General features: G+C 40.1%; 1 long non-coding RNA gene across 1 annotated transcript; it reads left to right on the plus strand.

Moving 5' to 3' along the window:
• Positions 1–30,995: 30,995 nt before the first annotated feature.
• Positions 30,996–43,085, plus strand: LOC122797249. Its single transcript, XR_006364039.1, has 3 exons — positions 30,996–31,218; positions 42,337–42,450; positions 42,945–43,085. It is a non-coding gene; the product is annotated as an uncharacterized LOC122797249 (long non-coding RNA).
• The last annotated feature ends 29,004 nt before the right edge of the window (positions 43,086–72,089 follow it).

Here is a 72,089-nt window from a genome sequence, read left to right on the forward strand (position 1 = left end):
TTTGATTTCTTCTTTTTGTTTTGTTTTTTTTCTTTTGCCATCTTTCTTCAGTTAAACATTGCTAGACTGGTGTGTTCTTATGTCTTTCCTGCCAGACTTTTTAAATAAATACATTCTTAGAAGATGCTAAATGACAAATGATCTCTTCATTTAATGTGTAATCTATTGTGGTGTTGCACATAATTCAGTGAATTATGAACTTCATGAAAGCTTCAAGCTGCTTCCAAGAATAGAAGGCATAAAGCCCGTAATCCCTAGTAAATGAGAGAAAAACTAAGGCTCTAACCCTGCAAATCAAGGTGAAGGCTGAAATGGAAGAGGATGTGAAAGTCACACAAAAAGATCAAAAGCCTCACTTCTAGCAACATAAATCTTTGTGAAAAAAGAAAAAAGAAACAAAAGCTCCAAAGAGCAAGAACAAAAGCAGAAATATTCCAGTGAAAAAATGAAGTAAAATTTGTTACTCAGAAGCCATTGAAACAGAGAAAAGTCATTACTAACAGTAATATCTGCAACCTTTGAAGTTGATGGAGTTATGTTGTTTTCTATTTTGAAAAAAAAAGAATCCAGTATCAAACATCAGGAAAAGATGAAGGTCTCAGAGAAGAAGAGACTACCAATGAAAGTACCTTCCCTCGTGCTGGTGGTCATACGTATTACTGGCAATAAAAAGCTTTCTGTGGAGTATGCCAGGTTAATGACTACCTCAGAATCACAAGCACACATCAGCCTTTCCTAATACTGTGATCGTGTGATCATGAAACCATCCATCTCAGCCTATATAGAATCAAATAGAATTAAATATTCTGTTCTTAAAAGACAAAAGGAAGATAGTGTAGCATTTTGAGAAAGGCTGAGGAGATTACTGCAATGTAGCCACAAAATCGATTACATACTTTGCATAGCGAGGCTGCTTCCTCGTTATTATCAAGTTTGACTCCAGAGTGGATCATTTTAATGAAACTGTGAACCTGTCGAAATGCCTGAACATGTAAGAACAAGTACTTTGAATCCATCAGAGGCAATCGGCTATAACACTTAATACATTTTTCTTCCATAGTTGGAAGACATCAATAAAATAATTATATAATACCCCGATATACATTTTCACATGCCCAGCTACACAAATAAATTATATAGGGGCCTCTGTATTTTCTCCTCCCTTGCAGTACATATGCAAAAGGTCATAAAGAAGTTTCCCATAAGAGATATCAATATAACATCTACAAATAAAATAAAATACCAGATAATGTTGAGACATTAGGGAAATGCAGTTATGATGCCAATGAGATATCCTGTTTATCTGTTGCTTTTGGCATGCTCTAAAGACACCATATCTGGCTACCCCCACCCCCCACACATACACATACTTACACACACAGACTGTCACACACACAGACTCACACACACACACACACACACACACACACACACACACACACACACACACACACACACACACACACACACACACTCACTGACACGTTCACACGCACACACTCACACGCGCACACACAGCAGCAATACTAGATATCAGTCTGGATCCCGATACATTATTAGAGAACAAACTGCAGGAAATTTTAAAAAAGCTGGAAAAATAAAAAAAAATGGGTATAACAAATCTCCTTCGTTTTTATGTTTCTAGGATTCCCACAAGGCAGCCAGATACACTTCTTCATTGTTATGAGACACTGTCCCATTACGCACATCCCAGTCACTCTCCAGTGGATGGACATTCAATGAGAGTGGTGAAGAGATGTCACTCTTACAGAACGTAGCTTAATCCACTATGCAGCTCTGCCCCCTCCCCCCTTAAACACATAACTCATATCAGGCTGTGAGTATTCACTAGGAATGTAACTGGTAATACATGAGCCCTGAGACATGAGCCTTCCTCCATGAGAATTGAGTAAGTAACTTTTTCAGATACCCACTAAATCTTTCTCTATGAGCATCTGTGTTTTCAAATGTCCCTTTACTAAAAGTATGCAAGAAGGGAAAGTCGAAGATGAAGCAATACATAGTTGCTCAAGAGAAACTTTTACCAGATAAATACAATCAATCAGATCACACTCCAGGTTCATCACCAACCTTTCAGATCCCATGTGCTTTAAACATCCTCCCCATATATCAGACATTTTTACTTGTCTTTAACTGGAAAACTGTGATTGCAGGCACATGTGTTCTACATATAGTTACATTGGGGTAAACCAACAGTTTATATGACTCTATAAACTCTGCAATGCAATCTAGATATTTGTGATCAGCACTTGTTCAGAACTTGTAAGCACTAAATAAGCTACTAATTACTACCACACTCAACCTTCCTCATTACCTAGAGGAAAACAGTTTTGGTGCTTACTTTCCTCACTTGCTTAGAGAAAATCAGCTCTTGTACTCACTTTCCTCACTTATCTAGAGGAAAATATTTTTTATTCAGGCATGTCCAAGGGTCAGCTCTCAGTGTTCTCTCCTGTCTATCTGATGAATCTGGGAATCTTGGGGCAATGTAGAAATTACCTCACACAGACAACCCTCTCCTCCTACCACCCAGCACTACAACCTGTGAGAGATGCACTTATCTAGCCAAACTGGAGGTAAAGCTCTTTCCAGTCAAGACTGAACTTGACAGTCAAGAGGACAAGGTAAACACTTGCACCACACCACACTCATCACATAGTCTCATTAAATCTACACCACCAAAATCCACACATAGAAACACAAAAACATTCACTGAGGCTCTCAATAATAATCTGCTCAAGCAACAGAGACCTCCAAAGCAGAAATGCAAGCAACCTGCACCCCCCAACACAACCCAAATGACACACAGCCCACAGACTCAGTGTGCCACTCAACCACAGCCAATAAGGCAAAACAACGTACCCAACACACTAGTCATGGGTGACTCTATAGTCAGGCACACTGATGTCCCACTCACCAGGCTAAACAAGATGAAGGTTACTGTCAGTTGCCTGTCGGGTGCCAGGATCCACCACAAAACCCACACACTCAGGTCACTCCACAACAAGTACAAATATGACTCTGTGATTGTCTATGTTGGTGTGAACGACCTGAGACGTACCTCCCTGGACTACATGAAAAGAGATATGGAAAAGCTATCTGATCTTGTAGCCCAGTCAGGTATGACCCTACCCCTGAGTAGCATTCTGCCATTACCCAGAATGATGCCACAGTACAAGGACAAAATGATTGATTTCAACAATTGGCTAAGCTTCTGGTGCCATTCTAAAGGGATCCAGTATCTGTCTGTCTGGGATGACATGGTTGACAGACCACGATGCTTTGCCAGAGATTGCCTGCACCTGTCAACCCTGGGATTCCGGATACTGGCTAAGGTTCTTGCCGCCCCTATAGTGCCTTTTTTAGGCAAGGTTCAAATGACAAATTCACCACCATAACAGGAACAGGCAAGCAAAAACTGAGGGTGATGTTATTCAAGGCTAGAAGTCTAAATCTCAAAATGCACTCACTCAAGGCACTCCTTAAAATGGAGAACATCAATATCTGTGCAGTGACTGAGACCTGGTTCAAGGCTCCAGAGAGCACCCCTGCACTACCAGGCTGTAACTCATACCACACTTTTCGGCCATGTAACCTGGACCGGAACACCAAAGGCGGAGGTGTGTCTCTATTCATTAAGGATATCCACACCTCCAGGCTAGTTGCTCAGCATAATGCAGCCGAGGTTATCCAAGTGCAACTAACTCTGGGCAAAACTGCAATCCAAATTGTAGCTTGCTACAGATCACCCACCATGCCCCAGGATTCCCTCTCCTCTTTTCTTAATGTACTGGAAAATATTAGGGTTCAACCAAACACCCTAATAATGGGCGATTTCAACTACCCAACCATTAACTGGGAAAACTACTCATGTACCAACTCCTTTGCTCAACGCTTTCTGGAATTCATAAACTCTAATGCCCTGGATCAACTTATCCACATCCCTACCAGGGACAACAATATCCTAGATCTAGTCATTACCAACATGAGTGACCGGTGTTCCACACCTGAAGTCAACGCCTCATTAGTCCGATCCAACCATAAGCTAATTACCCTAGATATCCACATCCTGCCCCCACCCCCCATTAAGGAAACCATGGTAAAAAATTTCTCCAAAGCCAACTTCATGCTTCTTAAGGCAGAAGTGGTGAACTTCATGACACCCATGCAGATGGATAATACAGTTACGACTACTGAATCCTACATAATTGCACTTTATAAGCACTTACATGAGTGCATGGATCGTGCTATCCCAAACAAAACCAAGACGCTATCCTCCAAAAAAAGGAAGCCAATCTGGTGGTCCCCTGCCATAAACAAACTGTACAACAGAAGGAAGAAACTGTTGCAAAAGAGAGTAAAATCCCATGAGTGGAGGAGCTCCCTGGTCATCCTCAGTAAGAAGCTGCGATCCCTGATAAAATCCTCCAAAGCTAGTTACAAAAACAAAATCGCCACTGATTCTAAAGACAACCACAAACCATTCTATAGCTATGTCAAGATTCTCAATGGCAACACTCAGATCTGCTCTGAGTTACAGCACAATGGCATTAAATATACAGACCCAACTGATATTGCCAACATCCTGGCAGATAGGTTCAGTGCTAACTTTACCCCCCTCTCACCCCCTAAAGAGCCCATCTCTATACTAGAAGAATGCAAAGTTCCTCTAATCATGGCTGCACAGGTAAAAAACACACTCTCCAAAGCCAAGAACACAGCATCCATGGGACCAGACAACATCCCAGGCTGCGTTCTACATGAACTACAGAACAAACTGGTACCCAACCTAAGTACCATGTTCAGTCATAGCCTCACCTCAGGCTTTGTGCCTGCTGAATGGTGCACAGCGACGGTTATCCCACTCCACAAGGGGGGAGCCACCACAGACCCCGGGAACTACCACCCCATTAGCCTGATGAGCCTGGTCTGCAAGGCCATGGAATGTATCATCATGGAACTTATAAACAAAGACATTGGTAATCTCCAAACTCTGGACCCCACACAGTTCGGGTTTGTAAAAGGCAGATCATGTCTCCTAAACCGGATAGACTTCTTTGAAGCAGTCACCAAAGCTGTAGACAAGGGTAAGGTGGTTCACACAGCCTATCTAGATCTTGCCAAGGCTTTTGACACTATCCCCCACTCTGGAATTATAGATGAACTCACTAAACTAGGTATAAATCCCTATGTCACAAGATGGGTTGCCAACTGGCTCACTGATAGAACCCACACTGTGAAAGTAGCAGACTTCAAATCCGACTTCAGACCAGTGACAAGTGGAGTACCACAGGTTTCAGTCCTGGGTCCTCTCCTGTTTGGTATTGACTTCTCTGAAGTACAGGCTAACACAGAAGATCTTTGGCTAATGAAGTTCGCAGATGACTGCAAACTAGGAGCCATAATTGAAACTCCTAATGATGTGAACATCCTACAAAAGGGCCTCACTGAGATAGATGCCTGGTGCCAAAGCCATGGCCTCAAGCTTAATGCCAAAATGTGCATTGTGATCCCCTTTGGTAAAAACTCTGTACTCATGAACTACAACATAGGCGGCAGTATACTTAACACCGGAAGTGTGATAAGAGACCTTGGGACACAGGTGGACAGTAGTCTCTCCTTTGATAATCACATTGCCACAGTAGTCAGGAAATCCTTCTACATGGCACACCTCATCACAAAAGGTTTCTCATCCAGAAAAAAAGAGGTCATTGTTCCCCTCTACTCATCACTCATTAGACCCATTATAGAGTACAATGCCCCTTTTGGTATGTATCTCACAAGACATCTACAACAACCGGAAAGGCCACAGAAATAACTCACAAAGAGGATTACTGGCCTCAAACAGATGCCCTACGCAGACCGTCTCAAAAAACTCCAGCTTTACTCCGTCACATATCACCTACTCAGAGATAATCTCTGCCTAATATACAAAGCTATGTCAAAACCAAAGCTGTTGGACATGCTCCACTTAAAGAAATCTCAATCTCTCCGAGCTACATGCTCTAGGGACCTAAACCTTGTCACCAAAATAAACAGAACATGCCAGAGGGATAGATTCCTGTCCCAGAGACTTCCCACACTCTGGAATAAACTACCTATCTATATCAAACAAAGATCCTCATTAGCACTCTTCAAGAAAAATCTTGATGATTGGATGGGAAATAGGAAATTCATCCCGGGGATCACCTCTGTGGCTCTGTTCAACAGTGGCACAGGAAAATAATTTTCTTAGGTGGCAAAAGCCAGGGTACCTTTTTGGCTGGGCTTGTATAGGCCCCAGGGCCAATAGCCTAGTACCTACCTATGAACCTATGAAGATCCTGCAAATCTGCCTTTCTCTTCTATGGGACTTGGTTAAGCAATTAGTGCAAAAAAAAAAAAAAAACAGCTAGTGTCTCTTTCATAACAAGGAACTGATTGTGTATTCAAGATGATTTGATTTGTTATTCACAAAAACAATGGCTATGTCAGGACATTTCTGAATCTAACTCTCCTAAATACATTTGGGAATGTATGAAAATTCAAAATAATTTCAGATTCTCCCTTACGGACACTGACGACACAAGAAGCATGAATGAGCATACAGGACATGGAAAATGTCTGTTTGCGTATTCTGATTCACCATCAATTGAAATGTATCCATTAGCAGGACAAATATTATACAGAAAACAATAACAGCATTTGAATTTAGCACTGCCTTTAATTATGATGCAACTATTGCACCTTTAATTATGATGCAACTACTGCAGTACATAAGTTCCCCTTCTCTGATTTACTTTCATTATATATTAAGAGCGCATATACGTCAGTGGTATTTTCAAAGGGGTTTAATTTGTAATAGCACAGACAAGCTTTTAAGTGTCTTAAATATGTTTAAGGATGTGTTTAATTTTATAACTAACAAGACTGCATCTATGAAATGAACCATTGTTAGCTTACATGTAATATTATATTGCTACATTTGTCAATGATAGATTGTTGTTTAAATTGTTTTGTACAAGTCTGTGATGGGATATTAAAGGACAAGTGCAACTCATACAAGGTGTGAGGTTTGTTGTTTAATAACTAACGTTTGGTACTGAACTGTGGGATTTCTCTGAGAAGTAAATTAATGATTTGTACTTCTACTTGGGAAGAATATAAAATTATTAAAGGCTATTGCAGTTTTTATATATAGAGCCAAAATAAGGGTGGATTTGTAAAAGTATCTGGAATTTTACAGCAAACCTGATAATGCAGAGGATCAGTGATTAAATGAGTTTGAAAATTAAATTCTATTTCATAGGGAAGTGGAATTTATATTTAAAGAAGACTTAAGGTAAATGTTAATTTAATAAAATTATGTACTTAGAGATGCACTCCTTGGTAACTGATTCATAGTATAAGATTGAGCATGGGTGTTTATAATATTTCTTGTAAACAACTGTGTTTTTATAAATAAAGTTGCAAATGTTAAGTATAAGGCAGATGTAATGGAACAAATAAAGCACAACACTGATTTTCACAAAAATGAGTTTGGATTGAATTCAGTTGGTTGATTTTATCACATGTGATATATTGGAAGAAATTTGTCACCAGAATGTCAGGGCTCGTGATTACTTAGCACAATTAGACTATGCCAAAGACATTAAGTTAAAACTTCTAGAACTGCTCCCAATGTACGTCCCCCACAGGTGCTAGTAGTGAGGACTGAGGCTCCTTGATTACTGGGCCAGTGTTGGGGTGTCACAACTATTTTCATAGAGCCCTGCATCTCCTGCAGGGAAGCACACAGGCAGGTATGTGGACAGTGTTTTACAAGACTGCAGCAGACTGATAGGCTTTCCAAAACATCTGCTATATTCACAATACCTGAGCAGTGCTGCTGAATTACTATGGGCAGGCCCACCTCTAAGGCTAACAAATATAGCCTGGACAGCATAGTGGAGAAATCCAGATATGAGGTATCTGTTAAGCATCGAGTCAGGGGAACTGTAAATGTAAAACCTGCACTACCTAACTAGCTGTAGAATAATGGGATTTACTGTAGTTACCTCACACACTGATGTGTTAGCCATAATATCTGTGTGTGTGTGTGTGTGTGTGTGTGTGTGTGTGTGTGTGTGTGTGTGTGTGTGTGTGTGTGTGTGTGTGTGTGTGTGTGTGTGTGTGTGTGTGTGTGTGTGTGTGCGTGCGTGCGTGTGTGTGTGTGTGTGTGTGTGTGTGTGTGTGTGCGTGTGTGTGTGTGTATGTTTGCACATGCGTGTCTGTCCTTGGGAATGTCTGTAATGTGCCTGTGTGTGTCTGTATCATGTGTGTCTGTATGTGTTTGTGTGTGCATACCATGACATAGCTTCTGCACTGTGCTATAATGTAGGCCACAGTCCTGCATTTAAATGGAGCTGCAATCTACCATGACTTCTGAATCATATGCATTGAAGTCAGAGCTCTTGGTTGGTACCAGACAGTTCTGGTACAAGTGTATCAGCAAACTGAGAACACTCATATGAGCAAACACAGACAAAGAGATCATTTTACATTGAACGGTAAAATACTGAACATCAAAAAAATAGACTATATTTTTGCAGGGGGGCAAGCCCCCTGCACCCTCTGCTAATTTTATATACCAACTCAGAGATTACACAACAACAGGGTAAGGGCAAATTTCCTTAACCTGCTGCAGTGTGATCTAATGCAGTAGGCTGCCGGCAGAAACTCCATTTAAAAGAATGTTTGCTGACATGAGCCTTCACTTTGTTTTTTACAGTAGTAAAAAGCATTCACTCATGTGAGCATTTGTTAGTGTCAACTACATCCTCTGGTATACATTACATATGTGCATTTGTGAATGCTGCCTTTCACTACATAGAGAATAAATGTGGAATCAGAATTTAAACTGTACTGTACTCTTTATTTCTGTAGGCTTAAGAAAACAAGTCACTAAAATTCAAATACACTAATTTCCTTCACTTAGTTTTGCAACTTATATGAGTTGTGGTAGAGGAATTTGAAATGTAAAACATTCTCGATATTAATTAAAATCAAATTAAAAGAAGTAGTGCGGCTTGCATATCAGGTCATCAAGTGCACAAAAAATGGTTTCTGTTCTATTAACCGCATTTTTTTTCCTTACAACATATTTAATTTTAGCCAGAGGTACATGAGATAGAAACAGTATTCCTCATCTTACTAACAAATTATACCACAACTGTCATTTAAGGAAATTTCAACAACCATGAAAAAGGAAACAACGGGGAACAGAAGCAGTTGTACAGATGGCTGATATGAACCACACAAACATAAGAAGGGAAGTGCAGTCTATTCTACTTAATATCTCTGCTGCTGTGAGTCTGTGATGGTTACTACCAACCCTGGATTCCCTGCTATCTGGTTATCATGCACACTGTCACTGTGGGATGGTTTTGTGTAGTATGCTAAAAGTGTGTTAGAAATTGTATACCTGTAGCTGTTTCCTTGTCTGTACTTCATTTTACAGCTATATTTTGTCATTTGCTATATTACATGACCCATTCTTTGTTTATAATTCATTCTGAGAAACTAGTTTATGAAATATATAAGCAGACCATAAGGTAGATTTTCATTAAAATCTTGGTTAATGTAAGAGAAATGTAGAAGATTTGAAGTCACAAAAAAGTAGCTGTTAATGTGCAAAAATAAGAGCAGAGTTTTGATGATGTACTTTTTAGGAATCTTCTCTAAGATTTTTTGCCCAGTGAACTTTCAGATTCAGTTTATAGTGTTAATGACTTTCACATCTGCTTTCATAATGACATTCTGAATGCTGATTATGGCTGTTGAAATAGTGCTTTGACAGAAAATGTCTGAACCTCTGTACTCTTGGCAGTCACCCTTGACAGCATACATCTGAACTCTACAAATTTTCACAGAATGGCCAGATTTTTGCCTTCTATTTTTGGTCTGTTTTTCATAAAATTGTGGCCTTCTGGCAAATTAGTTGCAAATAATTAAAGACTGAAGTTAGAAAATAATGACAGATGTTTGAGTTTTATACTTCATACCCTTCAGAAAATTCATGCTACTGCGGTGGTGGTGCTGCGGTAGCGTTGTCACCTCACAGTAAGACGTTGTCCTGTTCGATTCTCAGCTACAGCGTCTTCTGTGTGGAGTTATGCATGAATGGGCGTACCTTCATTGAAGGTTGTGCATCAGGGCTGGCAACTCCGCACGTAAAAATCTACTGCCAATCATTACTGGACTGGAGTTCTGCTGTGGCGACCCCTAAAAGCCGAAAGACACAACAACAACCCTTCAGAAAATTCATGCTAATGCAAAATCTGTTATTCTACCAACTTTCTATGTTTGTAAGAGCAATATTTAAAATTGTCCCTATTTGTACCACTTTTTTATGGCTTTGTCCAGATTTCTTACTCTAAGAAGGTTGAGAGGTATGCTTGACAGAGTGGACTAAGAAGAAAGGTCAGGCAAAGAATAATCTCAAAAGTAATTGCCATGATAGTACACTCAGTAAGTATGAGACCATCACTCAGAAAATAGATAGTAGGGCCTATCGGCGCCAGGCCTGGAGGTGTAGGTATACTGGGAATGTGGAAATGCCTATCAGATGTATACTGGGAACATGGCAATGCTTAGCAGATGCTTCTGTAATGCCAGTGTAGTAGGAATGTGGGAATGCCTACCAGATGTATACCAGGGATGTGGGAATGCTAGCAGAAGTAAACTGGGAACTTGGGAATACTCTGTAGATGCTTCTGAAAAAAAGAGTATACTAGGAGTGTGGGAATGCCTAGCAGTCGTATACTGGGAATGCAGGAATGCCTAGCAGATGTATAGTGGGAATGTGAGAATGCCTAGCAGATGTTTTTTTTTAATTAGAGTATAGAAGGAATGTGAGAATGCCTAGCTGTTATATTCTGGGAAGTTTGGAATGCCTAGCAGATGCTTCTGCACTGACAGTATACTAGGAATGTGGGAATGCCTAGCAGATGTATACTGGACATGTGGGAATGCCTATCGGTTATATTCTAGGAAGGTGGAAATGCCTAGCAGATGCTTCTGCACTGAGAGTATACTAGGAATGTGGGAATGCCTAGCAGTTGTATACTAGGAATGTGGGAATGCCTTGCAGTTGTATACTAGGAATGTGGTAATTCCAAACAGTTGTATACTGGGAATGTATGAATGCTTAGCAGTTGTATAATGGGCATGTGAGAATTCCAAGCAGTTGTTTCTGGGTAGGTGCACTCCCTCCCACTACTTATAAGTCTCCTGAGTATATAGGTGATCACAGGTATCTGGGACTCATATGAAGTTTAGTAGTTGAAGGAATGACAAGAAGTTGTGGCTGAAAAGTGCTTGGTAATGGTAATGGAGGTAATCCTAGGAGATGCTTATGGATACCAGCTCTGATAAAAACTGCCATATTAAAGAAAGATATATTGGATGCATTCCTAATACAGAGGATTTCCAGAATGACTCAAAGATACTTTGAGACTATGAAGACAGCAGCTGCAGTAGGCAACAAAGTGAAAGGCTGCGTGTGGGAAGAGTTTGGTGTGGCTGTGGAGAAGGATTTTGTGATAGCCTCAAAGAACTGCTGGCAATCCTATTAGTGCCTCAGGAGGAAGACAAGACTATGTTCAAGCTGTTCTCAGCAAGGTTAAAGAAATGCAACCAGGAGCAGGGGGTGACAAGGTTAAAGAAATGCAACCAGGAGCAGGGGGTGACAAGGTTAAAGAAATGCAACCAGGAGCAGGGGGTGACAAGGTTAAAGAAATGCAACCAGGAGCAGGGGGTGACAAGGTTAAAGAAATGCAACCAGGAGCAGGGGGTGAGATTTGATCCATATCCCCATAGAATCACTGATAACAGTTCAACATTTATACAAAGGCAAGCCTATGGGAGTGAAGAGATCCATCCAAGAATGCTAATGGCACTGAATATTATTGGGGTGTGGTTATTAATCTTACGTTTCATTGACAGTATGGACATTAACTCTACACTGGCAAATGGGGTTGGTGATCCCCATTTTTAAAAAGGATGACAGAAAGAAATTGTTCTGATTATAGAGGGATCGCGCTCCTCAACTGCCCTGGGAGAGTCTCTATCAAGGAGGTGCAAAGGAGACATCATCCCATAGTTGAGCCTCTGATGTAAGAGATGCAATGAGGCTTCCATCCTGCCTGTAGAACTATGAAGCAACTGTTTGCCCTTGCATGATGCTGGAGGGGGTTGAAGGAGTTTGCCATTATAGTCTACATCTGTGTTGGGGTATGAAGAAGACGCATAACTGTGCACCCCAAAAAGTATGATGGCAGATGCTATAACAGCCTGAGGTCCAATGGCCACTGCTGTATGTCATGCCATCCCTGTATTCTCAGAGTGAGACCCATACCTTACCTGTAAGGAGACTTCATCCTATAGCTGAGCCACTGATGTAAGTGATGCACTGTGGCTCCATCCTGCCTGTAGAACTATGGAGCAACTGTTTGCCCTTGCATGATATTGGAGGAGGTTGCACGAGTTTACCATTATGGTCTACATCTGTGTTGTGGTCCTACAGAAGGCACATAACTGTGCATCCCAAGATCTTTGATGGCAGATGGTACAACAGCATGAGGTCAATGGCCACTGGTGTATGTCAGTCCATCTCTGTATTTTCAGAGAGAGAGAGAGATGCATCTGTAGTATCAGTATCAAATCAAACCGATTAAAGATTTGCATAGGACTCCACCAAGGGCACATTTTGTCTCTCCTCTTGTTTGTGATTTTCAGGATCATGACATAAAGGTGCAGCCAAGGTTTGGAGAACATCCAAATTGTATCTTTGCTGCCTACAGATGATGTTATCTTTTTAGGGTGTAGTGAGTGTGATCCCCAGAATTCACTAGAGTGATTCACTGCTGAGTACGAATCAGGTGAGCTGAAAATCAGCACCTCCAAATCAAAGGTTCTGGTTTCTGTCTGGAAAAGAGTGAACTGATCTTGCAAGTGAGAAAACATCAGTTGCTCAAAGTAGATCGGTTTAAGTAGTTTTGGGTCTTGTTCACGTTTGAAGGTAGAGAGTACAGGAAGACTGGCCATTTGGTGGGTGCAGCACCAGCAGTCCTACAGGGATTTTACCTGAATGCGGTAGTAAAGTGAGAGTTGAGTCAAATGATGAAGCTCATAATTTACAGAGCAGGCTGTAGTCCCACCCTCACCTGTAGTCCCACGCTTTGGATATTTGTCTAAATGATGAGAATACGATACAGGATGCAGAAGAAAGATTCCTTCTCAGGGCTGCTGAGCTCAGTCCCCACAATACAGGGAAAAGACTGGCCACCTAGGAGGATTTTACAGGACAGCTGCTGCTCCTATGCATTTAAAAGTGTTAGTTGAGGTGATTTGAGCATCTAGTGAGGATGTCTCATGTGTGCTTCTAGCAGAAACTGTACCAGGCATGACCCACCGAGACAGGAAAGGGATCTGTCTTTGAGCACCTTGAACTTCAAGTAATGATCCAGTACTAATGAAAGACTGTGGTTAAACCCTTAAATTGTATTCCGAAATATGTGAGCTTGAAACTATTGATGAAGATAGGGAGGTCTAGATGCTCGCTTAGCTTGTTGTATCCATGGTCCTCACCAAGACAAGCATAGTTAAAAGAGATGGCTGGATAGATGATTATGTAAAAATAAGAAGGTAGGGGTGGGGTGTACGATGGAATCCAAGGGACAACTACAAAATGATCTTTTTGCTATATTTTCTAGCTGAGTTAAACAATGTAGTAAGTGAAAAAGAAAGGCATAAATAAATAAAAAATCAACAAAAACAGATGACCTGAACTCAAAATGAATGAGCCATCATCTTTCAAGATAGGATATGAAATATATATCACAACTCAAGCAACACTTTAAAAACAATGTTTTAGTGTTTTTAATCAAGTAAGCCTAGCAGGTAGAAGTTTGAATCTTTGATGACGTATTGTCTAGGTTTATAGGAATATAAGGTCATTTACAAGGATGCAAGTATTGACTTTTACTATGTGATAAAAATAAGGCAAATTTCTGACCACTAAAATTAATAAATCTACAAAAATGATACAGTATAAGAAGCCTAAATGTTTCAGTCTCCCACTACCTTATATCTATTTCCAACTTCCCATATGGGAGCCAGTACCAAGTAGCTTTATATTTGTTTTATACACTATTCACCACAGGAAAAACATTTCTCTCACTCTGTATTTAAAAAAAGCAATAACACCTAAGCAACCAGCAGAATACACACCACAATTTTAACTGCTCACTTACTTTTTTTAAATTTGGAAACTCCACTGTTCAGATGACACAGAAAATAATTCAGGACTCAAAGGTCATCCTTCATCCCTGTACAAAGACACTTTGGAAATATAGACTACACAACTGGCCTCAAGGATAACCAAGGTAACACTGGAATTATTTGTCAAAAAATACTACAGTTCCAAGACTCTGTTTTATCTGAAGTAACAGAGTTCCAGTGGAAATATCATTTCAAAGAATGAGCTCAACCTCGCAGGGTGCACTAGTCTCAAGAGCTGGAGGAGAAGAATGTTCATGTCCAGTCCATTTCACTCCTGTCTTGGTGAACTGCAGCCATGTTGTGCACGAGGAAGAGAAGCACTTTCTGTATCTGTCCAGACAGGTACCACAACATTCTTGTATGCTGGCTGCAGATACATCAGACCAGGTAAAACAAAAGTCCTCATAACTAGCAATATATCTTGGTTTAATGACTATACAAATAGTGAGCATTTATTGATTGGGACTTCAGCCTCAAATGACAAACAAACACCTACAGTGAAACACTCCTCATGACTGCCTTACCTCTGGCCTCACCATACTGAGTGAAGACCCTACCAGAATGAGTATAAAACATGGCATACACAGTATCCTGAAATGGATGCTGACTGATTACACTATATAGCCAAAGGTACACTGGCAAATCATCAACCAAGCTACACCTCCATCAAACATTTTGTTATTATTAAATATAAAAAAACAATACAGGTAAGACTCTTAAAAATATTCCATTGGAAGAGTGTTGATTCAAACTAAGCATGGTGAAATAGAACCTTATGATTCCATTACCCAGAATTTATGAAGTATTAAACTGCTTCAGTAATATTTTTACAGGCTGTTCCACCAATACACTACATGCCAGAATCATTAGAATAAAAGGCGAGCAGTTATCCAGATCATTTTGAAGGCAAAAGAATGAATGGCCACAAGGGAGAGAACCTGAAGAACCTATAAAACAAAGGGAGATATACAAGTCCTCAACAATTACATGACTGTAGACAAAAAATGCCACTGTCTTATAGGGCAAACAATAAATGACTACTTTACATAGGTTCATAGGTTCATAAGCAAGTACTAGGCTAATTGCCCTTGTAGGCCACTTTAAGCCTAGCTAATTTCATTCAAAGATGAGAATCAATCCCTGTACCTTGCAACTGTGACGTAACCACTATGCCAACCCCCAAATATAAAAACAAGCCAGATTACATCTGGAAATGTATTCATTACCAAACAGGAAAAAAAAAACATCAGCTCTAAGGATGACCCCCTTGAGCTGAACTCATCTGCTGATACAGTTGGTACCTTTGCCAATTACTTTGCCTTCATAGCCACACAATTCACAAAACATTGTCACCGGTATGTACCTTTAACTAAGGTTGCACTAGTCTGCACCACTTTCAGTCACAGATGTACAGAATTAACCAAGAGAATATTAATGAAGACAAAATATCCTAACTTTCTTTGGGTTACAGCTTATCAGCAGTCTGTACTAAAAATTTGATTCACACGTTGCCAAACTGATGATATTGTTAATTAACAGATATCTGCAGGAGAGCCATGTGGCTGATGCCTGGAAATGTGAAATGAATCTTATAAAGTCGAGAATTACAAACTGATCAATTTATGTAGTTCTCTGTCTAAGGGTCTAGAGAAAGTATTACAACTCCAGCTATCCTGTTTCTCCTGTGCAAACAACCTGACAACCAGGCAACATGGATTCGGGCATCCGGTATTCAGGTATTGACCACAAATTTCTAAATGGCATGTCATACTTAGTCAAGTGTCTTGCAGAACTCCCTTCAGCAAACTACAAAATAACCCCTGGGGTATGTCAGAGAGCCATCTTTGATCCAGTTGTGTTTTTTTTAATATTTACAAACAATATGCACCTTGTTAGTAATGGAATTTACCTACCAAAGTATGCAGATGACTCACATTAACTGCATAGTACTGATAACATTAAAACACTGACTACTCTTTAGCAAGGAAAAATTAACTATTGTTCCACCATAATCCAAAGGTGCTACAAATACCAATGAACTTGTCAAGACTGTAGATGATATACTGTACCTACTAAAGCAGTTCAAGAATGGAAATACCTTGGCACAATAAACAACAAACTCCATTTCTGGGTAGATATAACAATCAAGGTTATGAACATAAAACTTGGAGATCTCTACAGAGAACATTTTATTTCATTCTGCTAGGCATTCTGAAACAGAAGCAATACTATTCCAAACTGCTCTGTTAGGCAATGTCAGTGGACAGCTTTAGCAAATTAATCCAAAACCCATACCCAACTATTACAGAAATGGTAAATTCACTCCCATATTTCCCTCCTTGTCACATCATTGCTTACCATTCAAAGTGCTATAATAGATAACTTTACAAACTAATAACTAGGTATTCCAACTACCCTATTACCCTCTATCCAAAGACTGACCCATGACAACCTCTGCACTATCCATCCTCATCAACACTGCTATTTTATTCTAATCGATTTGCATACAGTGTATCAAAATCTAACTCTGAACTTGGTAACAGAGCTCTAGAGGGGTTTCTGCCATCACTGTGGGTCACCCTCAAACTTGTCTCATACTGTACTCAAAATGTTTTACAGATCTCACCTCTTAGACCACTCCCCGTGCCCTGGATGAATACTAACTCACTTTACCTAATGCCTTACCTGACTTTCTGTAATCTCTGTTTACCTGTTATTGCGTAGTATCACACACACCCGCTCTTCACCTTTTTCATATAGGATTAGTACCTTTTCAAGTTCTCAGTGGGGGGACATATTTTATAGAAACATGATTTTGCAGGACAAAGTATACCAGAGCAAAGAACTAAACTTCATCTGTTGCCAAAATAAAAGCTCACTTGTCTAGAATTTGAGGGTTTTTTTTCTTATAACATTAGGGTGTTTCAGATACCAAATACAAAGCTGTGTTACGCAACCCGAACTGGAACTTTCAGAAATACTTTTGTCCTAAAATCTTAAGACATTTGCTACTGTGTTTTTTTCTTCCACACAGGAGGCAACTGCCCAAATGAGGACTGTCCTGCGTACAGAGGAGCAAGGGGTAACTCTATATTCCAGTATCTCCGAGACCATCGTGCCATTGTGCATTCATATGATAATGTGATATAAAGGATTGTTCACTCGTGCTAGTAATTCTAATAACTTGAGATTTTGTAGTATAGCTTTTACAATTATGTACCTGTTACATTATTTTACATGATATTGTGTGAACCAGCGTGCAGCTATTATTCTGGAACGTGAATACGGTTTGCATTTATGGATTACTGTAATTCTTATTATATATTGGGAACTTTGCTTTCTGTTTCCACTCTAAAAATGACCTCTTATTCCGGAAAACCCCAACTCGGTCAATAAAGTGGAAAAAATTAAGAACAAACTTAGGAATCGGATACATAGATTGCTGGGTTAGACAGTCGTCCATATTTGCATAGTTGAAGCATTTTGAAGACGCTTACTTATTATTTGTTTATTTTAAGCACGTCTGCAGGATTTTTTAAACATTTTTATAGGGAATTACAAGAGCTGATAATAGGTGTTTTCCTGACGCACAACACAAGCTGCATGCAAATACAAGACGTGCAGTATTAACCACCAACTAAGTGGCAACAAATGTTATTTTATTGTATAGTGAAATTAAAGCGTGATGCAAATAACTATTTGACCCACACCCACAATGACCGACTCTGGGCATCACGGTCTTGAATTAATGCTTTAGTATTTGGGAGGGGAACGTGGTTAAGTTGATAAATTGGTATCTGAAATGCCGGATTTGACATCAAGGATATGTAACACTATACAAAGATGTTAATAATTAAACTTCAGGTCCTGATGCGTTTTAATAATTGCTAGTGTTGGTGGTTTAACACATTCACCTCTCAACTGTCCAGATTTTCGCAGAATGCCTAGATTTTTGTCTCATACTCTTGGTCTATTCCTCTTAAAATGTGTGGTTTTCTAGCAAATCATTGCGGATAGAAGACAATAAACAATGACAGACATTTGAGTTTCACACTTCATATCCTTTAGAATTATGCATTCTAACACAAAACCTGTTATTTCATCAACGTTCTAAGACTATAAGAGCAATATTTAAAATATGTTCCTATTTGGGGGGCTTTGTTCCCCATTATCTTTGGCTTTGTCCAGATTTATTGAGCTAAGCGGTTCAGAGGTATTCTTTTGGGTTTCAGACTTCATATCTTTCAGATAAAATGTGTGTTAATATAAAACCTTTATTATATGAACTTTCTAAGTTTATAAAAGCAATATTTAAAAGAGTGTCCCCTATTTTAGGCCTTTGTCTCCCCATTATTTTTTGTTTTTTGTCCAGATTTCTTGCCCTAGGAGGTTGGGAAGTATGAGGCGTGCATTAAACAACTGCGACTTGGAAGCGTGGTGTGTGCTAAGATAAACATTACAGTGCAAATATATGGGGCTCCGTCTTACAAATGACTGTTTAACTAACCACAACATTTTACTATATTCTCTAATTGACTGCATTTTTGCGGGGCATGCCCTTCTTGACTCTTGGGAGCTACGGAGTGATGAAATAATGGGTTTTCGTTCCTATTTTTGTAAGACATAGGCAAATCCCGGAGGTTCCTTAAATGGCTAAACATTACAAATATAAAGCAGCAGCTGTCAAAGGCAGACAGATCATCCAGAAGAGTTATCTCCTTCATTTCACACTCATTTTTTTAATCGAGAGTATCAACAATCAGAAGCCAGAGTAAGTGCAATACGGGCGTTTTTGTTTCTACACTGTTGTTAACTTGCGGTGATGCTAGTAGGTCTGTGTCTCACACCATGCTATTTTACTTTTTTAGTGTTGATTATCTGCGCCCTGGCCTCAAGTCCTTCAGCAATGCTGATAGCCATTCTGGCTTGGATAGCACCCCTTCCAGTTAGAGGGTTTCCTTTGGAGACGTCGGGGGAAGGCTCTCCCCATGACCCTACAAAGCCACCGACACCTGGGCTCAATCTGCTATTTCCAAATTGTCTTTCCTTGGCAGAGCACATCTGGGACGAAAGTGACCACCTCAAAACTCAGGTAATAAAAACGCAGCTGGGATTTGCTCTTCCAGAAATGGAATGGAATGTTTCTACAACTCGTTGTTTCTTATTTGTAATATCATTTGTATGGCAAGCCTCGGTTGTGTCCACTTTATAGCTACTTGTTTTATTGTATTGCATTGTATTTTATATCTGTTTCTTGTGCTGTATTCCCACGCTGTGTCTGAAATGGGTCATTTGTGGATTAGTTTACTACCCGGGTTAACAAACATAAATAAACAAATGCATACATACCCAGACATTTATTTATCTTTTTACTGGGAAAGTTTGACTGGGATAAAATCCATTTTCAGTGGAGATCCTGAGAGAAGAGTTCCAAATTTAACAACAGTTTGATATATAAAATATATAAAATACAGTTACATTACATCAGAAGGAATACAAACATAGGTAAGTGTACGTACATGAGGGGAAAAGCTTTACAATACCTCAAATAAACATCATTTAGAGATCGAGCATGCACATAGCTTGCATAAGTACATACAATGTTGAACATTCATTAGAAATAGACAGACTTGACTATAGCAAAGAGAGAGATACAGTATTGTAAAAGCTGCTGTAATATTACTTGCTATTTATTGCAATTAAAATGAAAAGAAGAGACAGTTAAACAATGGAAATATTAGAAAATGGGAAGATGGCTTATAATGAAATATGATATGTTAATAGTACAGCAATTATAAAAGTATCCTTATATTTAAGACTGAGAAGTAAAGTAGGAAGTGAGAAAGGTTTGGACTACTGTTTAGGATAGATGAGGGGGGGGGGGGTGTGAGATACTGGTTTATCTAATTACAAGAAAAGATTGAGTCTTATCAGTTAGAGCTTGTAACTGATATAATTTATGTAAACAAAAATACTCCTTGTGGACCTTCTAGGTCTCTGACATACCAAACAGCATTTTTAGATTGTGGAATCAGCACCTTCAGAGATGGTGGTGGAATAAAAAGTGAGCTTATGGTGGAGGACTAGGGTACAAGAATGAATCTACTTCACTTGACCTAAAACTCATTTGACTGACTCTCATTTCACCGACTTTTAAGATATAGACTTGTTTTGGGTTTCCCTTCGCCTGTGACTTGCTTGTGATATAGAGAATTACTGCAGCTTACAGTGCTGACGGTCAGAATACCAATAGTCATTTAGAAAGTAGTGGTGTAGTGATGTTATGTGATCCGATCTCGCCTACATTCTGAATGATGGGTTCGGAGCCGATCCCTCGGCTCCGACTCGGCACGCTTATGCTATAGAGCGAGGCCTCTTATTGGCTGAGCTTTCTTTATCCCAGGATGCACCACCACTAATCCCCCAGATCTCGTTTGCCGCTTACAGAGCTTGGACGTGGTCTCAACATTGGCTGGGCTAAGTACTATATTAATAGTATCTTTTCCTGTCAGAAATTTTCTTTTTTTCAACCCAAAAGCTGTTTTAACGGCTATTATTTGTGTATGAGTGTGTTTCTTGGTGATTTATTGATTTTTACTTAAAATTTCCTGTCAGAGAAGATTCCTTTCAGTCAGAGGGGCCTTCCCTGTTCTAACTGCTTTATTGGTTGTGTGTGGGTCAAGTACCCATTTGAGTTAGAGGGTCTTGACCCTCCTTGCTTTCTTTCTTTTTTCTTTCTTTTTTCTTACTGTAAAAAAAAAAAAAAAAAAAAAGGGAAAAGTTTCTCTTTCAGTATTTATATATTTTTTGGCATATTTGTTGTACCTGTATCCTAAGCTGTTTAAAGTTTACTGTTGTTCCTGTTTTTACAACTATGTCTAAGGAACATAAACCATCCGGTTTTAAGAAGTGCACGAGGTGTGGGTTTAAAATGTCCATTACGGACGACCACTCCTCGTGCGTCTATTGTCTTGGCGCCAAACATCTCCAAGAATCCTGCAGTGTGTGCCATGCGTTTTCCTCTCGAGTCCTCCAGGAGAGGAAAAACAAATTAATCCTTAGAGGATTAATCAAGCCTTCTTTTGAGGAGGCTTTATCTTCCTCTCCTTCTTCTAAGAAGAGGAAAGCGTCGGCTCCGACCAGTCAGTCGGAGCCGACGGCTAAGAAAGGCAAGCAGACTTCTCCATCGGCTCCACGGACTTCGGAGCCGAGGTCGGAACGGTCTGCCTCGATGCCTCCTACCTCGACCCCTCTGGTTTCGGAGCCGAGGTCTGGAGCATCGAGAGGTGGGTCATCCTCATCGGCTCCACTGATATTGGAGCCGATAAGGGTCATCGGCTCAGACACTTCCCCTCGGGCGAAGTCTTTATCGGAGCCGAGAGAAATTTCGGTGAAGGCTTCCTCGGAGCCGATAATAGTGGAATCCTTTCGGAGCCGGTTCCCAGGTCCTTCGGAGCCGATGGAGAAATCGGTTCGGGCCCGATTGGTATCCTCGAGATCTTCCAGGATGTCTGATTCGGACATCGACAGGGTACTCCTTCGACTCTTCCAGTCTCCGGTGTTCCAAAAGATGGTTTCGGCTCCAGCCCATTTGGCTTCGGAGCCGATGGTCCACTCCCTTACAGTTCTTCCTCCTCCAACAGCTTCGGCACCATTGGAGCGGGTGTTGGTGGAACCAGTGGAGGTGTTAGGGTCAGACCCGACCCTTGCTCCGACTCTGGCTCCTGGGTCGGAGTTCAGTGCACGGACTTCTTCCTTCGGCCCTGGGGGGGAGGCTTCGGGATTGATGCCTTCGGTCCCAAGTCTTCCTCTTGGTGTGTCGGCGGCGGGAGTACCGTCTACTGTCGTGGTCATGGAGGGGGGACCTTCCCAGGATTCTGGTGGTCCCGCCTTCAGGGCAATGAGGAGTGCTCTAGCCAAATCTTCTTTGGCCATCTCCACGGTTTCCCCGGCTCCTTCCCTACTCTTGGAGACTGGGTCGTTAGCAGTTCCCCTGTCAGCAGGCAGCGGAGCCCCTGGGCCTCAGGTTACCCCCACTGGGGTTTCTCCTCCTCCTGGAGGTCCTTCTGAAGCCTCTTCGGATGAACCTCCCAGGAAAAAAACGTGCAAGAGGAAGCACGTTGACTCCCCTGATGAGTCTTTGACATCTGACACCGATCTCGATGATGCAGAGGGGTCCCCCAAGTCGTCCTCAGATGATGTCTCCTTTGCAGACATCCTTGAAGCCCTAAAACAACGAGGCGGCTGGCAGTCGAAACCTCCCTCTGCTGATGAGTCGGTGTTCCTGAAGGCCTTCGGGGCTCAGCCCTCCGCCTCCTGGGTGTCTCCGCCCTTCGACGAGCTCTTGGATTTGATCTGTCGAAGGGCGTGGGAACACCCGGACTCTGTGGAACCGGTGCCCGCTCGTCCAAACAAATTTCTTTCAGCACCCCCAGATAGAGAGTTCCTCACTAAAGGTGTGGCTGTGGATGCTATGGTGGTGGCATCTGCTCCACAGCAGGATGTAGCAGAGGCTTCTACGTCCGTCCATCCTCCTAATAAGGAGTCTAGGAGCATGGATCGGTACGGCAAGTGCACCCTTAGTTCAGCGGCCTTTACTTTGAGGTCTCTGAACTACCTAACGCACTTTACGAGATTCCAGAGGGATCTGATTAAGGAGCTATCCGATACCCTCTTAGGTAACCTGCCTGAGGAGCTGGCCCAGACGGTTGGATCTCAGCTGGCTACGATGTCGTCCATCTCGAACTCGTCCATGAGGCTCATCTCGTATGCGGCCGAGGGGGCAAGTAGAGCGGCGGGTACAGGCATTGCACAACGGAGACAAGCCTGGCTTCACCTGTGTCATTTTGCGGAGGCCTTCAAGTCTTCATTCGCCGACGCCCCATTTGATGGGTCCTCCCTGTTTGGACCCAAGGTGAAAGACACACTTACCTGCTGTGAACAGGAGGGTAAGACTCTGACTGCCGTAGGGGCATGATTTTCCACTCCCTTTCGGCCTTATTCCAAGGCTAAAAGAGGAGGGAAGATGTGGTTCCGGAGATCGCAGAAGTCTTACCCCTCTCAGCAGGAAGATTCCCCCTCCAGAGGCAGAGGAAGGGGAAATTCATCAGGAAGACGCCGTCCCAGAGGCGGCAGAGGCCCCCGCAACACTGGAGACCGCGAGTCCTTTCGTGGCTCCTCAACTTTTCATAGTCCCTGAGGGATTGCCCAGCTGTGCTGCTCCGGAGCCAGTCAGGGGTCGTTTTTCGAAGCACCTAAATGCCTGGAAAAGGATCACTCAGGACCGATGGGTGCTTCAAATTATCACCGGAGGTTACACCATCCCATTCTGTTGTCCCCCCCCCCTCAATCCAAAAGAATCCCGGACCCGCCACCCAGTCAACGGGATACCGCAGCCATAGAAATTTCAAAACTGCTGCAAAAAGGAGCCATCCAACCGGTCCCCGCAGACCAGATCGGATTAGGGACTTACTCAAGATTCTTTTTAGTGCCAAAAAAGACCGGGGACTTGAGGCCCATTTTGGACCTAAGCAACCTAAACCGTTCAGTCAAGAAGTCCAAGTTCCGAATGGTCACTTTACAAACCATTCTCCCGCTGTTGGAGAAAGGTGTTTGGATGTGCTCCATAGACCTCAAGGACGCGTATTACCATATCAAAATACATTAAACGTCCAGGAGACACTTGCGCTTCAGCCTAGGAAGCAGTCATTTTCAGTTTAAAGCGCTGCCCTTTGGTCTCACCACAGCCCCAGGGTGTTCACCAAATGCTTGGCAGTAGTGACTGCTCACTTGAGGAGTCTAGGATTCCAGGTGTTTCCGTACCTAGACGACTGGCTTCTAACTGCCACCTCAAAGCATCTACTTCTACAGAGCCTGCAGGCCACAACATCACTGGGCAATTCCCTAGGAATCACCTTCAATTGGCCAAAGTCTGTGTTACGGCCATCTCAAAGGATAAAATTCATAGGGGCAGAGATAGATTCAAACCAGATGCAGGTCTATCTACCTGCAGACAGAATTCAGATCATACAAAGTCAGGTTCGAGCCCTACTCCCCAAGTCCAAAGCCCCAGCCAGAATGGTCTTGCAACTATTGGGATCGATGTCTGCCACAGTTCTGCTAGTTCCCTTGGCAAGGTTACACATGAGAATCCTCCAGTGGCTTCTCTCAACTCAATGGTCCTTTCAGGAACTCCCTCTCAATCATCTAATATGGATCACAGAATCTTGCAGACGAGACCTTCGCTGGTGGCTAGTGTCTTCCAATTTGGATCAGGGATGACCCTTTACGCCTCCCAGATGGGGTGGGGGGGGCATTCCCTGGGCAGGTCAGTCCAGGGCAAATGGCATCCGGAAGAGACCTCTCTCCACATCAACATCCTAGAGATGAGAGCAGTACTTCTGTCCCTTCAAGCCCTTCACTGTTACCTCCCTCAGGGCGTAATTGCTGTTCACACGGACAATATGTCAGTTGTCTAGTACCTGAACAAGCAGGGAGGGACCAGATCCTATCCTCTTTGCAGAGAAGCGATGAGGGTCTGGGAATGGGCAATCTCAACCAATCGCTTCCTAGTGGCAACTCACATACCGGGCAAATCCAATGTCGTAGCCGACAGGTTGAGCAGGACCATTCTCTCTCCTCACGAGTGGTCTCTGAACATAACTATTACAAGACAGATTTTCAGCGAATGGGGAGTTCCTTGTTGCGACCTCTTCGCGACTCCTCTGAATGCGAAATGCAAGGATTTTTTCTCCCTATCCCCGGCTCCGGGGAAGAGCCCTATGGACGCGTTAGTCCATCCTTGGCCCACCGGCCTGCTTTATGCCTTCCCTCCAGTTCCTCTCTTACCCAAGGTAATTCAGAAGGCTTCTCTCTTAGGGAGCAAAATGATCTTAATTGCTCCTTACTGGCCTCGTCAAGTCTGGTTTCCCTTTCTTCGGAAACATGCTCTGGAAGGTCCATGGTTCCTGGACCAGATCCCAGACCTACTGACTCATCAGTCGGGACTACTACACCAGTCCCTACACACATTAAGATTGATGGCCTGGCTCCTCCTCTTCCAACCATAGTCAGGAGACATACACTAGACCCAGAGGTAGTGCGCATATTGTCTTCAGCCCACAAGTCGACTACGAAGAAACTTTATTCTAGCAAATGGAAAAGATTTGCTATTTGGGCTCGACTCCGGGGCCTGGACCCCATTTCAGCTCCCGTAGCAGAAGTACTTAAGTTCCTAACCTCGCTTTTCAACCAAGGCTCTTCTGTTTCTACCATCAAAGTACAATTGGCAGCAATTTCTAACTTTCATGAATCCATAGACCCACCTTTAATGAGCAACAGGTTGTGTAAGACCTTCTTGAAAGGTGCTGCTCTATTAAGACCTCCAGTTTCTCATCCTGCACCTCCATGGGATCTGGATATAGTATTACGTGCCTTGACTTCTTCCCCCTTTGAACCGGCAGCTACCTGTGATTTAAAGTTTCTATCATGGAAGACAGCTTTCCTAGTGGCAATTACTTCAGCCAGAAGGGTTTCAGAACTTCAAGCTTTGTCAGTAAAACCTCCGTACTTTGTTTTTCATCCAGACAGAGTTTCCCTCAGACTGAATCCTTCTTTTGTTCCTAAAGTCTGCTCTACTTTATGCTTGCAACAGTCATTAGACCTCCCAGTGTTTTTCCCAAAATACTCCAATGAAGCGGAATTTATTTTCCACACACTAGATGTCCATAGGCAGTTACGTTTTTATTTGGATAGGACCAAACAGTCAAGGAATACAGATCAATTGTTTGTGTCCTTTGCAGAAAACAAATTGGGCAACGCAGTCACAAAGGTCACTATTGCCAAATGGATCAGGGATTGTATTACTCAAGCTTATATTTTTTCTAACGAGGAGCTTTCCACCACTGTTAAGGCTCATTCTACAAGGGCTATGGCTACTTCAGTAGCATTTCATTCTAAGCTTGCTATTGATGACATTTGTGCTGCGGCTACATGGTCTTCCCCGCATACTTTCATTTCTCACTACAAATTAGATGTGGCATCTAGAGGACGAGCTTCATTTGGTTCCACAGTGCTCAGGAGTGTTTTCCAATGAGCCACCCAGGATTTAGGTGCTAGGGACGCTGTCCCATCATTCAGAATGTAGGCGAGATCGGATCACATAACATCTTTTAGTTATGTACTCACCATAACTTCAGATGTTTGGGATCCATCTCGCCCATTCTAATAACCCACCCTCCTTCCCCCTTCCTTGGAGATCAGAGGATATCAGAAGGTCCGAATCCTGTTGTTTCATCTTGAAACATCTAACAATGTTATATAAACAAGCTGTGCATGTGTGCATGAATGCAGACAAACAAGATCTGGGGGATTAGTGGTGGTGCATCCTGGGATAAAGAAAGCTCAGCCAATAAGAGGCCTCGCTCTATAGCATAAGCGTGCCGAGTCGGAGCCGAGGGATCGGCTCCGAACCCATCATTCAGAATGTAGGCGAGATGGATCCCAAACATCTGAAGTTATGGTGAGTACATAACTAAAAGTTTCTAAATGTGGGTTTGTGTCTTTGCATTTATATGGGAAGCATCTAAAGTAATTTGACTAATGTTTTGTGCGTTCCCAGCAGCAGTGGCAGCGTGTAAAGTACTGTAAGGCAAGTTAAAGGTATATGACCTTTTCCCCACTGTAGGGGATCCTGGAGTTAGTATATATAATTGGAGGTAGGGCATAGCCCCCCCCCCCCCCACCTAGTTTGGTTGTACATTATCCAGTTTATGTTAAGAGAGTAAGTAAGTTGTTTTAAGTTCTACAAAGAGTTAGTTATTGATGTTCTAAGTGTGCATGTCTATGGTTTAAGATTTGGTATGTTGAAATTCAGCATTGTAAGCTGTCGGTGAAATGAGAGTCCATCAAGTGAGTTGTCAGTAATTTGAAGTTTAGGTCATTTGGGTGTCGGTCAAATGGGTGTCAGTCAAATGACTTTTAGGTCAAGTGAAGTAGACCCATATGTATATATATATATATATATATATATATATATATATATATATATATACACACACACACACACACACACACACCTGAGAGAGAGAGTATAACCATCCAGTCATTATTCAGCCTGTTTATGAGAAGTGTAAAAGTAAAGCTCTACCCACAAGATCCTAGCAATACTGTATTGTGCATAGGATATTGCAACTATTTCATGTCAGTCGGCATAAGAAGCATTAACTGAAAGTGTGCCGCCCATTCATTCAAGTAACCACCATTCGTGGAAGTGATGCCAGTCTACTGAATGACCTACAGGCGCGCTCACATGCACATAGACACTAGCTCTCAACGGTCCAGAATTTGGCAGAATGTCTAGATTTGTGTATTTTTAGTCTGTCCCTGATAAAATTTACGGTGTTCCTGCAAATCATTGAGGATTGTAGTCACTAAATAATGATGATGGTCTTTCGAGTTCCAGACTTCACATCTTTCACAAAACACATGCTGAAAGAAAGCTTGTTATTGTTGCAACTTGTAAGAGCAATATTTAAAACCGGTCTCAGGTTTTGGGCCTTTGCCCCCCCCCCCCCCCTTTGGCATAGTCCAGAATTCTTACAGCAAGAGGTTAAGATGCACGCACCTGAACAGAACTGGGGAAACAAGCTCTGTGAGGCAACAACAGTAAAGGCTTCACCACTTGTCCTATGGTCACTAAATGAGTAAGAAACAGGGACTGTGATTTTTTTTTTTTTTTGGGGGGGGGGGGGGTACCGGTAAATCCCAAATATATATTGCCTAATTTTTTGGAAAATATGGGATTTGCATGGAATTTTGCGTTTTAGGTTAGAGTACTCATTTACCGCAATGTGTATATGTATTTGTTGTAATTGTTCTAATTATGTCAGTTTACTTAATTGTGCACAGAATCTGCTTTAATTTCACGTAACTGTACTACAAAATCATAATGAAATCATGATAAAGCTCAGAAATTACACCTAAAAATGCTGGTATTATTTTCGGATCTCATCCCATTTTCTAATCCTTTAGTCAGTGTCCTTGGTAAAAAATCACATCTCTCAACTGCACCTCGCTGTACAGGATTTCCCCCATTTTGAGTATTAACAAGTCTATATTCCACGTTTTGAATCTAAAAGCCCGTGTTGTACGCTGTTCCACATTAAAAGGGTTCGTCACACATTCAGATTTAATATCAAATGTCTATGGTAAAATAACGTTTTGTATTCAGAAGGAAAGCAGTGAGTTTGTGGTTACTCCTTGTTTCGTCTTTCGCATGACATTTCCGATTATGAACAATTGTGCCCCTCAGGGAAAAACATGAAAAATATCAAATGTCCTATTATTTAAAACATTTTCACTGTTTAACCTCAAAATACGTAAAATATTGCAAAACAGCAAGATAACATATCCGAAACACCTACATATCATATCAAATAGTATGCACAACCAACGTTCTACATGACTAGGTGAATCTTTTAGTGATGAAATGAAAGTTAAAAATGTTTTTTTCACTGGTTGACAAGTTTGGTTTGCCCTGAAAAAGTTCATGCTTCAGTAAGGAATATTATGCCCACTGTAAGCCTTCAAAGGTGGGCTTCCTAGGTTACCTTGATAGAAAGTCTTGCACGTTTTAAGTGTTTGTTCCACGGCGGTGTTGCACGTTTTGGGGGAGGGGGGCTTGCATACATCTCAGTTGTCATGATGAGGAGCGTTCCTCCTTCTGAGTCTCAAAATGCTCATGTTCCTCGTTGTTCCACATCGTATGGCTATGTAACACATTCATTAAGACTTTTTTGACGAATTGCACAGCTCTCAACCTCTTAGCACAAAAAAATCTGGACAAATCCCCCAAAAGAGGGACACATTTTAAATATTGCTCTTATAAACTTAGAACATTGCTAGAATAAAATGTATTGGGTTACTATGCATTTTCTGAAAGATGTAAAGTCTGAAACTCAAATATTTGTCATTATTTAGGGAATTCAGTTCTCACTGATTTGCCACCAAATTCTAGAGAACTACAAATTTTATGAGGAACAGACGAAAAATATGAGGCAAAAATCTGGACATTCTGCGAAAATCTGGACAGTTGAGAGGTATGATATCAAATATAAATAGTACTAAATCATGTCAATTCATCAACGGATCATTTTATAAGTATCACATTTAACTATCATGTGAGTTTTCTAGTTGAAGTTGTTAGCAAGCTAACACTAAGTGTTCCACATTGTTTCACATTATGAAAGATAATGTTCCACATTTGGACGTTGGAAGGGTGAGAGCTAAGGAAGGCTTGTCCCTACAAAAATATAACTGAAAACAAGGGGAGTGCTGTAGCAGAGTATGTAGAGAGGATCTCTGTCCCATTGTCCCTGTGATTTAAGAGGCATAATCACAACTTAGTGTGCCTACAATCATAATTACTTAAAAAGAGAGAGTGAGAGATGGCCAGACGGAGGATTTTTTTCTCCATTTATATGTGGTACAGTGGAAATTCGGTGCTGTGTCTTTTAGTCACCCGTCTAGTGAGCACAATATTTTTAATGGTCGCATAGCAGTAGTAATACTGTTGTAAATGGACAAATAGGAATACTGCAGAATGCAGTCTTGTTAATAAGTAATTTCTGCTGTGCTGAGTACAGAAAGACAGCTGTAGTGTTGCATTTTAAGACAAGAGCAGCGTAATATTGCGTTGCATACATGATAGATACTGCTCAGTGGACAGTAAGACAGGGAATACTGAACTGCAAATACCCCCTAAAGCTGTAGTGCAAGACAGAAAATACCGGCCTGGGGACAATTAGTAAGCAGCACTGCATAGCTTTGTTGGTTAGTTGGCTCAGAGTGCTGCTGCTCCAAAATGCATCCCCTTCGGACACGACCAGGAGCATACAAGGCAAAAAATAAATAAAATGAGTGCATGGACATCACGATCCATAACACCACAGCGGAATATAATATAAAGTAGAAAAAAATAATCTAATCCTTAATCATCGCAAACTCATGGCGGGTTACAACAAAAATGAAAGCTTGTGTATTTGTGTGTAAAAAGTGTTAAATGAGATCATATTTTCCAGTTCTTTTTTATGCATTTGATTGTATATGTTTTAATTTTAAGAAATGTGACACGAATAATTTATATATCTTCTTATTTCTTTATCTTCAGAAGCCTCCTAGTTTTTTCCTTGTGCCACCTTTTTTAAATGTCTCTAGAAAAAAATGGTTTTAACATCCTTGCATATTCTGTGCATAGTTTTATTTGTTAATTTCCTTTTAAATATGCTGCTCCAAACCTTTCAGTTTTATTCTATGTAAGCAGCAATAACATTTGTTTATAAACAGATGATAAGAATTTTACGATGACATCTGAAAGATAATGGCTAGTATAACTTATTTTATATTTGAGTGAACTTCATTGCGACATAGGTAGTTCGAGTCAGCAGAAACTGTACAATATTATTGTCACAGAAAGTTTTTACTGAAACATTATTTTGTAACTGGCATATTGGTGGAAAGGTGGGAGGGGATAACATGGGAAAGAGATTCGGGAGAAGCAAACATATCCAGGTTAAGGCAAACATCTCAAACACCGTCATATATTCTGTTTTATTACAGTAAGGCATAAACTAAATGCAGCTGAGCTACAACTTAAAATATCTGTGGTGTGACTTTAAAAGCATCGCTTGTATTATTATTATTATTATTATTATTATTATTTTCAGTTCTATTAATGCAATTTTTAGGGTCATACCACGAAGTAAAGTGCATATTGTTAGCAGTGTTACAAGAGGCAAATGGTGAACATGTTACATCAAGTTCTTTGAGGGTGAAGCTATTAAATTCCAGTGGCTTCCCTACACAGAAAGTCGGCGTTTCAAAGTGGAACCGATTACAGTACGTGCGTGTGTGTGTGTGTGTGTGCGCGCGTTTGTGTTTCTTTTGTTTTGTTTTGTTTCCTGGAGATGTAGCAATATGATTGGCTTAATAGGATGATTTAAATACAAATGATTTATGATCACAATTTCATTATACTGAGTTATATAAGCAAATCATGGCAACATGGTGTGTGTGTATATATATGTGTGTGTGTGTATATATATATATATATATATATATATATATATATATATATATATATATATGGGATCTACTTCAGTAGTTCAGTATATATATATATATATATATATATATATATATATATATATATATATATATATATATATATACACACATATACACACACACATATTTTTTGAGGGAGGATTACTAACATTACAAGACACATATACTGTTTAAAACAATGATATATGCTCTTTTGGGTTAGGATGTGATCGCTGGTTAAAATTATTCTGCTGTTCTTAAAGTCATTCATTGGCAGTTCTGGAGAATCAAAGAATGGCTGCCCAAGATACAATATTCTGGTTTAGATAACTAATGCATGAACACCTGAATTTTGTAGGCAAGCATTGCCTATTCTGGGTAATGAAAAATGGTGGAAAGTGTTGCCAAAAAAACTTCAGTTGGAAGAACTGATAGCTTTATGGATGTAAGTAATAGCCACCTTTTGTTAGGCTCTGATAGATGAATGCATATCCTTCAGGAGGTAATTGCTTTTTATACTAAGCAATAGGACATCCTCTCAGGTTCATAGGTTTATACTGGGCTAGTGACCATCAGGGTCTTCACCTAGCTGTCCAACCCAACTCAGTTTTGTCCTTGAGTTCCTTGGATGCTTATATGGTGGGGTATGCTAGTTAACAGGTAACTAAGGGTTATGTGTGTTTAAGGGGGGGGGTGTGTGTGTTAATTGGGTATTAATTTACTCTGTCCATCATGGACATTTGTGCCAGACAGGGGGTATATTTGTGATTTCCCATCCAATGATCAAGGTTTCTTTTGAATATGGTCAGGGATGAACTCTGCTTCACATAGTTGGGGATCTCATTCAATAGCACAGGATCCTTTGAGACACATATCGGCCTCTCCAGCATGTCCGTTTATGTTGCAGGTAAAGTTCAGGTCCCTGGATCTTGACTAAGCAATCATCTCTAGCATATGTCACTGGCTGTGTACGTTTAGGTATCTTTAGTGGAGAAAGGGTTTGGCTTAGTTGCACATTAGTAAAGCTCTATGCATGTAAGTAAATAAATACATAAATAAACAAAGGTGGTGTGGACCACTACATTTTGTGTGATTGATTAAATTATGTTTGTAAACAAGGCCATTATTTTGCAATACTTCTAAGCTTGTGTGGGGGGAACAAAACTGTGTAGCGCATATGATGAACATTTAAATAAATTATTCACTGCTTCAAATGGTTTCTTGAAGACTGTTCAAGTGTTGATTTGTAGTACTGTTGTAGATGGAAAACAGTATGTGAAGAAGTTAAGGACAAGTATGATTTGGAGATGACTACTTAAATAGATAAGCGTGGTTCTAGAAGCCTAACAATCCACTGTGGTTTTAGGGAGTGGAATAATGTAGATCCGTCTAGAACAATATTAGTCTGTTGAGTGCAAATCACATTCATAATCCCTGAATGTTTTGAACGTTCTTTAGACAGCTATTAAAATTTTCCAACAGAAACCTTCATTTATGGTCAAAACTCATTAAACTTCAATTTTTGTAGGGGCACTGCATTCCTCCATCCATACTTTCTAACAAATAAAACTTCAAGGACATTGCATATCAGAGAAATGAGAGCAGCAATGGTTACAGTAAATTTTAAGGGGAAGGGTTGCTTCATCTCTGATTTTGGCAAATCAGTCCTTTCATCAGTGACTTAACTGCTTTTCGTAAAACTTCTCAGAGATGACTTCTCTGAATTGTTTGACTCCCATCAGTAGTAGCATACTGAACTGAGCTATTAAAAAGGATTCCTATAGGGCTATCAGTTAATAAACTGCACTTCTACAGTTAGTTGAGGTAAAATTCCCCAAGCTTTAGTTGACCGCAGGAAAAAACATTGAGAGGAGAATGATGAACTGCCTTCAGCCTTAGGGCTGATGAGTGTTCATGGCATTGAATTTGATCTTTTACTATTACATAGCAACTTTTTAACTGAGGAAGTGAATTATTTGGGATGTTCTATGGGTGGGACAGAACAACTCATTCAAGTAAAAATAATACCTGTGGTAAAAGTTGCCACGTAGAAGGACTGTATTCTTAAAAAAATGTATTAAGTACTTCTGTTAATTATTTTTCTGTACAAATTAATACTGATTAATAATTTCATCTGGTTAAGTGTATCTGCTACTAATCTGGAACATTCTACCTCTAATAATTGCATAGTCTAATAAAATATCAGAGTATTAAAATATGGTTACAATGTTATTGAGTTAAGAGAAAGATTTTTCTTAGTTGTTTAAGTGAAGTAAAAGGTCACTTGCAAATAAAACAATCTGTCTAATATTCAAAGGATTTTGATACTAAATACAGTTTTATTGGGAGAACATATAGAGAATACCTTTCAATGTGTTCCTATGCAGGAATAAGTTTTTGGAGTTTTTCCTGAAAACATTACTAGGGCTCAGTGATTATAAAATATGAAAAACCCTGTAACCAACAAACACCAGAAACAACTTGAAATAAAGAATATTGTTTTTAAGAAAAGAGAGCAATAAAAATGTATATTAAACAGTTACATTATACTCATGTTAACTCAGATTACTCATTAACAGTGCATGAGTACAGTATAGTTTCTAGTTTTTTAAATACTTTTTTCACTTAAATCTGTCTTATTGTGGGTAGTACAGAGCCTGTAGACAATCTTGATCAGGTGGTTTTCCTTTTAGTGTCTTTTTGAGAATTTCACTTCTTTTTTAGGTATAGGTGTGGTTAGCTTCATGTGACCTACTAAGAGCAAAGAGAAGTTAAGCATAACAACATTTCATTTCATTATCTGATTTGTAAGGTGAATTTTAAAATATCACATGGTAAAGTTGATATCTTGCATAGTCTCAGACGTCCTGGGTGAGTGAAGAACTGAACCATATATTTTAATTTAAAGGTAAATACTTTGCAGGTTTCGGTTCCTAATGGGCTTCTACTTCAGGCAGCCATAGCAGAGTGCAGAAGCTTTCCCTTTTTAGATTGTCACTCGTCATTTGTTAACCTCAGTAATTAAGGGTTCAGCATGTATTGCTGTATCATTGTGTTATGTTAATAAGGAGCTAAGCCACCTCCATTCATTTTCAGTGCATTAGTTTTCTCATTCTTCTGTCCTGTGCTCTACTGACTGTGAAGACCTCTAAGCAGAAGCATAAGGGTTTAACAGTGTGGAAAGGTTTGGTACCTGCAAATGAATTGTCATATAGAAATTAAAAGTGTTGTCTAGACTTTAGTCTTACCGTTCCACAATTTTGGCAATTCTTGCTGTACTAGGAGATGGAGACAGAATGAGAGGACAGAGACTCGATAAGCATATTAATAAAGTAGTGATGCCTGGTAACACACATGCGTGTGCCTGTTTACTATTTTGTCAGCCCTGTTACAGACTTTGTGGAAGGGACAAACCTCTTAAAATATCCCTGTTTTGGAGGAATGTCCCTATTTTCATGCCTGGTTTACCCCTGCACATGATGCACCTTTTGTGGAGGTATGTCCCCATTTTGAGGCTAGATTTACACCTTCACCCATTTTTTCTGAATCACCTCTCAATTTATGTGATTTTTGAAGCTGTGTAGTGCAAAGAAAACCACAATATATGACCAATATATTAGTGGCATGAATAACTTAAAGAATAAGGGCACACATTTTATATCTCTCCTTTTCGGAAGCAAAAATAAATGACCTTGTGTGGTAGAGTTTTGCAATACAGTTCATTACAGTCTGCACATTTTACACTGTCTCATTAACAATGTCTTATATTTCTCCACTATTTTGGTCACTTTGTTTTTAAGTGCATTTCTGAGTAGTATCCCACAATCCTACTGGCAGATGGAAGAGTTATTTGCTATCTGGTATTCAAATTTTATGAAAATGAGAAGTCTCGATTTTTGTCTGGATGTTCCTACTTTTCAAGGCACTTTGCTCCTGTGTCAGTGTCTGCCAGTTTTGAGGTGTGGGAAGGGGAATAATTCATAAATGCTGGCTTAAATTTTGGAGCTGTCTGAACCTCATCAATTATTTTTGTGCATACACAAGAATAATAAAGTAACATGCTTTGGAGATAAAAATCTATTATTGGATGAGTTGAGTGGTGATAAAATATATTTCAATATAGTACTATTATAAGCATATATTATATAAAAGCATTTATGTCAGCCTATGTTATGGTTACATCTGGGGAGTAAGTTTACAACAATAGTTTACTTAAAGTCTGAATATGAATCTGCTGAATTACTAATGATCCAGTCTCTACTCTCTTACCTGCTAGTACTGGAAGAATACTGACTCAATAGCTACTCTTGCAGGAAAGGTATGAGCCAGACTAGATTTTTAGGGAAACCTTGTTTTATACAGTCTATAATTCCTACAGAGCTGTATGTGGTTTCCTTAAGTAAACTCCATCTGGTCTAGCTTGTTTTACATATTTATAAACACTGCAACCTCATATAGTGCTGTCTATGCTATTAACATTCTAACAATAAACATTCTTAGTTGTGATAAAAAAAAACCACACAGTTATCAGGCTTACATAAAGAAGGTATATTCAGTGCCTCAGCACTGCCAGTGTCATTACTAAGTATAAGCTAGCTCTCCATGTATACCTTGTTATGACTAAACAGATTGAATAAAGCTATTTAAGAAGGGAAACAGCTCAGAGGGTGCAACTACAATTCAGTTAATTGCTTCCAAGGATGAATATTTATACCCCTTGTCAGGAAATTGGACTGGAACTCCCATGTTAAACCCGATAGGAAGAAGACCAACAAAAATGTGGTCTGAAGTGGCTGTTAAGCTTCCCAATGGAAAGTGATTCAATTCTGCAAGTGATTGCCAAAATACTTTTTTTTTTTGGACAGATATGGCTAATCACCATTTGCTTTAATTTGGCTCTTCTTGAGAAGTATAGCACACAACATGGCAAACAGCATCTGCAAAATATTTTTTAAACTTATTAATCAATAATCTGTTATACTGGTGTCACTAACATTACTTTTCAAAGTCAAATAGCTACAATTTGGTCTATCTGCCAACAGTAAATAATAAAATTGAAATACTATTTAAAAGTCAGATAGCTACAATTTTGCCTATCTGCCAGTTGTGAGGCATAAAACTTTAACAGAGAGATGAGCTTTAAAGCATCATTGTTGACTCTGCAGTCACTGCAACATGCTGTCTAACTTCTTGTAATGGTACACAGTCATCAAAGTTGTGTACAACTGCAACCACCTATGTGCAGAGGGATGGCTCAATGAATATGATGCAGGAGACCCAGGTTTGATTAGAGGATGCAGTCCCTGAGGATATGGCCAAGAGATGGGGAATAAGCAGTATTTTGTTAGCTTGTTTATCTCATGGGAAGGGAAAGGGACTTTTTGAAGTGCTATGACCCACTGAAGAGACAGAAGGGTTTAGCCCTAATACAAACAGTGGAAAGTGCACCAGCGCTTTGTCTGCAGACTTAGATCCACGTTGATGTCATTACATGTTGAGCATGAGGTGTTACAAAGGTTATGTCATAAAATAAAAAAAAACACGCCTACCTGCCACAGGATGGCCATTCACCTCGGCCCAACTCTAGACCCAGATGGCAGTTAAAGTGGGCCAGCCAATGAGGGAATAAACTGTTCAAATGATGAAGAGGGTCTTAATGATCAAGGATAGGGAGAGCCAAAAAAAGTTTAGTTATGAAACATTGCCTATTTTCCACTCTGGGAGACATATGAAGAAAAGCAAAATCACTGACAAAATCTGAGACATTCAAAGAAAAGCAAAATTATTGACAAAATTATAAACAAGTCCAGTCAAAAATCAATAATCTGAAAACCAATTTTCCTAAACATTTATGCAATGAAAATACACAAAATATAATAAAATGTATTTCTTCTGGAAGGCAATGCCCCATCTCCAGTCCCTCCAATCAGAGCACTACATGACACATATCCCATAACCATAACCCTAAATATAACTCTAACTTTGCTGCTAAAGCTAACCTTAGCTGTAACAGCACACAGACCCAAAATGTCAGTCCTAATATAAACTTAACTCCAAAATATACCCCGAAAGTCATATAGTTTTATAGTAACTAAATGTGACATTGTATTTAATTGTATAACATTCACATTAATTGGATTCTCATTCACTGAAACTTTTGCATAAATTCATTGTCAAAAGGGCCTGGTCAAACTACTCTCAGGTATACTGGCTGTAAAAGGGTACCTTTTATTTCCATGAGCTCTACATAGTTATTTAACATACAGAAGCTAGCAGAAATCATCTCTTTAACCTAAAACAATGCAGGAAACCCAGGTTTAATTAAAGGGTGCAGTCTGTGAGGACATGGTCATAAGACTGGGGTTAAGCAGTGTTTTGTTAGTTTGGAGCGAAGAGGGCTTTTTGAAGAGGTTTGACCCACAGAAGATACAGCAGGCTTTAGCCTAATGTAACTAGCCTTGAAAGCACAACACTATATTGTAGCGTCCATTTCATTCCTTTCTTTTAAATGAAGGTGGTAAAATGTGGACTAACTTAAACCATTGCAGGAAGAACACAAGCAGAAACAATGTGGCCTATCTGGCAGAGTATTTTTTTCACTAGCTGGTTGTTGAGAGCTTCTGAAGGGGCTTGCCCATTACTACTAGAAAGAGCAAACTGACAGCAAAAGTTCAGATGTTTCTTAATTCCACAGTGGTCAAGCCGCCAGAATGAGATGGGATACGACAGGAAGTGGAGAAATGTGCACATCCTCCCAAAAGTGAATGAATTATTACTTACCAGCTTGTCCTTCATAGTAATCAATACAATGCTTAAGAATAATTGGTTTTGTGGTTAGTATTGAAATTCTAGTACAGGAGATGCTTCACTGAGCAAACAAGTACCTGTAACTACAAACCTGAGCGATGATGAACAGTGGTGGTGCCACAACTGGGAACTAGTTTAAGGTACATCTACTTCACAAAAAGCACAATACCAGTTTGTCAGTAGCAAATGGTACAAATCTAGGAAAGGCTTCTGAACAAATGAAGATCTAAAAAATCTGAAACATTGACTCACATTCATGTAAGATCTATTAAGCTCAGGATGCATAATTGCCGCTCTTTACGTAGGTAAACAGAAAACAAATAAAACATATATTTTGACCTATGTATAGTTTCAGTGCTGAAACTGTTACATCACAGCTTGTGCTAATAAAATATTTCTTCTGAATCAAAAGCTAAATAAGATTGTTGGTATTACACCCTGATATAAAATGATCTCATTTTAGCTATCTGAAGAGATATCAAATGCCATTCTTTCTGTAGTCAGCTTTGTCAAATATTTTATTGTGACAATTACTATATAATGTACTAGTAAACAGTCAAAGAAAAGTAAAAAGTTAATTTTGTAAAATTCTGAAGTCAAGATTTCTGAGAGGAAATTACAATAGAATAGTTAGAAGAAATTGTACATAGAAACAGCTTAAACAAGTTTGCATATTGTTAACATTACACTTTTTTTACCATGTTGCAACTTAAATGGTAGACAGACAACTTAAATTTTTAGCTACAAGGTGGCTCAAAAGATATATACTGTTTTAACTTAAACTAGATGCTGAAATTTAAATTACTATTCCCAATATCTCATAACTATTCATCTGAAGATGTGCAGGTTCCTGGGAGTCTGTACTGTTTTGCAAGTCCAAGCTTGATGAGATGAATTAAAAGGAAGTTGCCTTTTTCCAGTGTTAAATAATGGCCGTGTCCATGTCTGTATCAGACCCACTAGTTATCATTGTTAGAGTACAGTATGAAGGTAATCCACCATTCACATCCGTGTTTTTCATTCGTTAACCAGGAAAGTTTGCTCTAAGTGACAAGGAAGTACCAGAATGGTTATATAACATGTTCACAGCTGTATATTATGCATATGAAGGCTAAATGACTCAAACCCGAGTTCAGAATGAATGTCATTGACATTTCATAGATATAAAAAGTCTCAGTTATACTGACACACCTCATCTTTCAGTCAAGAAGTATATTTCTGGCAGTCCACAATTGATATTGTTTTTGCATACTTATAAAGGAGGATTCTCTGCTCCTGAAAAATACATCAATTACCTATCATTATTCTGTTTTCTCCCAAAGACACTATTAAAGGAATTATGTGTGTGGTTGAAAAGAGAATAAGGAGGCAGGGGAATTAAGACCTTAAACTCAAGAATAAACATGATAAAACAGTGTCTTATAGGACATGTTTTGACATCTGAACATGTGTATGTATTCATGAACTGGTTAAAATTTTATATAAGGGGGTGAAGTGATGATCGGTGAGGACATGTATGGCTGATATAATCAGAATATAGAAAGGGATTTGGCAGAGAGTCCTCTGAGTTCATTGCTACATGGGTGTTACATGATTATTATATCTAGATGATGCATGTGTGAGGGTGAAGGGTGTGTAAGGTACAAAATAGGCTATTGTGTTGTATTTGGAGTATGATAGAGGAAAAGTGAAGATTACCAGGGCTAAGGCAGAAGCAATGCATCATGAAGTAGTATTTGTTATCCATATTTACTAATATTCATTAATGCAATGTGCACAGTGTCAAAATGGAGGTCTGATTGTAGTGAAGCTTTTTCTTCTTCTTTACATGGATAAGGAAATAAAAAAAAAAAACAAGCAGGATTTTTTTTTATCTCAGAAGTCATTTATATCCTGGTTCATTAAAACTGGTAAAAAAAGAGAGAAAATGAAGAGGATTGGTGTAGGTGAGGAAGGGTTTGAAAAACAGAAAATATGGAAGACAAAATGGGATTTAGTAAAGAAAAAGTGACAAAGGTATGATTTGTTTTTGATAGAGCCTTAAGAAGAACTGTCAGGAATAAAAAAGAAAATTGTATTCTGTATTCCTGATTCATTTGAATGCAAGCACATATATTTGGGTTTGTTATTCTTTTGTATTGTGTTTAATTAATAAAATACCAACATTGGTAGTAAATGCCACAAGACCATTAACATCCACCAAGACCACCATCATTGTGACAGACAGGATACTAACAAAATGTTAATCCAAAGGATGGTGCTTCTGGAGTTCATTACCCACTCATGCTGCATTACACTGTCAATAATGGAACATAGATTCATACTAGGCTAACTGTCCATGTGAGCCATTTTAAGCCTAGCTAATTATCCCCAGTGAGATTCAAACCCTGTACCTTGTGTTTGTAAGGCAAACACCTTAACCATTAGGCCACCCTCCCAACATGAATCCAGGCAGCCAGTATGAGGATGAAACCCCCACCATCTGCTCTTTCCAATATCAAAGGGAAGTAGAAAATCAGCTGAGCCACTGTCAGTTTTGGTATTCTGTTTCATAAGCAATATAATGCTGGATTATATGATTATTTCTGTTTAAATGAAACATCACATAAGAAGAGGTTGCCACTGTTCTATAGTCAAAGTATATAGTGGTACAAAATGCTCAGCTGAAAATGAACACAATAAAAGCTTTAGTGGCAACATCTGATAGAGAGGACCTACTGGTTAAAATTGCGTACATACTTCAAGACTCCAATAACTAAAATAACCAAAATACTTTTCGTGTATCTGTTTATCTGTCAGACTGTCCTTTTGTCTGTTATAGTAAAGCCTCAAACATTTCTTAAGAAATCATTATTGAATTGCCCGCGAAGTTTTTAAAACATCTTTTAACAGATATGAACATTTCTTTGGGGCTTTTTGGTCCCCCATTGGACCTCATTTATACTGCCCCAGTCCATAGTACCCTGTATCTACACCAGATCTTTTAGCATCCCTTTACCTCCCAGACTTGCGCTGACATTGTTGGGACAGTGTGGATCTTAAGGGCATCTTGAGGCATAGCTGTTTGTGTTTCTGTCCTGCTTTTTTTTTTTTTTTTTTGTTTTGTTTTTTTAATTTATTCCATGTTTCATAACATGTTCTATAGCAGACAAAAAGGTTATGATGGGGGGAAAAGTTGCTCCTAGGATTTGAAATGCTTTGCCACAAAATGTACAAAAGAGTGATCGTCTTCCAGAATTTTGCAAACTGCAAAAATCTCAACTTGTTGACAGATGCAAATACAGCTGCCTTAGGAATCCCAGTTAAGCCACTTCTGAAAATACTCCACTCCTTATGTAAATAACCTTACAGGACTGGTTGTGGCTTTGCCATTTGTTTCAACTCAGGAACTCATTTCGTGATGGCGGATACAATTTTCAAAATCTGTAAATATCTGTTTTACAACAGGATATATAGGGGGATAACTTCATCACCATATCTTCAATCATCATTATTTGTCTTTTTGCTATATTTCTCATTGACTGTTTCTTATTGCTCAAATTCATTAGGCAATTTATATTTGTTCACAGTAAAAGAAATGTTGAGCTAATAACTATGTATGTAATCTATCTAGTTCACTACTTTGCATTTATATTTTTTGTTCTTGTTTAAGTAGACACTGTTTTACACTTGCTGTTTGCCAGTTGGCATGGGTCATAACTGAAACTGGTCCAGTGTTTAGGACCAGTTGATTTACCCAGGTAACAAAGGAAAGAAACAAATAGAGAGCAAGAAAGAAAGAGAACAGGAAACGTTTAATCTCTATTATTCTACCAATGGGAAGTAAGCAAAAGCTGGCGGGGAGGAGGAGGTAAAAGGACTAGAATATGTATAACAGATAAGAGTAGGTGTTGCTGTTATCAGCTCAGAATGTGAACAATCAAATAACGTTATGAAGAACAGTCTGAAAATGGTTAGAACTAGTACAGAAACTATTGAATTTAGCTGCTAAATGGAACATATTTGAGTAATACAAGGTACTGCTGACAGTCATCTGGCTATTAATTCCTATGTGCGTTTTCAATGAACACTAAACACCATCGCCCTTTTCTGTTTCTCTTCTAGCTTTGTGAAAAGCAAGCTGTCTGTGATAACAGCATGGAAATCCTACAAAGGAACAGTTTGAACCTTCCACGGATTTCAAGGGGAGATAGATGTTTTCATTCTCGCTTCAACAAGGTAAGAATTTTATGCTGTTTACTGTCAGTCGTGATAAAGAGTTTCAGTGATTCAGAAATGTAAAGTCTCAGGATTGTTACTCTAAACCAGTATTTAACAAAAAGTGAGGCCAGCCTCCATGAGGATGCCTCAGCAATTCTGAATGTTTAATCCTTAAACCATCAAGTGACAGCTAAAGCTGATGTGACGTCAGAGTAAATGCACTATAACAGACAACAAATGCATTTATCTGCTTGCAAATCAGTAATAGAAGAAGAAGAATGTATTAAGCAAAACTTTGGTTGTTTCAAGCATGGTCATTAGTGGATAGGGGTTACATCTGCCACTTTAGAGTGGAGCATATGCATTTTTTTATATGTGGCAGCCGAAATTACTTTCTGACATTTAAGAGAAGTTCAGGAACATTCCTGTGGTTTCAAACAGACTCACTGTGATGGAATCTGAGAGCCAGTGTTCTGAAGCCTGTAACCTTGTTGCTTTGCATTTATCCTCAGGTAAAATGTATTCAGAAGCTTTCCAGTGGGCTTTACAAGTATCAGCCATATCTTCAGTTTGTGCAGCAAATCTTCCCCAAAGAGGAGACCAAAGTCAAGCATTTAATCTACAAAACCAATCATCTTGCTCATATTGTGGCCACAATGGTATGCAATTTTTATTCTGTATATATGGAGTTGAGCTTTGAGCATATTATAAAGAGTACTTGATAAATAAAATGACCATCCATGTAATACAAAATGTGGCAAACACCACATCATAGGTTCATAGGTATATACTAGGCTAATTGCCACCAGGGCCTTTATAAGCATAGCTTTGCAATCCAACCCAATTATGTCCCTAGGTTTCCTGGGTGTTTATTAGGAAAAGGTGTGTTAGTTTGGGCATTACTGTCTGCCTCTATCAGAAACATGGGGGCTACACTCAGGGTGAATTTCTTATTTCAAATCCATTGATCAAGAATACTGTTAAACAGGTTTAGGGATGGGTTATGCTTTACATGTATGTGGAGCCTTTTCCAGAGCATGGGGAGGCTGTGAGAAACATATTTGTCTCACCAACATGTCTTAGTAATGTCACAAACAAAATTTAAATTTTTGGATCTGGTGGTTCTGATGCTATTCATTATGTGGATGTGCAAAATGTCCATCACGGCTGAATATGAGGATGCCTTGTATGCCAGGCATAGATCACCTCTCAGCAACCTGTAGGAGACAGAATGTAGAGATTAGGCTTTAAGGCAAGCCATACAAGATAATGAGTTTATACCTTGGATTCTCCTGGTAAGGAACCTTTGTAGATGTTACAACTGTTGCATATGTCTGGACAGGTAAATGTTAAAGGGGGTATTACACATAATGATTTCCTTGAACCTGGATGCCATGCCCTTATTTATAAGCTTAGCGACATAGAATGATTTTCTTACTACCTTGGCCACATGTTGGTCAAAGGCCAGATTACTGTCTATATTTGTAAGATGCTTGTGTCATGGAGGCAGTCTATGACAGTTGATAATTTAGAGTCCTCTGTGAACTTGGTCAGCTAAAGGCCCCTGACATTAGCCTTTACCTGCAAGGTGTAGATACCAAATAGGAGCAGTCCCAGCATAACATCCTAAGGTACCCCCCTGGTTACCGGCCTCTTAGTGGAGGTGGTATCACCAATCCTGATTTCCTGGGTCCTTTTTATGAGCCAGTTGGCAATCAGACAAGTTAAGTAGGGGTTTATGCCCAGTTCAGTCAGTTTGTCAACTATATCTGAGTGGGGTATTGTACTGAACACCATAGCCAGGCCCATGTAGGTGGTATGCACCATTTTCCCCTCATCCATTGCCTTGGTGACCTTCTCAACAAAGTGCACCAGGTTTAGTAGGCATGACCTTGCCTTGACAAAGCCAAATTGGGTTGGGTCCAATGTCAGAAGGTAGCCTACGTCTTTGTTGATCATTTCCATGATAATTCATTCCATGGCTTTGCATATTAGACTAGGCAGACTAATAGGTCTGTAGTTTCCGAGGTTGGTTGGTAGTTCTCCCTTGTGAAGTGGGATAACCACTGCAGTTCTCCATTCTCATGGTAAAAAGCTTGTTTTGAGGCTATAGTTGAAAAGTGACTCAAGTGATCCTGATAGATTATGTTTTAAGGTATTTAGGAGGCATCGCAGGATATTGTCAGGACCCACTGATGCTGTGTTTTTGGCCTTAGCAAGTGCTGCCAGAATCTCCTCCATATTAATAGTCAGGTGGGCTATACTAGTAGGTATTTCATGGGGGGAGTGAAGTTTGAGCTGAATTTGTCAGGCAGCAAATTCACTGTCACTCTGCTCAGTGAAGGTGGCACCACTGACCATCAGTTTTGCTCACTGATGTGTTGTCTTTGAGGTTTCAGACATAGATGTAGAAGGCCTTGTGGTTGTCTTTGGCAAGTGAGGGTATCTCAACCTTATAATTGGCCTTGTTGGACTTAGTCTTCTAAGTTTCATCATTATTTGATTTGCTCTCCCTGATTTTAGCCATGATTTTTTTCCTTTTGTTATATACACTATTAAGATTAGGAATCCACCAGTCTGGTTTGTTTTTATAGTTTGTTTTGGGTTTATTTCTACTAAGTACAGTAGCCTATATCCAGCCGTTTATATCATTGTACAGCAGGGTCCCTGTGAACATTTCATTTTCATTTAGTAGAATAGGAATTAAATTCCACTCCAGAAACATTTTTAAAGTTTTATCTTGTTAGAACAAAAAGTTCTTGAGATTAAGAGTTGATTCCATCAGGGGAAAGAACATTTTGAATGCAAAATATTCAACCAGTCTGTCTCATTAAAATAGCTTTGATGCAATGCATCAGATGAAAAATATCTTTCCCAATAAAAAAGAATATTTTGTTTTCCACTCATCATCATCATCCCCCTTTTTACCATTTTTCTACATGGGGTCAGGGTATCATGTTAACTGTCACCAACTCTCTCGATTCAGTGCCACACTCCTACCTTCTTTGACACTCATGCCTGACTGTCGCAGATCTGCTTTCACACAATTCATCCACCTCTTTGCTGGACATCCTCTCTTCCTCTTACCTTCTTCCTGTCTGTCCCAAATCTTCCTCACCAGATCGACTTCTGCTTTTCTGCATGTGTCCAAACCACCGTAATCTGTTCTCTTTGATCTCTTCTGCAATTGGAGCTTTTGAAGATTGGGTGAAGATAGATTATGGCTACCAGCCTAGCCAGATATAATTTTGTAGATAATTATGTCATTTGTAAATATTAATGTAAGCCACAGGCTTGTTGTTTTAAATGGAAAAAAATGCTGTTACATGTGGAACTGCAAAAATGTAATAACAGTGCACTCTGCTGACCAAGTAAAGCATGTTGTGACCCTTTGATCTAAACATGGCTCCGGACAGTCTAGATGAAAGAATTCTTGCTACTGTTTTAAGGCCAGAGTTAATGGCCAGAATTTGCATGCATAAATGTCCTTTATGGCTTTGCTTGCTGACTAGGTGTGAGCTTACTAAAGAATGTAGCCTGTTAGCCTGGGAACCCCAGGAAAGTGTGAAGAGTGATGTAATGTGAATCAGGACTGTAATTTTTATAGCTACTGTATCTAGATATTTACATTTATATAGGTGTGTGTGTGTGTGTGTGTGTGTGTGTGTGTGTGTGTGTGTGTGTGTATTCACTTCATAATCTTGAAATGCAGCAATATCGAATTGCAGTATCTCGAAATCATGAAGTCGAATACCCTAAACACCGAACATACATAAACCTGACACCCAAAATCGCAAATCCACAAAATCCCGAAAAACACGCATCGCACACTAGAAAACACATACACACACGAACATACATACCTCCCAACACTTCCCCACAACAAACAACACACACACATATATCGCTCTCGCTCTATTGATGTACATTACAATAGTGTTATAGACTAGATTTCTATTAAATTGTTTTTTAGATTACTTGACAATACATCAGATGAGCAATCTAGTTTTAGTTGATTGTGCCACCCTTGTTGAAATCTCATGAAGGGCTATGTTTATCTTGAATAGCTGCAGCTTTTTACGTCTTTTAGATAAGTTTTTAACTGCTGACAATAGATTTACATTATTGTTTAATGATTTATCGTTATTTGTATTACTATAAATTGCTGCTGATTCTTTAGATGCAAGAGATCTGATGAAGGGCAACATTGGCCAAAAGCACTTCTTTGTTTATAAGAGTTTATCTTGTATTGTTCCAGCTGTGGCATTCTTGGTACTTTTGTTTTTTTGTTGCATATTGTAATATTCTTATCTCTCTCTCTCAAATCTTTACTATTCCTTAAATCTTAGTTTTCCCATACCGAATGCACTGCATTTCTCTTTACTGTTGAGAAACTCCCTACCATTGTTGGTAGTCTTTCCCTTTCTCTTCTCCTTACCATTGGTAGTCTGTCTACCATTGTGATAGATGTTTCCATCTTTCCTGTCGTGTGAGTGGAACTGTAATCTTCTTCTTTCCTTTTTCTCTCTTTTCTGCCTTCCTGTTTGTTTTGTCAGTATCATGGCAGAGAAACCAAAAACCTCTACTACGGGGTTTAAGCAGTGTGTAGAGTGCAGCAGAAAGATGCCAAACTCTGATAACTGTGAGTCTTGTTTCTACTGTTAGGGTGTTCCCCATTTGAGTATAGCGTGTTCAGTCTGCCAGGGTTTCAGCAATCAGATTGTAGCTTGCTACAGATCACCCACCTTGTCTCAGGACCCCCACTCAGCATTCCTGAGAACATTGGAAAATATGAAGGTCCTACCAAACACCATGATATTGGGTGATTTCAACTACTCAAACACTGACTGGGAAAACTACTCAAGTACAAACTCCTTTGCCCAACGCTTCCTAGAGTTTATAAACTCAGATGCCCTGGAACAACTGGTCACGACTCCCACAAGAGGTGACAACATATTGGACCTGATCATCACCAACATGGGGGATCAGAGGTAAACCCCTCGCTGGTAAGATCAGACCATAAACTAATCATACTGGACATCCACATCCCGACCCCACCCCCAGTCAAGGAAACCACTGTGAAAAACTTTTCAAAAGCAAACTTCACACTTCTTAAGACCAAGGTGGAAAGTTTCAAAGCCCCCTTGCTAAAGGATAATACTGCCCAAACTGCAGAATACTTTACAAATGCATTCTATGAGCACCTACAGGAATGCATGGATTGAACCATTCCAAGTAAAACCAAGACTCACTCCTCCAAAAATAGGAAACCAGTCTGGTGGTCCCCGGTCATAAATAAGCTATACAACAGGAGGAGGAAGCTATTACATGGTAGAGCAAAATCCCAAAAAGGAAAGGCATCCCTGATAAGTATTAGCAAAAAACTATGATCCCTCATAAAATCATCCAAGGCCAGTTTCGAAAGAAAAATTGCCAAAGACTCTAATGATAATCACAAAGCCTTCTTTAGCTATGTCAAGAATCTAGGTGGCAACTCTCAGATCTGCTCTGAGCTAGTGCAAAATGGCAAAAAATACACTGAGCCAACTGACATTGCCAACATCCTGGCTGACAGGTTCGGTGCAGACTTTACCCCCCCTCACCCCCAAAAGGGCCCGTGTCCATCCCAGAAGAATGTAGAACCCCAGACATCAGACACACAGGTGAAAACAGCCCTCTCCAAAGCCAAAAACACAGCATCAATGGGACCGGATGGTATCCCAGGCTGCTTCTTACACGAGCTCCAAAATGAACTAAACCCTCACCTAAATTCACTGTTCAAACTCAGCCTTACCACAGGCTACGTACCCAAAGAATGGCGTAGAGCAACATTATCCCACTCCACAAAGGTGGTGCCACAACAGATCCTGGGAACTATTGCCCTATAAGCCTGACTAGCCTGATCTGCAAAGCTATGGAGCGCATCATCATGGAACTCATTTACAGAGACAATGGGAACCTCCAGACACTGGACCCTACCCAATTCGGCTTTGTTAAAGGCAGATCCTGCCTCCTAAACCTAGTTGACTTCTTTAAAACAGTTATCAAGGCCATAGATGAGGGAAAGGTAGTCTACACAGCCTATCTGGACCTCGCTAAGGCCTTCGACACCATTCCCCACTCTGGCATTACAGATAAGCTTACCAGCTTGAACATTAGCCCCTATGTCACGAGATGGGTTGCCAACTGGCTCACTGATAGAACCCACATGGTCAGTGTTGCGGGTGTCATGTCTGACTCTAAACCGGTTACAAGTGGCATCCCACAGGGCTCAGTCCTGGGACCCCTCCTGTTTGGTATATACTTTTCTGAGGTACAGGCAAGCATGGGAGGACTATGACTGACCAAGTTCGCAGATGATTGCAAACTGGGGGCCATAATTGACTCTCCGGCTGACACAGACATCCTCCAGAAGGGTCTCACGGAGATGAATACCTGGTGTCAGAACCATGGCCTCAAGCTAAATGTCAAAAAGTGCATAGTCATCCCCTTTGGGAAAAATAAAGTGCCCACGAACTATCACATAGGTGGTAATCCACTAAGTATGGAAGATATAATTAGGGATCTGGGGACCCAGGTAGGTAGCAACCTCTCCTTTGATGATCACATTGCCAAAGTGGTTAGAAAATCTATCTATGTAGCCCATCTAATCATGAAAGGGTTCACATCTAGATCAAGAGACATCATTGTGCCCCTCTACTCATCAGGCCCATAATAGAGTACAATGCCCCATTTGGAATGTACCTTACTCGACACCTGCAACAGCTGGAAAGACCACAGAAGTACCTCACCAAGAGGATCGTGGGCCTCAAACAGATGCCCTATGCAGCTCGACTAAAGAAACTCCAGCTCTACTCGGTTGCTTACCGCCTACTCAGAGGTGATCTCTGCCTGACGTACAAGGCCATGTCCAACCCAGAATTAATGGACATGCTCCACCTCAAGAAAACCAAATCTCTTAGAGCCACACGCTCCAGGGATTTAAACCTCAGCACAACAATAAACAGGACATGCTGGAGGGATAGATTTCTGTCCCAGAGACTTCCCTCGCTCTGGAATAGAATCCCAATTCATGTTAGGCAAAGTCCCTCACTGACTCTCTTAAGAGAAATCTTGACGAGTGGATGAGAAATTGTAAATTTACCCCTGGGATCACTTCAAGTGGCCCTGCTGGACAGAGGCCCAGGAAACTAATCTGAAAGGGAGGTGAAAGCCAACACATTATGGCTAGGCTTATAAATGCCCTTGGGCAGATAGCCTAATACCCACCTATGAACCTATATCAGTTTAAACCGAGAGAATCAGAGATCATTAAGCATTTTTTGTCTTGAACATCCAACTCACCAGCACTGTCTTGCTCTATATGTAAGTTTATATTAGATTTGTGTTGTCTCTTAGAAATAGATATAAACTAGAAAGATTAGACTAAGTGTTTTTCTGTGATGTCAGAACTGTACTTCTGAATTATTTTAAGTATTTTTCTGTGATCTCTGAACTCTTGACTAGCACTGTGTAGTAAAAGTATTGTCTTGTGTTTTGACTATTTGTTATTAAATATTTTTAACCCCCTTTCAACTGTGGCTGTTTTTGTAGAGAAAATTTAAGCTCTTTAGAGTACTTGCATGCCTTTGGTAAAATTGTACAAAGCCACTCTAATAGCTTTAGCCCTGGGCTATACTACCAATTGGATAATAATATTGCGCATTAATAATTGTTCACCCTTTTAAGGGCCTTTGTGTAGCTGATAAATATTAGTGGGTGGTGGCAGCTGGTACTACTGTATAGTCTGGGAAAAAGGGGCACAGCTGGTGTGTGAGCTACTTGGGCAGGGACACAAAGCACTGGTTGGACAGAGAGGGTGCTGGAGGTTTTAGCTTGCCCACTAAGCTGAGATCTGGACCCTATAGCTGTGCCATTGGGGAGTCTTATTGGGGACCTGGAGAGCAAGGGAGTGACCAGCCCCAGACTGACTGTGATCTCTGTGTGCTCTTAAGGGAAATTGCACTTTACTGTGTGTATTTGTTATCCTTTCCTCCTATATGAGATGCCCCTCACTGGTGTTATTGGACTGAGGCTCCTTGATTGCTGGGCCACGGCACGGGCATCACAGAGCTACTTTAGCTTCTGCTCTTATGTCCTCATTTCTTCATCTGTCCCACAGTGTGGCATCCTACCACCCCCTCAGGCACTTCATTTCAATCACCTCTAGCTTCGTCAACTGTTCTGCCTTTACTGTCCAGGTTTCTGCACCATGCAGTAGTACTGGTTGCACCACTGTCTTGTACACCTTACTTTTCAGCTTCTTTGTCATTCTTCTGTCATAGACTACACCTGAAACTCTATGCCAGTTAGCTGCAGCCCTTCTGATTCTAGCTTTGACCTCTTCATTCAGACTTGCCTTCTCCTCAACCACCCTCACAGATACTTTAAGCTGTTTACCTGTTCCACTATCTTTCCTTCTATCTCTATTTTCAGCTTCTTCTGATTTCCCCAATTTGCTACCATTACCCCCCCCTCTTATCTATGCTTAGTTTCATCCCATGTGCCTTCAATTTTGCATTCCATTCTCCTATACTTTGCTGAAGTTCTTGCTCAGAGTCTGCCTGTAATACCACATCATCTGCTTACAGCAACCTTGTTGATTTGTCCCCTCCGAACTGTTTGCTAATGTAGTCCATCACCAGTATGAACAGCAGTGGGCTCAGAGCTGAACCTTGATGTACACCCACTCCCACTGGGAACCCCTCTGTGAGGCCAAACACTGTTTTTACTTGAGTCACTGGGTCCTTGTACATAGCCTGCATTAATTCTACCAATGTCTCTGAGACTTCAAACCACCACAGCACTGCCCAGATCAGCTTTCTTGGGACCTTGTCATATGCTTTTTCCAAGTCATGGAATGCCCAGTTGGACTCTCTCCTCATCTCTAGCTTCTTCTCAAGTATTTGTCTCACTGCAAACATTGGGTCAATTGTGCTGCATCCTTACCTGAATCCAAACTGCTCATCTCCCATCTTACATTCTACTACTCTGTGTATCCTTTTATCAATCATCCTCTCTAGGACTTTCATGCAATGTGATAGGAGTTTGATGCCTCTGTATTGCCCACAGTTGTGGATGCCCCTTTTGTTCTTGTACACTGGCATGAGTATGCTTATTCTCCAGTCATCTGGAATATGCCTTTCTCTCCACTCTGCTAGGAGTACCCTCAGGAGCCATTTCTCCCCTATCTCGCCCAGCATCTTTCTCATGTCTACTGTAACCTCATCTAAACCTGCTGCTTTCCCTGACTTCCTTTTTTTTCCTTTGTGCTGTTCTTACCTCTTCTAGGGTGGACTCCTCGTCTCTCATAGTAGGCTGTTTCCAGGGCAGTACAACTTCTGTGGGGTTTTCTTCATTCAGAATCTGCTGGAAATACTCCTTCCATCTGCCTCTGATGTCCTGTGGACTGGTGAACAGGTTGTTGCTGGCATCCATTATGAAGGGTGTCTGACTATCTTCTTTATCTTTCTCTCTTTACCTTGCAACCTGATGTAGTTTCTTTGTGCCACTTACTGAGGCACTTTCCAGAAGTTGGTAGAGTGCCCCCGATGCCCTATTCTTTGCTATTGCAACTTCTTTCTTAGCTTCTTTGTTAGCCAACCAGTAGTCCTTCCTAGCCTGGTCAGTCTTTTCTATCTCCCACTTCTTCCTGCACTACTCCTTTCTTTTGATGACTTCCTGGACTTCTGCATTCCACCACCAGCTTTCCTTATGTACTTTATTTCCATACCTGGCTCAGCTACATACCTTTTCTGTAGTTCTAACACATGCTGTTTTTAGGCACTGCCATCCTTGTTCAACTCCACCTATTTCCTCCTCTTCTTGGGGTGCTAGAGCCCTGAGTTATTCCTTGAACTGCTGTACTTTCTCTCCAGTCAACTTCCAGGTCTTCAGCCAGGTCTCTGTTGACCTTAGAGCCTTCTCTGACCACTGTTTGCAGCTGATTGTGGCAACTAGTGGCTTATGTTGTGGGCTGCCTGTTTCACTAGGGATGACTTTGCAATCATGGATTCTACCTCAGTGCCTTTTCCTTACTAGGAGGAAGTTTAGCTGAGTTGCATGTTGGCTACTCTTGTATGTGATTTTGTGACTCTCTCTTTCTGAACCATGTGTTGGCTACTATTAAGCCATTTGCCAGACAGAGGTCTAGAATGGCTTCTTTATTCCTGTTGTCCCACCCATGTGGACCCAGGCAGTCCTCATATCCTGTTCTGTCTGTCCCGATATGTGCATTCAAGTCATCCATTATCAAAATCAATTCATGTTGTCCTGCTTTTAGTACATCCTGCAACTACTATCTGAATGCACTTTTCTCCTCACTATCATAACCCTGCTGTGGGGTATAGGCTGAGATTATGAATACTTATTCATTACACTGGAGTCTGATTGCCATGTCTGATTGCCATGAGTCTGTCATTATTTCTGATGATATCCCTCACTGCCTTCTGAAGCCTCTCTCTCAACACAATTCCTACACCATTTCTAGCCTGTCCCCCTCCTGAGTAGTAGAGTCTGGATCCCAAGCCAAGTGGCTTTGCTGCAGTGCCCTTCCATCTTGTCTCTTGGATACATAGGATGTCTAGCCTACTCTGAATCATCATATCATCCTCTTCCAAGCTGCATCCCGTCAGTGAATCTACATTAAGCTTAGCAATTCTCAGTTCATGTTTGGCAGGTTGGTTGGTTTTACATCCAGCTTTCACTCAATAGAGCTATCCCAGGCTGGGCAACTAGCAAATGACTCGGAGCTGCTGGGCTTTTTGCCAGGCACACACTGGCCAATAGGGGCACATATACCCCTCCCAACATTAATATGGATCCCTGGCGTAGGTTGGAGTAGGCCAGGTTCTCAACCCACTTATCACTGGTAACTACCCATGCCCATTTTGGTGACATTAGTCAACATGACCGAATCACCTAGAGCCGTACTTTACACTGAGTGGCTAACCTTGCTATGGCACACAGTCTGTGATCAGTGTTCTCTTATCTTGAGGATACTGAACACCATGGTAGATGCCCAAAGCAGTTGGTCTATACAACTCTTCCCCCTATAGGGCACCATGTAGAATCTGTGCTGCTGCCAACAGCTCCATTCATTGGTGAGTTTGAGATGGAAACACTCAGCGTGTTTTTTGGACATGAGAGGAACCCTATAGAGACACAGGGAAAACATACAAACTCCAAACAGGCATTGGTCAGAGGTCAGGATCGAACCTTGTACCTTCTGCATGGGAGGCGAAGACCTTAACTATTATGCCAACACTCTCCACATGCACATGACCCACCTCCCCCACATACACACACAAAACACATAAGAGAACACTTTACCTTAGTGATCAGGGCATAGTTTTCCCTCAGTGACAAATTGTGAGTCAACAGTCTGTTCATGATCAAATAATCTGTTTTTGACAGGTTGTAGTGAAGAGCTATGCTGATGGGTTTAATTACTAAATGGGTACCATCAAAGTCTAAAGATAACAAAGCCTTATTTAAAATAGTTTGTATACACCCAATCACCTATATAACATTTACTTGAAACATAAGGAACTTAGAAAGACTGTTCATTGAAAGCTTAGATGAATTCTAAGACAGGGTTCATGGACCTTTATCATTTCACCTTTTACTATAACTCTTCCAAAGTTATTGCTACTACTGTATCTATCATCTGATATTTTTCCTGTCCCTTCTCCATGCTGAGGTATTCAGGTCAAATTATTCCATTAGGAACATATCTTTTATCTAGTGTTTGTAACCATAGTTTTCACATTCTGCAATTATTGGCATTTTCACTTTTTGCTGTACCTCCAAAAAGTACTTTGTGTTTTTGTGTGTATTGGGGGGGGGGGGCTGATTGTGAATAAATATGTGCATATGTATGGCTGCTCATGGAGTCCACTGGCTACATTCCTGAGACTATACACAAAACTGTAAATGTATTTCCATTTCTTTGCAGATAACTTTGTGTAGTTAATTATTTTTTGTTAATATTGACAATTACATATTCCTTTTCTACTGAGTAACACTGATATGCATTCCACCAGGTTTCAAGAAAGCACTTCAAGAACCAGTGTACCAAAATGTTTTTAATTCACTGACATTTAGAGAATTGCCTAGCACTGTGGACTTCAAGCTAGATATTAAAGCAATCCACATTTTTGTTTGTATAGTGTATATACTATGGCTGCATTAACATATGCTCAAGTCATAAGTGCACTATAAATGCATGGTTATTATGCAATACAGTTGAGGATAGTTAAGGCAGTCCTCCAAGCATGCATCGACTAGAAGTATACTACAAGCAGTCCTGACTACTCACACCTACAGGAAAGTTTTCTGCACAGCTGCACCAAGTTAAGAATATGTTTGGATGTGTTGGCATTTAAATTACAGATTGTATTGCTTTTACAGAACTGCTTCACTTACTGTTCAGTTGTCTGCTCCCCACCCCAAACACAGCCTACTGTTCTTAGAGTCTGAGAGGAATTCATGTTATACATTCTGTACTTTGAAATCAGAGAACTAATCCCACCAATGCTCACTGTGGCATGGTCACCAGGATGGCATCATATATATATATATTCACATTATGTATTATGCAGGCATCTAGTACAAATAATCATGCCTCATATAATTAAAATGAGATTGTGCAAACCCAAAACTTCTAAAATCTTGGGATTTGCTTTCAATACAATGACACTCACAAGGTAACAAGGCACAAAGATGTGGAAGCAAGCACCGATATCCCCAAAGTATATATGCAGTTGCAGACTTAGCTGTCAAACACAGTAGTTTGGTTAACAACCACATTTTACTGCACACTCATTTGACTGCTTCTTAAGTATAACAGCTTTTCACTGTTGGGCTCGAGTGCCCTTTCTTGGTGGTTGTGCAACTGTAGAGTTGCTTTATAAATATATATATATATATATATATAGGGTGAGAGGGCAATGCCCACTACATAAACATGCTCTTAGTATTTATACCAAAGTTTTATTTTGTTTTTAATGATTGAAAATGTTATTGTGCACAGCTTGTATTTGTGATCGCTAATGACTGTAGTGGGTACCTGCATCAGGTTGCAAAGCCAATATGCTTTTGTTGACTATGTGATGGTTGGCAATGTCCCTTTTCAATAGATGAGAAAATATTCATAAAGGGATAGATATCAACTCCAAGTTCACAAATCCTTGGAAAAAAGGGAGAAAGTATGGAAACTGTAGCATTCACCTTCTTGCTATTCTCCAAGGCTAACTGCCATGACAAGGTGCCTGTGATCTTTCAGTGAGGTTGTTCTGCCATCAGTTATCCAGCCAATGACAAATGGTAGGGCTGCCATTATACAAGCTGTTATTCACAGAAACACATTTTATATGCAAGTAAAAAGTAAAACAAGTGACCTGAAATGTTGGGTTTCTATAGCATAAAATTGTAGAGCAAGGCTGAATGTTTTATGCTGACATGTAGAGGAAAGCAGTGCTTTTGCATCAGATTGCACGTGACGTTTATTCTAATCCTATATGGCAATTCAGGCCTACTGTAAAATAACTATTCTAGGTGTGTAACTGGAAGTAGATTACGGCATCAGTCAACACCAGGTTATTTTGTCTTCACCTGCTTAATGCATAACTGCAGTCATCTCTGCAGAAAAAACACTGCCATCCATGGAGCTGTAACTACAGCAGATTAGCTGTGTTTGACATTTCAGAAGTATGTACCAAAGATTTCCTCCCACAGTATATCCTGCTAGAAGTTTACAGAGAATACTAGAGAGCATCCAAACATATATAATGTGCTCACATTTCTTGGTCAGACCGCATTTCTCTCCACCAACAAATAGATTTAAATCAACCACAGCATGTGGTTTTAAGGTGTTGCTGAAACAGCCGTAATAGCCATTTCAATAGTGCAAAATTAGCCTTGTGAATGTTGTCACACACTTAGTCAACACGTCGTAAAGATCTCATACATATCTGGAAAGCAAATTTAGGTATATCACAGCTGGCAATATTACTATTATAATATGGGCACCCAGACTTCCAGGCTGTTATTATGAAAAGTGGAATAGCTGACCATTAGTTTTGGGGATACAATAAAGTAATTGGTTTACATAGTAAAATAACTAACTGCTGGTGTACAGCAATGAGAAAGAAGTCACTTATTGCCAGTGCATATTATGTGCCTTATCTACTCCTGTTTATATGCAGTGGCTTGAAACTTAATAGAGAATATTATAAATACATTAATACAAGAATCTAGGAGATATAAGGAGCATAGTTTCATGTACAGTCTCTATTCATGACAATAGACCATATATACTATGTACCACAAACTCTTTACAGCAACCCTATAAAAGTAGTAATTTGGCACTGGACATGCAGAGCTGTGACACTTGGTTCTTCTTCTTCTTTCGGCTTTTCCCGGTTAGGGGTCGCCACAGCAGATCATCTGTCCACTCATGATTGGCAGTGGAGTTTTTACGGTGTCGAGTTGCCAACCCGGTGCCAATTTACAGTGTCCAATCCACCTACTGCATGTCTTTGGGATGTGGGAGGAAACCGGAGCACCCGGAGGAAACCCACGCGACCACAGGGAGGACATGCAGACTCCACACAGAAGGCACCCCAGCCGAGAATCGAACCGGAGAACCTCTTGCTGTGAGGCGACAACACTAACTGCTGCACCACCATGGTTAACACATTTAATTGTCTAGATGGGAGCTATCATAAACTAGGCTCCTGCTGCTGCTTCTGTGCAGAATGATGTGGCTATAGAATTGTGTAGAACAAATGGCAGAAAGCACAACTCACGCTATAGCTAACACTTTTAATAGCTTTTATTTACTGTCTTAATGCAGATGAAGGATCACATTGAAAAGAAGGAAAGAGACACAGATGGACAACAAAGCCTTCCCAAATTCCCTACAACAGATAAGGAATGGATACAAAAAGTGACTGCCTGCATTATTATTAGCAATTTCACCTCTTACATGGAGACAGTTGTAAGAGCTATCCGCCACATTCAAAACAACTAAATTTCATCAGAAATAGTTTATGAAGGAAAAAGTTTTAGTTCTGGCATCTTACTAAGTAAGCATTATGTAGAGTGAAGTTCATACCAAGGTATTTGAAATTAGTACCATATTTATTGCATATTGCAGTGGAATTTAAGCATGACATTTGCTGTTGTTTCAGACAGATATTTATTGCAGCAGTATTTATTAAACTGTATTGTTTTTACTTAAGACTAATTGTGTTTATATATACATATATATATATATATATATAATATCCTAATTTATAAAACACAGATAGTTTGTATGCCATTTGAACACATAGCTCATGATATTAAACAAACATCTCATTTTGGAGTGTAAATCAAAACAGCAAATTAAATAATACAATTCACAGATGTGTGTGTATTTTTTGTTGTATTTATTATGAAAATGTATTGTTCACATGGAGTAAAAGATAATTCTGACAACTTTATTTTAAATGCTATCGTAGGTATGTATGCAACAAATGCATTTAGGTACCTAACGGCATGCTTGATAAAAATATGCACACTCAGATACAAGAAGTTTAAACAATGACAGCAACTTGGTTTGTGTATTTTGTATATACACCATCTGCAAAGATATGGGTGCTTTGTGTAGTATTAATAAGATGCATATTGCAATATTAAAAGTATTACAGGTTAATACTGTTTTAGGTAAATGCTTCAGTGCATTATTTTAACTTTGTTTCATAAAATGAAAAAAATATTCATTTTAATTCAGATGAATTATGTTAATGTTATATGTTTAGTAATTCTGAATACAGGATGTTTATTCATGCTTTAAACTAAATTATTCTGAATTATAATAAAGATTTTCAACTCTGCATGGTTTGTATGCTGAATTTCTGAATGCTGTTATGATGTACAACTTTTGATAATGGAGTGAAATGGTCCAGACAGTTTCTAATACACTTTAAAATAGGAAATAAATCATGACAAATAATTTACTTCACAGTGACTAGTAACTACAGCTACACAGAAAGAGATAAGATTATTAAAGGACAGATAACTTTCTACTTGAGAGCAGACTGGGACTGAAATGAGTACAGCAGCTAAGGAAAAGGAGGTACAGAGAGTAACATGACATGATGTCCTGAATTGGGCCTGTATATCGCATCAGCTCTACATTGCATTCATTGGTAGGAAGGTGACACTGCTGGTACCTTGTAGATAATGGTAAGAAAGAGGCTGTGATGAGACAGTCCCAAGTTCGCAGTCATTTGGAAAGGCAAGATGAGTAAGAAATAATGAGCATATGTAAAGCCAGGAAATGCTGAAGTATTGAGGGAAGGAGAAGACACAAGGAAATGTTAACACAGATGACTAGTTTTACAGTTAGAGAACACGGAATGATTGCATGAGGTGGACAACAAGTATGAGCAGCAAACATAGGAACCAAGGACAATGACTAGCTTAACTAAAAGATGACAAGACAGTGAGAGTGACCATAAGCTTCAACAATAAAATGCTGCTCAAAGGGAAAGAAGATAAAACACTGCAGTTTAGACTACACTTGGACAGAAGTAGGTCTCTGTCAAGGAGTTGTGATAGCTTTGATTAGTTTCTCATCATTTAGTCATTCACTATCCTTCTAATAGCAGTAGAATAGCTGGAATCTATCATGGTAAACAGCAGCCATAAGGTAGAGAGCTACTGCTAAGTCCATCACAGATGTAAACACATACCTGCTCATACACCACACACCTGCAGGCAATGTAGAGGACTGCCAATTCACCTATAATCATGTCTTTGGGATATGTGAGGAAACTAGTGACCATACATCTCAAATTTTACCACCAGATTTATGGACAAAGCAAAAGTAATTACAGATAAGGCCTCACATCGGGGATATTTAAACTCTGGTACTGTTAGCTTACAACTCCTCAAAATTTTCAGTTGTAGGAGGGATGGATTAAAAGTTTGAGAACAGATTAGGGGTGTCAATCAAAACTCTAGACAGTTGAGAGGTATGCAACTGACCCCAGCAAAAATGCAGGAGGACATATGGAAGACATCCAGACTCCACAAAGAATGCACACCATTCTTACCTTTCTTGATAAGAAAATAAATGGTTGAAGATGGATATAAGGTGCTAAGAGGTCTGAAATTAATCTGTACAGATTTCCACGGTTTGGGAAGGTCAGGATGACAGAGGATCAGAACAAGACATTTGTGAGAAAGTGAGGATGGATCAGACTCAAGGATGCAGTGATATATATATATATATATATATATATATAAGAAAAAAAAGCATCAAGCTTAAACAACCAGCTTGGTTCAAGAGAAGATAAGAAGGGTTATAGAGGAGATAAGAAGTGGGAAATGGAGTAAGTATAAGTCCATGGGAAAAGGTTAGCCATGGTGCTAAAAAAGGCTAAGGCAACACAGGACAGAATGTTTATCACAGAAGTGAAACCAGAAAGTGGCCTTTCTAATGTATTCAGACAATAAAAGAAGCAGATAGTTGAAATTACTTAAGGAGTCAGGTAGCAAAAGTTATGAAGATGTAACAGGACAGCCCAAAGCACTAAGTACTTGGCCTCTATTTTTATACAAGAAAGGCACGGGTGTATAGCTAGCATAGGGTAGTAGTGCAGATTGGGAGCAATGGAAAAACGGGATGGTGTCCAAAGAAGACATTTAAAAACATCTACATGAGCTTTATAAAGACACATTAGAGGGCCTAGGCAGGTGAAAACCACACATCAATAATTTACTGGGGTTACTTGTGGCACCATGTGACATAACTTACCTATTTCTGGAGTTTGACACTGTCCTAAGAAAGTGAAAAACAACAACTATGATCCTCCCATATAAGAGGTGGTCCAGACAGAAGCATAGAAGATACTGGCTAGTCAGCTTGACATTCATCCCAGGGCAGGTGGTATAGAAGTAAGGTGGCAGATAGTGGACATCATTATTGTAAATGGCCTGGGGACAGTAACAACACAAATGCAAGCAATTAAGACTTTGCAAGTGAATGAAGGAAAATGATTTACCTAAACTTTAGACATTTATGACCTCTATGGCAGGCTGATATGGAAGCTGAACAGTAAGGAGATGCAAACAGGACTAGCAAAATGGACTTGTCAGTAAGGTACAGAGAGAGAGAGAGATAGAAATAGTGAAAGGTTGGGTGTCATAAAAACAGGCATCTAACTACTGGAATTTCACAGGATCTGTCCTGGATCTGATATTGTTCAGTATTTTTGCAACAGGCAAAGTAATCCTGTTCAAAGGTGGCACTGAGTTCACAGCAGTGTCTAGTGATGAGACTATAGTCTGTATGTGAAGCTTAAGGGTCTATAAAAATGGATGTAAATCCCTAATATCTGTAAGTGCAAGGTGATGCACTTCAAGGGGAAGTGTGTGCAGGTGGAGAAGAGGCTGGTGTTCTGTTATATCAGGTGGAGGAAAGGGAGACCTAGTAGTCCTCATTATAGCAAGTCTAAGTCAGAACACTGGACAGCTGGGGTCTACATCTTACCAGTTAATGTGGAGAAAGATACTGCTGGCAGATGGTTCAACAGAAATAGAAGTTATGTACCTACTATAACTTGGTATTTGTGTTGTCCAATTTCATTATGCATCACAAATGGGTCTTCAGATCTGTCCTCGGATCCAAGCTGGCCATTTCCCAGACATACGAGCTGAGCCTCAAACTCCTTACTATGCCATGATGGCTCACACCTCCTCAAACCCTCAGATCGAGTTTACTGCCCCTTTCTCAAGATGGTTATCTCACAGATAATAGAAATACAGAGACAAAGGAAGGAGGGTGGGAAGTAATGCATAATGAAATTGGACAACACAGATACCAAGTTATGGTAAGTACATAACTTCTGATCTGATGTTTTCCAATTAATTATGCATCATGAATAGGTCAGAGTCCCCAGCTACACAAACCCTGGGAGGACCTCAAGGAAGGCTATGCCTGAGTACCACAGAACCAAAAGATGCTCTGTTCATACCTCTTAACCTGGAAACATCAAAAATCTGGACAAGGCCCATGAAAAATAGGTACAAATCTGCATGCTGATTAACATAAAATTAGCATACATAATAATATAACCCCGCCCACTCCAATGGAATTCTAAGATAACTTTCAAATGCAAACTGAAAAACAGACAACCAAAATATGGCACTAGAGTCCCCCTGCAGCCATTCCAATGTCCCATTACCTGGCTATTTCACCCCATTTACCATAAACACTAAAGTGCATACTGCTTTACTTCTACATTGATTATTTGGATTTTATTTTTACATTTTATAGCACAATGCACAAACACTAATAGACATCGGCTAAAACAAAGCAATACTGTCTCACAATGAAAATAAACACAGCACTAAAACTTCTCTGTCTTTGAAACTCACATTCATTGAAACAGCATTGAAACCCACACCACATCCAAAGAAAATGCATCTGGCCAGTAGTTGATAAAGATTGCTGTTTTCAAATCATAGGCCCCTTGCACACAAAACAAGAAACATACATATGTTCTTTGACACACCTTCCTGACTTTATTAAATTATATTCCTTGTATAATACAGCACATGTGTTAGACTTAGAGCGCATTTTAAATTTATTGTTTGAACATTTTTCCAGTAGGCAATGAAACAAAATGAACCAATGACAAGACTGGCCAATTCAGAACATTTCCACCATAAAAGTCTACTTCCACACACATTTTTTTCTTATAATTCAGCACAGAATATAGTCATTCTGATTTTCTGTTCCTGAAACTGGGTTAATATTTTTTGCTCTTTCCACCGAGATGCAAATGCCCTTGTGCGTGACATTTTCTCACTTCTGTTATATCTCTAGCTACACCTTTAACTTGTTACACTCACCCCCTTTAAAAGTACAATGCAGTACAGTATCAGCAATGCATCTACATACTGTGGGAGTAGAACCCACAGGCCTCTGCATCAAACACAAGTATTTAACCTGTTATGCTATTAACAATGCAAGCAGACTCAGCATAAGCAGCACTAAACTCCTCTTCCCCCGAAGCTCTCAGCTCCTTGTAAAATACACTCAGCACTCAACTGTATCTCTCAACTTTGCAGCACAAGAAATCTGGAAAAAGACAAAGGCTGTAGACCAAGTAGCTGCAGCACAGATTTCATTAATTGGAGTTCTAGCGCAGAAAGCTGAAAAGGTTGACATTGATCTGGTGGAGTGGGCTCTAACTGGATGGGGAAGATGTTTGCCTTGCTGAGAGCAAACTGTGGAAATACATTCCATAATCCATTTTGCTAAAGTAATCTTAGAGACAGCCTGTCCCAACCTGTTAGGTGAAAAGGCAATGAACAGCTGCTCTGACTGTATGTAACATGGAGTAATTGGGAAAGAACAATATTCTCTCTTGGTGGAGGACTTTTGAGAAGCAAGAATAATGCCACAGACAGGTGCTAGAAGGCTGGACTTTACCAAATTTACTGGAAGTGGAGAAATCAAGCTGTTAGTTTGAGGGACCAAAGTTTGGGGATCTGTCTTTCTGTCAGATGTGAAATGAGATGTTCTCTGAGATCCAGTGTCCATGGAGAATATTTGCTGTGAGACTGCAGAAAGGGGAACCATACCTGACAAGGCCAATGAGGGACAATAAGGATAAGCTTGGTCTCCAACCTGCTGGATTTCTGTAGAAATTTGGCTATCAGGGGGATCGGAGGATAAGCATACAAGAGACCACGGGACCAATTGTAGACTAGAGCATTCCTGGATGACTCCCCTACTGGGGGGATCAGAGTGAAGTACCTGCTGCATTTGTTGTTTGGGGGGAGGCAAATAGATGACAGCAAGGTTGGCCCCAATGACTGACAATCTCATTCGTTACTGACTGATTCAGGGACCACTCATGAGGACTCAAAATGGATCTGCTCAACTTGTCCGCCAGAATGTTGGATTCTCCTGGGATGTTCTTTGCAATGAGAAAGAGTTCAAAACAATCACCCATTCCCAGACTCCCATGGCATCTCTGCAGAGCAGGTAAGAGTGGCTTCCCCACTGGGAATGATAAAATAAGTAAATAAATAATTTTACTTACTTATTTCATCATCAGGAATCCTTTATTGGCACTGGGAAGGGCAACAGAAGTATTTTTTGTTATCAGTTCATCATTTGCTTCAGTGTTTCACTTGTTTAGCAGAGGGTGGAAGGTTTGGTCGCAGCCAACTCCCCCAGATCCGTGGAACCTTTCAGATCCAGAGAGAAGGCGACTGCACATGGATCCGATGAGGAGGGATCTGAAAGCTCTTGACGTTTTTTGGAAGCAGCCATCCCTGGGGAAGTGGGGGGGTTGCTTCTTTTGGGAAGGAGTCTGACTCTACAGGAGGGAAGAAGCCCTCTAAAGATGAGGTTGCTCCTCCTGTTATCAAGGTCCCAGGGACTGAAGGCTGAGTAAATGTCGCATGGCATCTTCAACTGTCCTGGACCCAAGCAATAAATGTACCTCTTGTGGGCATCAGATTGGGGAATCATATGCCCACAAGGCACATTTCTTAAAAATGGAGGGTTTCTCTGGTTTGTCTGACTGTCATGATACCACCCACACAAACATGAACTCAGGCACCAGCCACACACTAACTACCAAAAGACAACTATACTAAAAAACTTAAAGGTAGTGGAAAAGCTTTTTTTTAAAGGGGAAAAGAGAAGATAGAGAAGATAGAAGGGAAAAAGAGAAGAAAGAGAAGATAAAAAGGGGCGGGAAGAACCTAACACCAGCAAAAAACTAAAGTAGTCTAGCAGGAGGGGAGGTAGAAACTAGCTTAATAATTTAACTTTAGGTTAGGTTTTTAACTATTTAAGAGAATGCAAAAACTAAGAGAAAAAACTTTGAAAAACTGTACTTAGTCTGGAGAGAGGCTTGCAATTATGTCTGTCCATAATGGCGGCAAATGAGATCTGAGGGTTTGAGGAGGAGTGAGGCATCATGGTAGAGAGCGGAGTTTAAGGATTGGATTGTATATCTGGGAAATGGCTCCGGCTTGCATCCAAGGATGGATCCGAAAACCCATTCATGATGTATAATGAAATGGACATCAGATCAGAAGCTAGCCTTTACCTGTACTGAGCAGTGAGGTATCCATGTTTGTTGGGTGTTAACTCATGAGGGCCACAAGAGTGCTGGAAGGCTCCAGATAGAATTCATTATGACTGGCAAAAGGAATAAGAATTATCATAAGAAGTTTGGGCTCAAGTACCAGACAGAATACACTTAAGGAAAAGAGGAATGGGGCAGTATGACATGGGAGCAGCCTTTTCATGGAACAGGTAGGTGTAAAGGAAAAGGAATGACCAAGTGAAGAGTCAAATTCACAAGAAACCATTTGGAAATCCTTCTGAAAGCCTAGAGATCTTAAGTATGACACAGTGCAGGACCACTGCTGGAGATGAAATGGAATGGAAACAGCTGAAATGAATAAGTTGAAGTATGGGAAAAGTAGCCATATAGGGGATGGCTTACACTGCTCAGAGCTGATAAAACATTTATTACCATCCACAGACAATGGCTTTACAGTCTTATTATTTTAATAACTTGTTCTGATAAACATTTAACTTGCTACACTAGGATCAGTCAGATCAATTACTAGAAACTACATGAAGCGCATCTTTTTGAGATGAAATGTCATAATGTGCGCAATACTTATGAACTATAAAACTTTACTCTCTTGGCAATGTACTCCTTTTAAAAATAAGTGTTCATCAGCGTTAAGCACTGTCTTGCATAGGAGGTTGTTGTTAACACTAATAGTGAAAGATGTGCAATCAAGAACCCAAAGAGTCACAAGGCAGTGAAGCAATGACATTGGTCATCCACTGGAGTCTTAATTTATGTGTTTGAGTCTGCTGCTTGTAAATATATTTGTGTGTGTTTGTGTAAAACAGATAGTGTTAGTCTGACTGAGCTTTCTCAGAAATAAAACAATGTGTTTTTTTTCACCCAAAATAAAAATTCTAGTTTATAGCCCATTCCTCAGTTCACAGCCAATTGACACCTTTTGAATTCCTTTGACTCAACAAGAAACATAAGAAACACAGCCTCATTTTCTCTCCTTAGCACACTTTGAATATGCGAGGAGGAAGGACTTTAAAACAGTACAATAAAACAGACAATGCAATCAAACACGAAAACAACACAAGGAATACAAATTAAGAAATGTGGCCATCCAACAAAATAGTATACTGCATGGCATAGTCTGCTCGCACATGTTTTCTCAGAGAAAACTCAAAATGTTTTCTTTATGATTAAATGAGGGAAACATCCATGCAGCCATTATGGATTTCTATCTATATCTTAACCCCTGATCCCCTATGGCAGCCAGATGAGCTGTTTTTTGGCAGACCATACTTGCTATTGTACATAACTCTAGCTATAGTGTATGTTGCATTGCATGCCTCCCATCATGCTGCTATCAGTCAATATAGCAGTGGGAGTAGCTGTGTCCTTCCCCCTCCAGATGGGTAACCAGTATGGACTGCTCATTCTCATCCACCCTCACAGGCTCTTCAAGTATCCAGATTACTAGAAGATTCTGGATCATCTGGATGGCAGTCCAGACTCCATTCCTCTGTGTCATGGAAATGACCGTAGACTGCAAGTTACTTACATGTATACAGATGGAGAAAGCTGGACAGTTGTGGATGCTCTAGTGCATGGCCACCAAGTCAATTTTATTCTAGATCAACAACTGCAGGAATCCAGTAAATGGATAACTGCCCACTGAAGTGAGTAGGTCAGGCTAGTAGTGGTTCTGTTGATCAGTACTGACACCCAAGAAGGTATCTGATAGATTATTTTGCTTTACTTAATTCCAGCTTTATATATGCTCCTTTTCCCAGCTAATCTAACAAATGCATTTCAAACATTATACAATGACATGATTCCCATCAGACTAAGGATAGAATGAAGGGCCTGATTAAAATGTGATAATTTATATGGATGTCCTCTGCTACCACTGCAGTTCATATTAGAGACAGAGTCAATGGTCCTTACAGCTGACCAATGGCATCCCGCCGTCTATTTGCAGGAAATGTGCCAATGTGTCTCTTCTAGTTCATCTCAGAGTACACTGCAGGGGCTCTTGTGAGGTCAAACAAATATTTTCTAAGGTCCAAACTTCAAAGAAAATACTAAAGATCTCAAATGTTGAATAAGCATACTCATTGACAAGCAGTATGGCAGAAAGCCTTTCATGGATGACGTCCCTCTACCTGTCTCAGATATCTATGGGTAGATCTAGCAATTCTCTGAAGCAAACTACTGAGATTTTACAAAGTTCCCTGAGGAAGGCCTCTGAGCTGGATTAGTAAGTGGCAGTTGATGGCTCACCACTTATCCATCTAAAAATGGTCTTAACATGAAAGATATATCTGTTGGCTGCCTCAATGGCCCATCTTTAAAATCAAGTAATTGGAATTTGTGGCACACTATGTCAACATTCTTTTCTGAAAACTCTTTAAGCTCAGACTTACTGTGGAAATCATTGCCTGGCACAACAGGAAATGCCAAATTTCCCAACCTGGCCCTTTATAGTCTAGCAGATAACCATCATGATTTCTCACTGTCAGGTTCTCTAAGGAAACATACCCCATGGAAAGAAGTTAATATTGGCACTACAGATACCTGTGATAGGCACTGAAGGTAGATAAATAAGTAAAAGTCAAGTTAGAATCTATTTAGCATTTGTATACTCGGAAAGTCTGACTTGACTGATAAGCAAGTCCCTTTTCAGTGGAGGCCAGGGGAGAAAAGCTACAAAAACATATAAAACATATACATAATAGGCACAGTTGAGGAACTGGGAAAGCATGCAGGGATAAATGTTGCTACTTGTGAGCTAGAGTGCCCTTTGGAGGTGGCCCCAGTGCTGGAATAAAGAAAAAAATATGCTGTAACTGGTGTTTGTCAGAGACGTACAGAAGTAATAGCACAGGCTTCCCCATGTGTATGAAATATAGGGATCACTTGTGGGACAGCAGAAAGCACCTTCTTAATTTGTTTCATAGAAATCTGAACTTTCTGGAAATGTGATTTGCAAACAGAAAATAGTTATGAGATGGACAAGCCCCATTTTCAAATTCTCTCCTCCAGGCAATGGTAATACAAATGTGTTCTACCCAGCTTGATGGTATACCATTGCACTGCCACTTTTTCAAAATATTAATGACATCCTGGTGAAGGAACTCCTGAAAGTCCACAGGAATCAGTAAAACAGTTCACACTTCCACTATAGCAATGTCTAGGTGGGTCTCCAAAGACATTAAGATGTCATGGACCATCCACACTGAAATGTCCTCTGCATCCTGCAGCTGCCATGTCAGTAGTGAAGTCACTAATACTGTATGTAAGAAGGAAAAATCTACTCTGATTTATCCATCATAACAAATGATAGTAGAAAGTCCATGAAATATAAATAAGAAGAAAGAGAGGATAGGCATCCCAAGACCATTGTAATTATACAGCCTAATGCAGAATGTTTTATATGGCATCTGAAGGAAGAGAGGATATGCATCATGAGGTCACTACAATCAAACAGTCTAATGCAGAATTCTTATATGGTATCTTGCATAAGGCACCAAAGAAATAGCCATCTCTATGAGATCCAATATCCTGAGACAAATATGATCTGTGGACTTAGCTATATAAAGAAAACTACTTTGGCCTGAAGAAAATGGATTCTCTCAATGAAAAGTTTGGCTTTGCCTAATATGGTATGTAAACTGCAACCTATGAAACTAAGCAGAGGAGACTCTGCCACATTCATTATCCCCAAAGTTTGGCATAATGTGACAAGAGACTTCCTCACCAATAACAGAACTGGAATACATTGAGAAGCTATGATTTAGTCATATATGTAGGGGAATGCCTTAGTTCCCAGCAGTCTCTGGTGAGCTGCTACCACAGAAACACTTTTGGATAAAAACTTTGGAGCTAAGGTAAAATAAAATAGAAGAGTCTGGAACTAGTAGTGACTGACTCCAAATGAACATCATAGACATCTCCTGGACTCCTCTGGTATCCTGCTGTGTAGCCAGATATGCTGAAAGTCCAAGCAGCATATCCATTCTCCTGCTAGACAAGGCATGACTGATTGCACCAACAACATATGAAAAGTTTATTTGGAAATTAATGCATTTAGGCTACTTAGACCTAAAACTGACTGAGGTACTTTGTCATTTTGCAATAGGAACTTGGGATTGTATCTGGACCCCTTCTAATTTGGTGGAACTTAATGGATGAATATTTTATCAAAGAGGTTTAGAATCACTTTTTCTGCTGCTGTTTGTTTTAAATCAGGGCCACATAATCAGCCTGACAGCTCTCCCTTCCTTCATTCAAATTGCCCATTTATTCATTCATGATGGTGAGAGCCAGGCTTCAGCAATTCAAGCAAAAGCTTTCCACTACTGTTTTCCCCGACTGGTAACACTTAGCCTGTTTCATTCACTCACTGAGGTGAGATAGGGAGTGGTCTAGTGCTTAAGATCCTGGTGATTATCCTTCCCCAGCAGCTGATGTGCTATAAAGTGAACTGCCTCCAGGAGGTATATGGATCCTACCATACATGTTGTATTTCCTGGCCAAGCAGTGCACCATTTGCAGTGGGGACATGCTAGGCTCTTTGCTGCATGTGCTGAAATAAGACACTACCCTTTCCAGGACAGACAAGACAGCATTAGCTGCTCAATCACATCCTCTCCTGCCCTGTCTCTCCAGTGCCTGTGCCTCAAGTCAAACATGGGTCATCTGGAGTACAAATATGGCTTTTTCTTTCTACAGCAAGGGGCCAGGTCTCTACTGCACGTTTATAACAGGGATGAGACATCCAGCAGGGGGGGGGAATAGACAGATAACTGGGGTTGTATGAATAGGACCTTATAACCCCTGGATAGAGTTGACCTTATCTAGAAGTCATTGTTGATTGATATCCAAGCTGATAGATGGCTAAAGAACCCCAAACTGCCCCAGAGGGCAGCAATCAGGCAAGACCTCAGGCCTGCTGCTGACCCCCACCCATAGACAGTCCATGACTGCCTAATGACTGGTGAGTACCCCACCTTCTGTCAGTGACCTCTCTGAAAATTACCTTAACCATTATGTTTCTTTTCAGGCGGCTATTTGTGGCTTTAATTCACATCTGAGCCACACCTGTTTATGCCTCTTTAGCCTTCATTAAACATGGCATTGAGGAAGATGAAATTTAATTTCCACAGCCATAACAGTCTTGCATACTTTTCAGATGTGTCTTGACTTCTGACCCAAATGTCAGACCTTGAAATAGGATTTAGTAAAGCTTTATTTGGTGTCCTCAATGAAAATGGTTAAATACAACCATGCATGATGGTGAATAAGTTTGCCACATCTCATGGGTCTAGCTGAATCCTCAACAGCTTTACAAGAAATGCACATCATTTTCTGAAAGTTCTATTTTGGAATGTGGGAAAAGCATGAGAAGGCTTTTGTGTCATTAATTTTACTAAGAAAAACACATGAGGTCTGCTTATAGAATGAAAGCTACTGAATATAAAATATAGTTTACAGTGGGGAATCCAAGACACACAGTGTTTCAGTACTTTGCCCTTTTTTACTTTTAAAACTTCATCAGTTAAGGGCACTGGAACAAAAGTAATGCTTATGAAGCTAAGAGTAAAATCACATGTGGCTAGATCAACCAATAAAATTCTAGTTTCAATTACATTAAGAACACTCTTTCTTCATGCTCCTTTGATATACCTATCTGATCAAAGCTTAGCTGCTTTACTTTTCAAGACACACTTAACACTGATACTATGACACCCAGAAAACAAGTGGCATTAGTTCTTCATTGTCAATATAATACTTTTTACTGCACTGTTTGACCTCATGGAAAGGTTTTTTTTCAATCACTCTGTCACTTCTTTCTGTCCTTTTCAGGGCAAGTAGGTGCTTTTTATTTTTTTTTACGCGCAATCCTGCATCTTTATAATGACATTGGGGATACCTTGTTTTGCTTTCTTCCCTCTCTGCTTGACTGACAGGTCTGTTGACCATCTTCAAGGAAGTCTGGTGTATTAAATCATGCCTGCTACTTGCAGATGTTTACACTGCATTAGAGAATGGGCAAACTTTACATCAGCGCCCTGAACCCTGATTGGAGAATGAATGTTCTCCAGATGGATATTAATGTACAAGTAATGTCTCCTGAAAAACGAGTCCACTGCTTCATGGCAGCATATCAAGCTGCTGTGGAGCTTGGACAGAAAAAAGATAATGGCCACCATTATTTTATGCAAGCTAAGCAGTGCTTCTGCTGTTTAGCCAGTGTAAAATTAAAAAAAAAAAAAAAAAAAGAAAGAAAATTAAAAAAAAGTGTGTGTGTTTATGTTTGTGTGTGTGAGTGAGTGTATGCATGCATGTGAGTGAAAGCAAGACTGATCAAGCCATTATTTTACACTTGCTATGCAGTGCTTTTGTTGTTTAGTGAGTGTAAGAAAATGTAAACAGAAAAAACGTGTTTATATATGTGTGTGTGTGTGTGTGTGTGAGTGAATGTGTGCATGAAAGCAGAAGAGACTGTGTGTATATGTATGTGTGTGTGAAAGCAGGAGAGTGTGTATGCATGTATGAGAGAGAGAGAGAGAGAGAAGTGAATAGTGAGATTGATTAAGCCATTATTTTACACTTGCTAAGCAGTGCTTTTGCTGTTTACTGAGTATAAAGTAAAAAATAAAAAAAGTGTGTGTGTGTGCATGTATGTCTGTGAGTGAAAATGTATGCATGTATGAAAGCAGAAGAGATTGTGTGAGTGAGAAAGGAAGAGAGTAAAGAGTGAGAGTGATCCCTGGTGGTAGCAGCAGCAAACTCTCAACTGTACAGATTTTTCCAGAATGTCCAGATTTTTGCCCCATATTTTTGGCATGGTCCTCATAAAATTTAGTTTTTCTGGTAAATCGCTGGCAAAGCATTGAGAATTGAAATCAGAAAATAATGATAGGCATTTGAATTTCAGACTTCATTCCCTTCAGAAAACACATGCTAATGCAGAATCTCTTATTTTATCAACTTTCTATGTTTGTAAAAGCAACATTTAAAATTGTCCATACTTTTGTGCTTTTGTTTCCCTATTATTTATGGCTTTGTCCAGATTTCTTGTTCTAAGAGGTTGGGCCTCATAACCCCGTGGGCAGGCATTAGTTACACATAAACACACACCCTGTCAGGCAACCTGTCACCCCTCTCGTACACTCTGGTTCTTCCTGTCACTTTCCTCTTCTTTTAACTTTCTGGTTCAACGACTTGTCTTAACTGCTCTGTATCTACTGATTGTTTTTCTTGCAACCAGCTCTGACTGGGGTATAGTCCCACTCCGTTTTCCCTTGCTATGCTCGGGCTGTCTCCACTCCCATACCCTACCCCATTCCCACCCACCCACACTTCAATTACTTCTATAGCAACCCTAACTCCTCCCTCTGCATTGCCTGCAACCAATCACTCCCTACCAATACTCCCTGTCCAGTCGGTGCCTTCCATTTACTCTCCACCACACCGTATACCAAATATCACTCACCCAGC

The sequence above is a fragment of the Protopterus annectens genome, chromosome 3.part0 (assembly GCF_019279795.1).
Source record: "Protopterus annectens isolate FY-2018-M chromosome 3.part0, PAN1.0, whole genome shotgun sequence".
Classification (NCBI taxonomy): domain Eukaryota; kingdom Metazoa; phylum Chordata; order Ceratodontiformes; family Protopteridae; genus Protopterus; species Protopterus annectens.